Raw genomic sequence first — 72,089 nt, forward strand, 5'->3', positions numbered from 1 at the left:
CCGCCATTTTGGATTTCATCAAAATCACTTAAAACGTATCAGAGGTCACACATTTTGTCCGATCGACACCAAACTTCATAGATATCATCTACAGACCATGCCTCATGAATGCATTGCTTTTTGTCTTCGGAACTAAAACCGTTCGCGCGTAACAGCCAATCGAAATTTGCGGCGAAGCCGCCAAACAGGAAGTGAGCTCATATCTCAGCAACCCATTCATCTATCATAACCAAACTTAGTACATGGACTCAGGACCCAATCAGGGGGACGCTCAAGAAATCTGGTGACCTTTGACCTCTAGGGGGCGCTGTAATTAAGAAACATGCCTTTTGGCCTGTAGCAGCAGTTGTGCTTAGAATTAAAACGCACTAGTGGTGTCTGGTACTACTGTTGATGGTCCTTAGGAAGACCCAGGCCAACTTGTGATGTCATCGTAATTGATTCGGCCGCCATATTGGATTTAATCAAAAACACGAACAAGTTTTCACAGTTCACATATTTCATCTGATTTTCACCAAAATTGGCACAGACCATCCTCAGACCATGCCTTATGACTGCCTAATTTTCTGGAATTATTGATAGAAGCATTGGCCCGTAACGGGCAATCGAAATTTGCGGTGAAGCCGCCAAACAGGAAGTGAGCTCATATCTCAGCAACGCTTTCATATATCAAAACCAAACGTAGTACATGCACCTTTGAGCCCATCGGGAGGACACTCAAGAAATCTGGTGACCTTTGACCTCTAGGGGGCTCTGTAATTGACAAAAATGCATTTTGGCCAGTAGTTGCTAATGTGCATAATTCTGTAATGGAAGTCAATGGCAGCCCATAGAACCGTCTGGTAAAAAGTTCTGAAATTTGGCACACTTATTGGGGACAGTCCAATGATTAATTTCACCAAGTTTCCTGTCGGCACCTCGAACCCTCTAGCGCCACCAACAGGCCAAAGTTGTATGTGCGTTCACGCACGTAACTTTTGACCCGTTTGCCCGATTGTCAAAAATGAGGTATCGTTGGAATCCTTGGACCAGGCCGAGTTCAACGCACCCTATGACGTCAATTTCCGCCATAATGGATTTTCCGCCATTTTGGATTTTGTCAAAATCACTTAAAACGTATCAGAGGTCACAAATTTTGTCCGATCGACACCAATCTTCACAGATATCGTCTACAGAACATGCCTCATTAATGCATTGCTTTTTGTCTTCGGAACTAAAACCGTTCGCGCGTAACAGCCAATTGAAATTTGCGGCGAAGCCGCCAAACAGGAAGTGAGCTCATATCTCAGCAACCCATTGATCTATCATAACCAAACTTAGTACATGGACTCAGGACCCAATCAGGGGGACGCTCAAGAAATCTGGTGACCTTTGACCTCTAGGGGGCGCTGTAATTAAGAAACATGCCTTTTGGCCTGTAGCTGCTGTTGTGCTTAGAATTAAAATGCACTAGTGGTTTCAGGTAATACTGTTGGACGTCCTTAGGCCAACCCAGGCCAACTTGTGATGTCATCATAATTGATTCGGCCGCCATATTGGATTTAATCAAAAACATCAAAAAGTTTTCACAAGTCACAAATTTCATCTGATCTTCACCAAAATTGGCACAGACCATCTTCAGACCATAACCTATCAATATGTTGCTTTCTGGAACAATTGACAAAAGCATTCTTCCGTAACAGCCAATCAAAAATGATGGCGAAGCCGCCAAACAGGAAGTGAGCTCATATCTCAGCAACCCTGCCATGTATCATAACCAAACTTACTACATTCATGACCCCATTAGGAGGACTCTCACAAATGTTGGTGACCTTTGACCTGTAGGGGGTGCTGCAATTAGCAATATTGCATTTTGATCTGTAGTTGCTGATGTGTTTTATCAATCTTTTATTTTTTGATGTGAAACTGATGACAACATGTTCCATCCAGTTAATTCTAATGCGTGCGTGCAAGGGCAGGGCAGGGCAGGACGGGGTGGGACGGGCTGGGGTAATTAGGTGGGGGGGGCTGGTTGGCGGAGGAGGTGGCAATACTCAGCCCTGTTTCAGCCCTGTTGATCCCGGGTGTCTGCTGAGTTCTATCTTGTCACCGTGGCTACTCCGAATTGACAGTAGCATTGGCTGTAACAGCCAATCGAAACTTGCGGCAAAGCCGCCAAACAGGAAGTGAGCTCATATCTCAGAAACCCTTGCATGTATCAAAGCCAAATTGGTGCATGGACTCAGGACCCAATCAGGGGGACGCTCAAGAAATCTAGTGACCTTTGACCTCTAGGGGGCGCTGTAATTAAGAAACATGCCTTTTGGCCTGTAGCTGCAGTTGTGCTTAGAATTAAAACGCACTAGTGGTGTCTGGTAATACTGTTGGAGGTCCTTAGGCCGACCCAAGCCAACTTGTGATGTCATCGTAATTGATTCGGTCGCCATATTGGAATTAATCAAAAACACGTTTTCACAGTTCACAAATTTCATCTGATTTTCAACAAAATTGGCACAGACCATCCTCAGACCATGCCTTACCACTGCCTAATTTTCTGCAATTATTGACAAAAGCATTCGCCCGTAACAGCCAATCGAAATCGGTGGCGAAGCCGCCAAACAGGAAGTGAGCTCATATCTCAGCAACCCTTTCATGTATCATATCCAAACTTAGTAGATAGACTCATGGTCCCATTAGGGAAATGCTCAAAAAATGTGGTGACCTTTGACCACTAGGGGGCATTGCAATTAGCAAAATTGTATTTTGGCCTGTAGCTGCAATGTGTATTATTCCGCCATGGCAGCCCATAGGACCGTCTTGTACAAAGTTGTAAAATTTGGCACACTGTTTGGGCATAGCTCCATAATTAATTTCACCAAGTTTTATGTTGACACCTTGAGCGCTCTAGCGCCACCATCAGGTCAAAGTTGGACACGCTTTCACACACTTAACCTTTGACCCATCCTTTCTGCCATATTCGATTTTAGCAGAAGTGAAACTAAACTGTCCCAGGTCACACATTTGAAGCATTTGACCATTGAAATCAGCGGTAAAGCCGCCAAACAGTAAGTGAGCTCATATCTCTGCAACACTTTAATGCATCAATACCAAACTTACTACGCAAACTCAGGATCCCATTTTGAGGTGGCACACGACCTTTGACCTCAAGGGTGCGCTACAAGTAGCAAAAATACACAAATACATTTTGGCTTGTAATTGTTGATGTGTTTGTATTTAAAACTCACTAACTGTGTAATAATATTGAACAATTTATTTTGGCCAACACGTGCCAATGTTTGACGTCAGTGTCATTTGTATTCATAACAGTTCATGTATAAGGATGTAAAACTTTTAAGTTTAAGTTTTAAGTTCATTCATTTAATAAAAGTCACTGAATAATCAAAGTCTTTTTTTACTAAAGAAAGATAAGGCACAAAGTATGTGTACTTTATTAAAAACACTTTCATTATAGCATAGCTAGTGGTATGTAATTAAATCCTTCACATTTAGCTTAGTTAATCTCTAAGTGTGGTTAGTCGGTTACATTTCAGGCTATTTATGGACTGAAAGTCATTATTGCAGTCATTGATAATCTGCTACAACTCTGGTAGAAAGAACAATCTTTAAACATTCATAATATTTCTCATGTGATTCTCATGACACGTTTTCTACTCAATTGCATAAGATATAAACATATTAACACATTTCCAGAATTATTCTGGTTTATAATAAAAACATTATTAACAATAAGTGTTCCAATTGCAGAGGTATAAATTGCATGATATTATGCAAACAAATAACCTGAAAACTAACCTCCTGGATAGTATGATAGTATGATATTTTTTTAGAATTATTGTATCAAATTTAATGTAAGAAAAATAAAGTTCCATACAAAACAATGACAAAACAAAAGACAAACATGCCCAAAATAGTAAAAATTAAAACTGACGAAATGCAAAAACATATATAAATACTTGACCATACAAGTGCAAAACATGAAGTCGTTAAATCCCCAATTATTTCTAATTCGCTTGTATTACTAAATGGGCCTATACCAATCTACAGGACAAAGTCAATCTTCTTAACCGGTAGTCAGTAGATGGCCACATCTACAGCTCATTGCCCTTTATAATACTGTCTGGTAGTGCTGTTGCAGATGGCCAAGATCAGCTACATGAACCTCAGCAGGTACCAAGGCTGATGAGGGTCCATGAGCCTAAACAGGCTCTTTGACAAGTACAAGTCCTTCTGCACCACCACAACCAACAATGAAAAAGGAGGGGTCTCAGCAGGCTCTCCGTCTGGTACAGGTGGTTGGATAGGTTGTGTGGCTGGCAGATGAGCGGATGAGCCTCAGCAGTCCTCGCCATTGGTGTGTCCCAGGGAACAGACGCATGGACAAGCTCTGTGCATACCTGTGGCAGTGGCCACACCTCGGCTCTGAAGTCTCTCAGCAGGTATTCTTTGAGACTTGGTAAACATTATCTGTAAGGTAGTTTTAGAGCACATGTAAATTTACAGTAAAAGTATACATTATTTTGTTGCACAGGTGTTAGAAAGCAAAATGTCTATTCATTAATAGTGTATAAAATGTACATCCTACTAAATATGCATAAACATTTAGATCTTTTGCATCTTTTGGCAAAAGAAAAACACGGATACTTACATAATCTTAATATAAGATCTTGATAGGCTGCATTGCTAGTAGATGTCTGTGATTCTCAACAGGCCCTGTGATTGGTGCAGGTCCCTTGCAAGGCTGCCTTCCTGGACAATGTCCATGGTCCTCAGCAGGCCCTGTGTCTGGTGCAGTTCACTCGGAAGGCTGCATGGCTGGCAGATGTCCACCATCCGCAGCAGGCTCTGTGACTGGTGCAGTTATTTGGGAAGGCTACGTTGCTGGCGGATGTCCGTGGTCCGCAGCAGGCCCTGTGTCTGGTGCAGGTCACTCAAAAGGCTGTGTTGCTGGCAGTTGTTTGTCATCCGCAGCAGGCTCTGTGACTGATGCAGTTTATTGGGAAGTCTGCGTTGCTGGCGGATGTCTGTGATCCGCAGCAGGACTGGTGCAGGTCACTCGGAAGGATGTGGGGCTGGCTGATGTCCGTGATACTCAGTAGAAATGATGTAGGACACTCGGAAGGCTCTGAGGCTGGTGGATGGTTGTGATCCTCAGCAGGCTCTTTGACTGGTGCAGGTGACGCAAAAGGCTGCGTTGCTGGTGGATGTCCGTGATACGCAGCTGGACTGGTGCAGGTCACTCGGAAGGCTGCGTTACTGGCAGATGTCTGTGATCCTCAGCAGGACTGGTGCAGGTCACTCGGAAGGCTGCGTTACTGGCAGATGGCCGTGATCCGCGTTACTGGCAGATGTCCGTGATCCACAGCAGGACTGGTGCAGGTCACTCGGAAGGCTGCGTTGCTGGCGGATGTCCATGATCAGCAGCAGGACTGGTGCATGACACTCCGAAGGCTGCGTTGTTGGTGGATGTCCGTGATCCTCAGCATGCCCTGTGTCTGATGCAGGTCACTCGAAAGGCTACGTTGCTGGGCCTTGGCCAACATTTTCTGTATGGTTATTTGACAGCAGATGTACATTTACAATAAAAGTCTACATGCTGTTGTTACACAGGTAAAATAAACCAACATGTCTTTTTCTTAAAGTTTACATCCTGTCAAAAGTGCATGAATCAGAATTAGGATGCCTGTCTTGGAAAAAATGTACAGTTATATATATCATATAATGGATACTCATAATTTCCGACTCCAAACCTCTGTAGTGGTTGGTTCAGTTTTGTCTTACAAAGTAGGACTTCTTGCACTCCATATTCAGTCCATTGTTTTGTGGTGGTTAATTGTACAGATCCAGCAGTGAAATTTAGCAATATGTTAGTGAACAGATTCCATATGCCAATATGAAATGAAATTCATAGAGCATAAGTAACTTTTCTGATATAATATCAATAACTCTTCCTACTTTTTCCTTCTTTGTAATTATCCATGCCAAAACATACTTCACAATAATTGATAATAACATAACAAAACAAAACAAAATACAAATAGTTCATTCAATGTATCAACAAGTAAAGTAGGCCTAACATGTTACACAATATCTAAATTAGTCTGTGGTGTGATAACAAAATACTTATAGTACAGTTACAGCTAAAACAAATCAGTCCCACACAAAAGAACAGAACACAAAAGAACAGCCTAATACAAAATCAGGCCCAAATGGAAAACGAACAACGCATCACACAGGTGTGATGCGTTAAACCATTAAATATGTCTTATTTCAAGTAGTTGTACAAGACTAATGGCTGAAATTGTCCTGGGTTGATTAAGTAGCCAACTGAATTGTCCTCACCCAATCTAAAACTTAGAAAACTTTCTTCTCTGAATTCTTTGTGTCAAAACATAGCATTTTTACATAAACAAAATATTGATCTAAAGTCTGTCAATATATTGTAACAGATTTGTAAATAAAATAATCAACTGATACATATTTTAACTACTTTAACAATGCAATTTACTTTGATTCACCATGTGTATTAGACCCTGTTAACAGAACTGCATACCAAGTGGACAGTGCTGAATATGTAAATGACTGCTAACATGTATTTTCATCACTCAGACAAAAATGGTAAGGTGTTTTCCTTCTACTATGTAAAGCAACCTTGGGTTTGAGAAAGGCGCTATATACAGTAAAATAAACATATTATTATTATTATTATTATTATTATTATTCAGTTCAATTGGTATGAAAGATACACAGTGCTAAGACGCCACTTGTCAGTCATAGACATAGACATAGAAATCACTGCTAAAAATGGCTGTATAGTCCGACACAGGAATAATGGCTGTTGCGGCTGTTTTTTTTTTTTTTAATCCAAATGGTATTCTTCTGACTGTGTCCTCTGAATTTCCCCCTTTACACATCACCTGTCTGCAGCAAGCGTGTTTACTCACATGCTTGTCTCAGCAGACTGCATTGCTGTCCATGGCTTTCATGTCCTTCAACTGCCCTTGTGCTGGTGGCAACTCCACCAAACAGAATGTCCTTGGAGATTCTGCCCTTTTCCAAGAAATAGTGGTGTTGCAGCGAGATGAGGCTGGGCCTCTGACCTGTGTCAGCTTAAAGGGAACATAACTGATCCCACAGTAAATGACAAGAGTTTGTCTGTAATCAGCACTATTTCAAGTGATTTTCATGGTATCATGATTTTACTGTACCAAAGCATTTGTCAGTATGACACCAATAAGGGTGAACCAGGTTCACTTTTTGTGCCACACAACTGTTGAAAACTGTAGCTTAGCTGCAAATTGGTGGTGATTTGGACACCTTCGATATGCATGATAAACAGCAATGGCATGACTGTCCACTTGGTATAATTCCGTAATTCATAAAAATGTTGAACAAAAAAGTTCCCTGTATGGGGGCCATTTTCCAAAAGAAGTTGCACTTAAGATTTGTTTTCTTTGTTAGTTTTCACCATTCTTACATAATCTCGACAATTCATTCATACAAAATTATTTTTTCACTTCATTGAAGATTTAAGGTATTGTTGTCCTTTAATTCAGTGTTGCAATAATAATACCAGTCTTCAACTGACTATGATATCTGTGTCAAATAATATGGTTAATTTTATTTTACTGTTATCCTTTTTTTTGTACACTAAAATTGAACTGCTGTGTTTGCTGTTATTGACTGTTATCGTCTTAACTGTAATTCACTGATAATGTTAAGGTTTTACAATAACAGTAAAGATAAAATCATTCAATAGAGTGATATGTCTGTCCATTAATTAAAACTTTAATTTGGACTTTTTTTAGCATTTAAAGCATTACGCATAACTTGGTGTAATGGTGGTGTAATGTAACCAAAATGAAATAATTTGACAAACATTAACAAGACATAGTCTAAAATGCTTTAGACAATTAAGGAATGATCTGCTGACATAAAAAAAAAAAAATAGTTGCCTAGATAATAAATCAACTGTATAGCTTCCTGATATTTACATATTCATCTGTATATCTTTACCGTTATTTGCAACTTCTTTTGGAAAATGGCCCCCATACCCCTCCCATCCCTTGCAAGGACCGTCCAGTGTTATGCTCTCTCCTTGCCACCACCCACCCACCCAAACCCCACTTAGCGGACGGAATATGAAGTGAACTCATAATGACGTCATGTGTAACATACCCAGAACATAAATGCCTACCTATTCAAAGACAAATATTATTAATCACAGAAAACATTACAAAAGTGAAATCAGTATCGCTTCATGAAAACTGTAGTATGTCTGCACAACTTCAACAACAACATCTTCTGTGCCTTTAATGTAGACATGATCTATTAATGTACCTTTTTCAGTTGTAGCTGCTTGCACATGTTGAGTGTACCCATGCCGTTCCAGTAACTTGAGAATTGTAGACGATACAAAGATGTCCTCATTGAAGTCTCCCATGATGAGTTTCCTCCCTGGATGCTTCTCAAGTTCAAAGATGACCTGTAATAACTGTTCTCGAAACATGTCAATCTTATAAGAGCTGGGCCTGTACAACACAGCAGCAATCAAATTTGCATGAGATATTTCAAAATACAGACATTCCAAATTGCATCTTTCTGGAATTGACACCTGCACATCAATGTTTTCTGAACAATACACACCAACTCCACCTCTTTGTTGTTGTTTCAGCGCTGCAAAGGCTGGCTCGGAGTCATCATAACAGTTCCCCCTCGGATTGTGTTTGAAGACGTATCCTGGAAGTTGTGGCTCTTCTTCAGTGTCTACATTGAGCCACGTCTCTGTTAAGCAAATACAGTCAGCGTTCATTAGAGCTTTGTGGGATTGAACATCCTGAATGTGAGCATTCAAACTCTGCACATTGTGAAGTGCTACTGTGCACACAGGGTTCATGTTGGATGAAACAGACATTCCAAAGTTAAACTCAGGCAAGCTTTTCATAGCCGAATCTACTTTGTTATCACAAAATATGGCAGATTCTTTGAAGTCCTCAATTATCAGCCCACCGAGAGTTCTCACACGACTCAATGCAACATATGCTTGCCCTGGAGCAAAGATCTTCTTGAGTGATACAACAGCCCTTTCAACAGTAAGCCCTTGACATTTATGTACAGTTACTGACCAGGCCAGGCTAATCGGCAGTTGCCTTCGTACACCACCATTATTAGCCACTTGTTCCTCTTGCACTTCTACTATCGTTGAACGTTCAGAAACCCTTTTTGCTTTTGACCTCTGGATCTTTCCTACATTAGGGTCTTCAAACTCCACATGGATAGCTGCAGGCATGTCATCGTCTTGTTGACTTTGAATGATTTCCACGACTGTGCCACATGCTCCGTTGACAAGGCCATCAGACACGTCTATGTTTTTCTTCAACATGACCCTTGCTCCAACACCCAACGAAACACATTTAGGCAAGCAAGAGTTGAAAACTTTTGTGTGAAAGCCAACTTTCCGTTCCATTCTTCCAGTTTTGGGATTTCGGACAAAATCTTGAGCACGTATGCTGATTGCGTCTGGGCAGGTCTCTTGCAGTCTCTTCACGTTATATTCATCAACCTCTGCATTTGTAGCATACACATGAATGTCTGTAGATTCCTCACCAGTTTCACGCTGCCTCAATGTGAGAACATCACAGTCGGTGAGAGGTTCGTTCTTTTTACGGACTCTGAGACGATTAAGCATTTCTGCAAATGCTGCATTTTCTTGTCTAACAACTTTAGTCAGTTCTGCAACCTCAAAGTTGTTGTCCCACAGGTTGGCTCCTTTGTTTTCAGCAAAAAGAGGCGTGCCTTTCACAGGTTTGAGTTGAAAAAAATCACCCACACAAATCAGGGAAACTTTTGCAAACAAGGAATAATCACCAGTCTGCTTGATTTGACGCAGTCTACCATGAATGTAAGCCAAAAGACGGTGGTCGACCATGGACACTTCATCAATGATCAGAATTTGCAAGCTGCCCATTTTGGTTCGCAAAGAATTGACTTTCTCATCACCTAGTGGTTGATATGGCAGTTTGACATTTGCACCAATGGAGAATGTATTGTGAATTGTTGCAGCGCCAATGTTATATGCAGCCACTCCTGTAGGTGCTGTTAGAAGCACAGTGAGGTCCTCAGGATTTTCAGCAATCTGTGACAACAGCCTTGTAGATTCGTAATGTATCGCTTTGATTAAATGGCTTTTCCCCGTTCCTGCTCCACCAGTAATGAATAATCGCAACGGTTCAGGATTTTGTCCAAACAGTTTCTGCAAACACCACTTACGAACAGCATAGAATATGGCAGACTGTTCTTCATTTAATGATCGCAATAAATGCAATGCATCCTGTCTGGGCATTGACACATGATTTGTTTCCAAACTGCATGTAGTCTGTGGGTTTGCTGTCAGGTCAGGAATGAGTTTGTCATCATCATCACCTTCATCATCTACAACTTTTTCTTTCATCAGATCCAAACAACGAAGACGCTCCCTTTCTGTTTCAGGACATATTTGAGCCCAGGCATCTTCCAAATCAATTTTGTCTTCCAGCAGCTGTTTAGCTCTGTCAATCTCATCACTTTCTTTTTCAAATAAAGCTTTGTTGGTATCCACAATCGACTGCACTCTTTGAATATCAACACCACATTTCACTGCACCATTTTTATAGAAATGTTCATATGTATCAAACTGGGGCGGTTTGAGGTGACAATCTTCATAGTAAGGCAGAAACAGTTGCAGCAACGAATGGAAGTACTTTTCAGGGTTTTTTGTGGGAGAAAATCTGGGATACCTCACGACAGCAGGTTCAGTTCGGGTCCTTCGTTTCACAAAACCACAATTGTTGTTGAGCTGTATAATGTCATGTGAATCTTTTTCAGTCGGAACCTGTGACTTTGATAGAACCCTGTATTCAGAACAAAAACTGGCCAGGCATAAATCCTCAAATTGTTCATTCTGGGGTCTGCTCTTATACCTCTCAATCACATTGGTCATCCAAATGCTGCTTTCATCATTACACTGAGCTTTAGTTTGGAGGACATGCAATGGAAAACTCATCCTAACAGGATTATCACCTACTGGAATGAACTGTACGTCACGAGAGCATTCTTTCAAGTGCATGTGTGTTAATCGATACACTGCTTCTTGGGCTGAAACTTCTCTGTTGTGTAGGTATACACTTCCAAGCTGTTTGAATGCTGCTTTTGCATCAAGGTTGCCATTCATTGACTCGTCTTGGGCACGTTGTAAGAGCAAACCCATTTCCTGTTCTGCTTTTGTGATGTACGACAGTATGTAGACCACAACTGAAAAGGCATCTGTGACATACTGGATATCCATGTTGCCTTGCCAAGCACGGAGTAAGTCCTTGTTGTACTGGTTCACCCAAATGTCTCCAGGATTTCGTTTCAGGACAATGCTTTTCTTTTTGGAACATATGTTGTATGCCCTTTCAAACAAACCTTGATCTATCCCCAGAGACTCAAAAAATGCATCGGCTGTATCAAAATTCATGTCAGGCATGGTCAACGCAGTTTTAACATTCTTTATTATTGCACCCGCACTTGTATTGTCATCATTGCCATTCAAGTCCTCACAGTTACCGCCTCTTGTGATGAAAGTACAGCTTGATGGTGGCCGTGGGAAGTTGAACCTGCACACTGTGTTTTTCTTGCGGCAAGTCTTAGAGTGTCTTGTGCTGTGCCTTTGTACGCTGCTCACAACCTCGTTAAGCTCTGCATCAGTTTCTGGTGGAATCTCACAGGTGATGTATGTATCTATGAACTGTGCCACTTCATCATCACTCTCTTTATCAATCTTGGGAGCATTTTCAACCCAAAAGAGACAGTGGACATGAGGAGAACCACGCTGTTGAAATTCAACACGATAAAAGTAGTCCTTTATTTTCCCTATGGGTTCTGCTGGTGACATGATTACATCACGGAGAAAGCAATGCCATCGGTGATCAAACATTCTTGCCACTGTCACAGGGTTTCGACGTATGAGTCCACATTTGTCAGACCAATCAAGATCGTCAACAGACGTTTGTTTACCTTCTATTCTTAGAATAGAGTTCAGCATTTCAGGCCATCTCAAATCTGCAGAGCTAAAAGATGCAAAGAATGTGGGTATGGAGAGTTGTCTTATCATGGCAAATAAATCTTTCTGAACTGACATCCAGTATGGAGGTGTGCCACGAATTCCTCGTAAGAACTTGTATCCTTCGTCATTGCGCAATATTTTACCCAATGAATCTGAGTCCAACAACATGTCTGGCGATGCATCTTTCAGAAAGGAGTTGCCGCCACCTTTGCGTAATGCCACTGATACACTAGATACAACTTGATGCACCTCTGATATGTATTGTGCGTAAAAAATGAAGTCTGTGTTCTGTGCAAAACGGCCATCTGCATTCAGAATGCGTGTATTCAGGTAACGTGACAGAGTTATTTTGGACTCTCTTTCATCATGGAATGTAGGTCCACCAGATGGATACAAAACAGGGAAACATTTTGCCTCGTTGGTTTTATCAGACAGCAACCTCACTGGACTGTTACCTTCACCTGGTGCCACATTAAGTATATCCTGAAAATTCTGATCAATGATCTCTGAACCCAGATCGACAGGTTGTAATGATGTATCTGACAAAAGCCCATTCTGGTCTTTGACATAAGTTACGTCTTCCTCTGCTTGCTCTTCAGGAACATTTTCATCATCACTGTTATCAGGTGTTTCCTGTTTGGTACTTTCCTCATGCTGGTCAGTGCCATTCAGAGAGTTTGCCCATTCGTCATTCATAGTCACATCACCATACCACTTATTGTTTGCCATCAAATACCTCAGTGCATTTCTGACACGATCAGTGTGGACATACATGTACTCATAATGACCTTTATATGTCAATTTGCGTTTCAGTTTCACTCTTACCATCTTGTCATCACATTCATTTCTTGGGAGTATATTTGTCACAGTTGTGTTATTAACAGGAACAGAGACGCAAGGACCATGGCAAGCTCTCTGGCGGCCTCGAGGCAAACACAACAACTTCATGAAGGGAATGTGACGTGCAATGAGATGTTGTTCCAAAGAATTCAGACATTTAAGTTCTGCTGGAATATCATCCAAATGCATGTTGTTGGTGACACTCTCTTCGGGAAGTTTTCCTCCAAGTATTTTTCGATGACATGTATGGCAAATCCATAATTTGCTTGATGGACTATCAGACAAATGGCACCTCTGCTCACATCCAACACCACACACATGTAAATATTGCAATGTTATGCATCTATTAGCCAATGCAGCCACTTCTACTCGTTTGCTTTCATAGCAATGTCTTTTACACTCAACCACTTGCTTCCTGAAGAGTAAACGGTGACAGACTGAGCATACATATTCAGGACCACGGCTGACCTCCTGACGAAAATGACCAACAGCAAAGTTAATGTCTTCCTGTTTCTTTTGCCACTTTGCATAACTGTCACAACTACGTTTTATTTTATTTGCACGGATGTTGTTTTCTCTGTATGCCTTCTTGCTTGCCTCTTTTTTTTGTTTTTGAAAGCTAATGCTGTTATTGTATTTGGTACGACAATAACCACGGACAAGGGTCTGAAATGTATTGTTTGTCTTATATTTGGCTTTAGAGTAATCACGGACAATTTTCTGGAAAGGCATGTTTGTCTGATATTTGGCTTTAGAGTAACCACGGACGAGATTCTGGAATGGCCTGTTGGTTTTATATTTGGCTTTAGAGTAACCACGGACGAGATTCTGGAATGTCTTGTTTGTCTTATATTTGGCTCTTGAATACCTACGTACCATTTCTTGAAAGGTGGAATTGTTCTTATATTTCATTTTAGAGCTGTCACACTTCAATTTCAGATATTCAGGATCAGACAAATACTTATTCCGAACATATGCACGCTTTTTCTCTCTGTAATCGCTGTCATTGTGATATCGCCGGCGATCTTTTTTTGCTTTCACATTTTCTGATTCATCGTTCAACTTTCTTTTTCGTGTTAACCTCAACTTGTCATCAATATTTACAGGCTGGCATGTTCCTGCGCAACGTCTTGCATCTTTGTGTTGAACACATGTTACAACCTCATAATGATTGCCAGTGTGATTTAAATAGACGCAATTATCTCTACATGTCTGTGAGTCTGTAGGCCTGTGCATATTCCATCTTCCATCATTGAAAGTGAAGATAGTTGTTTGCAACAAGTCAGCAGCAGCAAAAATATCAATTTCTTTTGCCCATGAACCACAGTAATAGATCCTTGATTTAGTGACATAATCCTGCACAGATGTGTATTCTTCCCTCAGATATGTTTCAAATTTGGTTCCGTTTCTCTGAAGGTGTTGCACGACAGCCCGTCTTATTTTCAAATGCTTGTCTTCATTGTGGCAAATACTAAAGGCTAGGCTACGGTAAAAGCAATTCCCATCAGGTTTTATACTTTTTATCTTACAGGGACATCCCATGTCATCAATATCAGTTGTTGCCATTAGGCCTACATCAACATTTCCATGTTGAAGCTCTAAACATGTGCACAGTGCATCCTGGTCCTGACGAGTTAAAGGTTTAAAAGCATGTTTGGGAACTCTTACATCACTTATAATGACATCAGTTGCCTGCAAATTACACTTTAAAGGTTGAAAAGACTGTTCGTCCGTTCCTGCATCAATAAGAATGACATCGTCTGTTGCAATTTTGTTTCGCTTAACACCCTTACTGGGAACTCGTCTCAAAACGTCACTGTAGAGTGGTCTACTGTTTACATTAGAACCATTTGTGTCTGGTATGGTCTGTGAACATTCTGTGCCACTTGTGAAATTAGCTGCAACTGTAGACGACCCACTTACAACTCGTTCACACACTTTAGGCTTCACCACATCGCTGTATAGTGGACGGCAACTTGCAGAGCTCGTTGAACAGCTGGATGAATCGTCCATCTGGGCATTGGTATCAGTTATTACTGTGACTCCAGTTACCTCAAACCTTGGTGTGCTCACGCCAAAAGATCTTGCGAAGTCGTAAACAAATGTGACCAGGGAGTGTATAGAGCTTAAGTATGCAACACAACTTGTCCTCTCACCTTTCTGGTTGATGTATCTGTTAGCGTGTGAATCAACAAACGCAAACCTTGCTCCTGCATTCACTACAGCACATGTGTTAGCACAAATGGTTAACAAACAAGCATCATTGCTAAACAGCGCCCGCTGCAGTGCTACATCAAAAGGCATGGCAACATCACGCAAAGCATCGTCATAGTCCTCAACCTGAATAAATCCAGTGTAAGAATCAGCAAAGTTTATTGAGAAATCACAATTCCACACTTCATATTGTCTAGGCAATTCAGACACAGCAATGTAACCCCTTCCTTGGTCTCTTATTTTACCCTGTGCACTCATTGACCTGTAAAGAACAGTTCCCTTAATCAAAACATCATCAAGATCTCGAGTTTCCCAACTCCACACGTTCTTCATCTTGGACTTCAAAACAGCAGTCAAACTGATGGCACCACACTGCTTGTTGCGCACATTTCCAAACCGTGAATCGCCTTGATGAAAGGACCCCATCAGCACAGATCTCTCTGGGAAGTCAACAGATTCATTCAAAGAACAATCAGTAGCATTATTTTCTTTCACATTACTTGACAATGAGTTTACAACAGAGTCATGGCACATATTCAGAGAGTTGGTAGAGTTTGTTTGAGAGTTGGTAGAGTTTGCTTGTATTGCGTCCGAAGACTGTAACTGGCATTGTAACTGGCATTGTAACTGGCATTGTAACTGGCAGTCCGAAGACTGTATAGCGTCCGAAGACTGTGTGTGGGCTTTTTTACGAGGACGCCCAACCTCGTCACAGGAGACCAAGTCAACCTGCGCCACCGGGGACCTCTTGCTCGGCACCTGTAACACAGAAAACCCATCATAAGGTTACCAAGTCTAACATATCATACTTCTTTAATAATTTCATCATTAAAGCAACTAATATACACATACTTTCAGAACAGTAATGCATATATATTTAGATCATAAATATTCAGCAACTTCTTAAAAGGAAATATGGCGAGTTTTCATATAGATCTCCGTTTCTCATGGGTCACCGAGTACTGTTGTTATGAAACAAAATCAAAACAATCAGTTTTTCCTAGCTCGAGTTGCTACAACCAGCAGCTACCGGTAAAAACAAACGTTTTCATTTTTTGTACCGTCAATACTTGGTCACCTTGAGAAACGTAGATCTATGTAAGAACTCGCTGGATTTCTCCTTTAAATTAGACATGCAGCACATCCTTCATTAAAATACATTCAAAATGTAAGCGGCATTTCAAGTAAACATACAAACTACTGTAAATAGGAATTGGGAGAAACATAAAATGTGCTCAACATTACATGTTTCCTATTAGACACAATCATAATACATCAGGACAGATAGTTCAGCTCAACAGCCTGACCTCAGTAGACCTCAAGTCAGCCTGTCTCTTCTTGGCCGCCTTGGACCGCTTGTTAGGAGGCGCCATCTGAAAAACACACAGAAAACACATCAGAAATCGCATACGTTACACTGAAATATTTTCATCAGTTCTGTTGAAAGCAGGCTTGTGCACAATTCCAAATTTTAGAATTCAATTCAATTAATGAATTAGAATTGGCCCCACCCCACAGGATGTTGAATTTGAATGACAGGAAGTGGAATTCAAATTCATGGCAACACACAACAGGACAAATGTATTGAATCTCACATACATTCAGTTTTGGGAAGGTTAGTTTGGAAATGTAATTGGTTACTGTTTTCAATTATAAGTTGTGTGTTTGTTGCGATCATATCTGACATATATTGTGAAACTTCATTGTTAAACACTACCCTTAAATTATGCATATGAATTTATTTGAATTTCAATTCTACTTCCTTTAATTCAAATTTGAATTGTAATTCTACATCCTGTTTTTGACCTCAATTCAAATTCAAGAATTGAATTGGAATTTAGGAGTCATTCTCAATTCAATTCTGAATTTTGCACAAGCCTGGTTGAACAGGCAATAACAATGTACATATTTACATCATAAGGACTCTAAATTCTCAACTTAAGACAGCCTTCTTCTACTTAATTTAAACCAAGTACATTCAAAAGTTCAACTATACAACAATTAAAAACATGAGCAAAGCATACTGAAAGCAAAAAATACTAATCTTTTCTCAGATAAAGAATCAAGCTTAGCATCAGATGTTTAACATGTTTCACAATAAAATCCTACACACAATAATTACTACTTACATAGTGCAAAACACTGACCAGATGTTCAAACATTTTAAATAATTGAAAAACAAGGTGTCGAATCACTTGTCAACTATGTCACAAGTGCAAATTACAGTCACCTCACACAGCCTTGAACTGTCGTTGACACATTGGTGGCAATGCCAAAGACAGTGCTGTGTCAAATTAGGCTGCCCTGCAAGTTCTGCTACCGCGCAAGTAGTTTCAGTAGAAGTACTCTAGATTTTGCTATCTCAATGTACAATATTTCATATCTAACATTTATCAAAATGCTAACCTAAAAACAAACAAACAAAATAAAAAAAAACTCAGGTGTCAACCTGTTCCACCTCACTGTTTTGATAAGATAGTGCTGTTCCTGAACATGAACACTGAATAGTGGTGGCTTAGTAACACCATTTCACTTACATCCTTAAACAGAACAGTGCCAAATGTATCAATTTGTGCTACAGCATCTCTCCACAACCTACAATTTTGCTTCTCTGATTTCATGTGCAAGGGTAGCCCACACTGCATTCATCAAAAGGGGTGATATGTTGCTTTATAGCTATTATTAATCTGCAAAACGAATTGACATCTGGAGGATTGTTACATACCATTAAGCCTACACACAAGTAGCATGAAATCGAACCTGTTGCACACATTTACAGCTACACCAGAGTTAGGCATGCACATTCTTGAGCTAAAGTAGAAGGCATATGACACAGGAATAAAACTAATGTATCTGTCAATCCAGCGTAAAAGGTTTCTAAATTCCCCTAGAAGTTGTACTGTTTATGTGATAGTATGCAACATAAAAGCCCTGAAACTTTTAGCACTTACCTTTACTATAGGTCAAAAAGCAATCCAAAATCTGGAAAGCATTTAATATATATATATAGGTTATGAAAGTTACAAACTTAGCATTTACAATGACAGATATGTACTTTAAACGTGTGGTTTGGCTTGTAACCATTCTTAAAATCCACCAATAAACTCTTCCAATGTATACATAAACATGCTTGAAACATTCAGTTAACATGAAAACTAGCAGAATTGTTAAATTGATGTAAAACTAGGAAATTAGCTACCTAAAAGGCATGCAGGACCTGCCACATTCTGTATTGAGCCAGGAGGAAATCTGTATACTATGCCTTCAAAATTTACTGACAGCCTCATAACTCATAGATATGTTTCATTATAAAACATGCATATTTTCATTGAATACACCCAAACTACTAATCATACAGGACTGTATGGCATTGCATTCAAGACTGTTAACACCAAAATATACATCTAGTCCCATATCTAAAGCCATGATCTAAACCCAAACAAGACACCTCATAATAGTCATGGCATTGGTTGTCAGAGATAAAAACGTTATACATTTAATTTACCCCTAAAAAATACTATTGTGCAATAGGGCGTTTGACAAATGCATATAATAATAATTTAGACCAGGTAGCGTGCAACGAAACTGTTTGTCGCCTTGTGTGACCTTTCGCAATACGCCAGTTCAAGAGTCTTTTCGCCATAACTTACCCTCATAGCAATATATTTACCGCCAGAAACATTCCCCCCTCGCGTTTGAATGCTTGCTGCCAAACCACACCAATTTAACCTAGGCTATATCAAGATTAATTAAAGATTTACGATTAATTAAATAACTGTTTCTTAAGAATTACACATGCTTGCCTGCCTTCACAAATGGTCTTGCTGAGCCAATATCAACTCATCTTCGCTAACGTTATGTTCTCCCTTTAGCTGCAAACACTGCTAGTCTGCCTCTGATTTTAATAGCAGACAACGTGAACTTGCATTCCTAACTGAGATGACTCAAAAACCAACTCAACCGACTAATAATGTAGCAGCTAACACGTTTTCTAACACGGTTATTGAAGAAGCAGATGTGAGTTCAAACAATACAAGGTTGACGTTAATTGCTATCCAACAACGCTAGCCTACAGCATGGCTGAAGCATCGTCCCAGTAATAACGTTAGCTGCTAATAACCTTTGACTGTATTTGATACAACGTTGTTCATGAGATAACGGCCAGTTCTCAATCGGATTAACATTTTTGATTTATTAACGTTACGAATTCACATTTACACAACCGCTACCGTTCCTGCCTGAGTTTATCGTTCATAGTGTGACACGAACACGTTAACAAATGTAACAAAGGTGGCTATCTAGAGGCATATAAACATATTTTAATATTTTCGTGAGTTTATTCTGTTATAAATAACGTTACCTCAAAACCAAATATACCGACATATCAATTAATTTTCACGAGACATTACAGACACGTCTTACCTTCAGCCAGCAATCACCGAAAAGGAAGATGGCTCGTGATTACAGGCGAACTATTATTACTCGTCATAATAAAAGTCCCTAAACCTTTTTCAACTTAATTTGCCATCTCCTGATATCAAAATATTCAAAAGATAACCAAATGTACCATCCACACAGTGGATTAAATAAAATTACTAAAAATGAACATTTCAGTTAGGCTACCAGCTAAATAAAAGCACCAGATTTTGCATGAGACTTCTATTCTCCATGGTTTATGGCAAATATACTAAATGTGTTTCTCTTTAGGCTATTCATTTTATAAAAAATCAATTCATGTTGTTTAACTAGAGTGGCTACTTATGTAAGTATAACCAACCATTGCAAATCCCTGCACTGTCATGTTCGCACTTTGCCCACAGCTAACAGCCTACGGAAGAGCTTTGCTGCCACCAACTGGACAATAAAAATACCAGATTATTTAATCTGGAGAGTCAAACTCAAAAACACTATTGCATAAACTATAGAAACACAAAGTATAGCTTTGCTTAACCTAAGTCTGCTTAGCTTAATATATCACGCAGTGTTGCATCTAAAATGCATCTACAATTTTGAGTTATTACGGCTTTTCAGTTTTCTTGTAGGCTAGATAAATCATGGAATAGTCAAATGTAAAATCAATTAAAAAATCTTCCACATCAAGTCACACCGATATCTGCCTGAGGTCTTGTAGGCCTACTTTATAAATGAACCATCCTTCGCTCTAAATAGGCTACAGCTTCGTAGCCCAGCTACCTTTAGTCAATAAACTAAAAGGCAAAACCCCAAAAGCATTAATTATATAATGGCCTATACAGTAGTCATGTAGACTAAATATGAAGCTTTTATTGTTTTAAAATCAATTAGTTCATATTGACTACTAAGGCTACGCTAAATGAATCCTGCTTGTGGCCCTCGATTGACATGGCAACAAGCCTGTGCATTGTTTTTCTATGTAGGAGTTCAGTGGGATTCATGTGATGTTGGCACTACAGATGACCTAATACTAAATGAGGTCTACATATGATAATACAAGCCAAATAAACTCAATTTAGACTGAGACTTTGCATTACCTATACACATTTGCGTCCTTTTTTCATTGTTCTTTCATTCAATTCAAGGTTTACCGCTAGGCAATATGAGAAAATGCAATTAATTCTGTGCATTCAATAGGCTATTAAAATTTTCACAACTCAACGACCAAAAGCTAAGCTTCATCAAAATGTGTTAGTCTAACTGTGACCATTTTCACCTTTGAGTGACCATTTTCACCTTTGAGTCAAAACGCAAAACAATTGCTTAACAAACACAAAACTTTATTAATGCAATGAACAGGCAAGAACACCAGTTTAAGTCCCAAAAAACATGAAATGCCAAAAGCGCTCGCAACATAAGTCAAACATTTTCAAACAACCGCATGGATTTTCCCCCTAAAACACATTGGCATGACAAAAAAAAACACCCATCAGTCAAAGTCCTTGGACTGGGCCATCAATTGCTCCAGCGCATTTGGGTCCGCGTCCTGGGCCAACAATTGCTCCGGCACATTTGAGTCCGTTCTCGCGTCCGGGGCATTCCCCTGATCGCTTGGCTCGGTTTCTTTCGCGGCGCCGCGGACTTCTTCTGCTTGTTTCCCGAACCGCACAACCAGACCCCCTTCGTTCACGGTCACGTCCAACTTGGACAGTGACATCACCTGGTCCTCCAAAGCTCGTCCGTCGTGAGCGCTGCAGGTGAGGTAGTTGTCCCTGACGTAATTGAACACTGAGGAATTTGTCAGGGTCATGGTGCGCTCCTCCCCGTGTCCCCCGATCACGACCAGCACTCCAGAATAGGAAATGGTGTAGGAGTTTGCACGCTGGAGGAGACCGCAGCGGTCGCAGCGGTGAGTGGGCGACCTGGGGGCCACGTTTTCCTTGCTTGCGTGACACCTATGCCATCTCAGCTTGGCGACGATTTGCACCCCCGTCACAGGTCCGCTCACGGTCTGACTGGCCCTGGCGGACACCGACCTCAGCGACGCGGGCTGCCCCACCTCCGCGATGGCCGTGATTACCGTGGATGGAGTGGTCGTCAGGACGGTCCGGTCCTCCTCCTTCCTGGTGGACAAAGTGGCGAAGCGGTACGATCTGCCCTCATGCACGGACAAGATGTGGTGTTCCCACACGGTCAGCGCTGTCTGCCCGGTGGAGTCGCAGATCTCGAACGATTTCAGTTCGCAGGGCAGGCCGTTGACTGGAACGATCCTGCTGGCCGTGGCCTGGAGCATCTTGGCCTCGATCACGCCCACCTGTTGAAAACAACACAGGCACAAACAAAAGTCGCATTAGCCTACTACAGACCGAGCCTCTCGCCAAACGCCTTCTCATTTTCACTCAGCTCAAAGGCTTTCCAGAAGCGCCACACTTACTCGCTGCCTCGGACCAAGACCCAAAACCTCCTCGACGGTCATCTTGCCAGCGGACCGAGGCTCCCTCCGCAGGAATGGCAGGTCATCCGACGGCTCCACTCTGCTGCCGTGGGACAGGATCACGTCGTACCCCCCGGGATTGCCGTAGCCTGTGGACACAGAATTAAAAGAAATTCGCAAGAAAAAGCATTCGCCCGTAACAGCCAATCGAAATTGGTGGCAAAGCCACCAAACAGGAAATTACCTTGTAACTCAGCCAATCTTGGGTTGTTTGTTATGGAAATTGCTGTGACTGCTTAATGCTATATACCTGATGCAACTGCATTGAGTTACATGGCAAATTTGGACTGCTGAACTAACTGCTTGGCCCCCTCATTGCTGCTTGCAGCTATATTTATTGGGGGCCAAGCAGCGAAGCTGCGAAGGCACCCATTGTGTTTCTAGCTTTTCTTATTATTATTATACCTTCTTCCGCCATGGAAGTCAATGGCAGCCCATAGAACCGTCTGGTGAAAAGTTGTGAAATTTGGCACACTGATTAGGGACAGTCCCATGATTAATGTCACCAAGTTTCATGATGGCACCTCAAGCGCTCTAGCGCCACCAACAGGCCAAAGTTGGACGTGCGTTCACGCATGTAACTTTTGACCTGTTGATCCGATTTTGAAAAACGAGGTATCGTTGGAATCCTTGGACCAAGCCGAGTTCAACGCACCCTATGACGTCATTTTCCGCCATGATGGATTTTCCGCCATTTTGGATTTCATCAAAATCACTTAAAACGTATCAGAGGTCACACATTTTGTCCGATCGACACCAAACTTCATAGATATCATCTACAGACCATGCCTCATTAATGCATTGCTTTTTGTCTTCGGAACTAAAACCGTTCGCGCGTAACCGCCAATCGAAATTTGCGGCGAAGCCGCCAAACAGGAAGTGAGCTCATATCTCAGCAACCCATTGATCTATCATACCCAATCTTATCCCATGGACTCAGGACCCAATCCGGGGGACGCTCAAGAAATTTGGTGACCTTTGACCTCTAGGGGGCGCTGTAATTAAGAAACATGCCTTTTGGCCTGTAGCTGCAGTTGTGCTTAGAATTGAAACCCACTAGTGGTGTCTGGTACTATTGTTGAAGGTCCTTAGGCCGACCCAAGCCAACTTGTGATGTCATCGTAATTGATTCGGCCGCCATATTGGATTAAATCAAAAACACAAAAAAGTTTTGGCAGGTCACAAATTTCATCTGTTCCTCACCAAAATTGGCAGAGACCATCTTCAGACCATGCCTGATGAGTGCATTGCTTTCTGGAACAATTGACAGAAGCTTTGGCCTGTACCAGCCAATCAAAATTTGCGGCGAAGCCGCCAAACAGGAAGTGATTTCATATCTCAGCAACGCTTTCATGTATCAAAACCAAACTTAGTACATGTAACTCAGACCACATCGGGAGGACGCTCAAGAAATTTGGTGACATTTGACCTCTAGGGGGCTCCGTAATTGACAAAAATGCATTTTGGCCAGTAGTTGATGATGCGCATTATTTTGCAATTGAAGTCAATGGCAGCCCATAGAACCGTCTGGTAAAAAGTTATACAATTTTGCACACTAATTGGGGACAGTCCAATAATTCATTTCACCAAGTTTCATGCCGGCACCTCAAGCGCTCTAGCGCCACCAACAGGCCAAAGTTGGACTTGTGTTCACAGACGTAACTTTTGACCTGTTGACCCGAATGGCAAAATGAGGTATCATTGGAATCCTTGGGCCAAGCCGAGTTCACACCCCCACACACCCTATGACGTCAATTTTTGACCTCTGTGTTTAAATCACAGCAAGTGTGATCATATCTCAGTCAATCTTTTATTTTTGATGTGAAACTGATGACAGCAAGTTCCATCTAGTTCATTCTAATGTGTGCGTGCAAGGGTGGGACGGGGTGGGATGGGCAGGGGCGGTTGCGGCGGTGGGCTGGCTGGGGGAGGGGGCGGCGACACTCAGCCCTGGTTCAGCCCCACAAAATCAGTTATGTTTTGATGTGAAACTTGACCTTGTAACTCAGCCAATCTTGGGTTGTATGGCATGGAACTTGCTGTGACTGCTTAAGGCTATATGTCTGATGCAACGGCATTGATTTACATGGTTAATCTGGCCTGCTGATCTCACTGCTTGGCCCCCTCATTGCTGCTTGCAGCTATATTTGGGGGCCAAGCAGCGAAGCTGCGAAGCCCCATTGTGTTTCTATGTTTTCTTATTATTATTATTATTATTATTACGCTTCCGTCATTGAAGTCAATGGCAGCCCATAGAACCGTCTGGTGAAAAATTCTGAAATTTGGCACACTGATTGGGGACATTCTCATGATTAATTTCACCAAGTTTCATACCGGCACCTTGAGCGCTCTAGCGCCACCAACAGGCCAAAGTTGGATGTGCGTTCACGCACGTAACTTTTGACCTGTTGATCCGATTGTCAATAATTAGGTATTGTTAGAATCCTTGGACCAAGCCGAGTTCAACGCACCCTATGACGTCAATTTCCGCCATGATGGATTTTCCGCCATTTTGGATTTCATCAAAATGTCTTAAAACGTATCAGAGGTCACAAATTTTGTCCGATCGACACCAAACTTCACAGATATCATCTACAGACCATGCCTCATTAATGCACTGCTTTTTGTCTCCGGAACTAAAACCGTTCGTGCGTAACAGCCAATCGAAATTTGCGGCGAAGCCGCCAAACAGGAAGTGAGCTCATATCTCAGCAACCCATTGATCTATCATAACCAAACTTAGTCCATGGACTCAGGACCCAATCAGGGGGACGCTCAACAAATTTGGTGACTTTTGACCTCTAGGGGGCGCTGTAATTAAGAAACATGCCTTTTGGCCTGTAGCAGCAGTTGTGCTTAGAATTGAAACCCACTAGTGGTGTCTGCTACTACTGTTGAAGGTCCTTAGGCCGACCCAAGCCAACTTGTGATGTCATCGTAATTGATTCGGCCGCCATATTGGATTAAATCAAAAACACAAAAAAGTTTTGGCAGGTCACACATTTCATCTGTCGCTCACCAAAATTGGCAGAGACCATCTTCAGACCATGCCTGATGAGTGCATTGCTTTCTGGAACAATTGACAGAAGCTTTGGCCTGTACCAGCCAATCAAAATTTGCGGCGAAGCCGCCAAACAGGAAGTGATTTCATATCTCAGCAACGCTTTCATGTATCAAAACCAAACTTAGTACATGTACCTCAGACCACATCGGGAGGACGCTCAAGAAATTTGGTGACATTTGACCTCTAGGGGGCTCCGTAATTGACAAAAATGCATTTTGGCCAGTAGTTGCTGATGCGCATTATTTTGCAATGGAAGTCAATGGCAGCCCATAGAACCGTCTGGTGAAAAGTTGTGAAATTTGGCACACTGATAAGGGACAGTCCCATGATTAATGTCACCAAGTTTCATGATGGCACCTAGAGCACTCTAGCGCCACCAACAGCCCAAAGTTGGACGTGCGTTCACGCACGTAACTTTTGACCCGTATGGCCGATTGTCAAAAATGAGGTATCGTTGGAATCCTTGGACCAAGCCGAGTTCAACGCACCCTATGACGTCAATTTCCGCCATGATGGATTTTCCGCCATATTGGATTTAATCAAAAACACATAAAAATTTTCGCAGGTCACAAATTTCAGCGGATCCTCACCAAAATTGGCAGAGATCATCTTCAGACCATGCCTTATCAGTGCTTTGCTTTCTGGAACAATTGCCAGAAGCATTCGGCTGTAACAGCCAATCGAAACTTGCGGCGAAGCCGCCAAACAGGAAGTGAGCTCATATCTCAGCAACCCTTGCATGTATCAAAGCCAAACTTGGTGCATGGACTCAGGACCCAATCAGGGGGACGCTCAAGAAATCTGGTGATCTTTGACCTCAAGGGGGCGCTGTAATTAAGAAACATGCCTTTTGGCCTGTAGCTGGTGTTGTGCTTAGAAACTGAGCTCATATCTCAGCAACCCATTCCCCTATCATCACCAAACTTAGTACATGGACTCGGGACCCAATCAGGGAGATGCTCAAGAAATCTGGTGACCTTTGACCTCTAGGGGGCGCTGTAATTAAGAAACATGCCTTTTGGCCTGTAGCTGCAGTTGTGCTTAGAATTAAAACGCACTAGTGGTGTCTGGTAATACTGTTGGAGGTCCTTTGGTTTACCCAAGTCAACTTGTGATGTCATCGTAATTGATTCGGCCGTCATATTGGATTTAATCAAAAACACGTAGAAGTTTTTGCAGGTCACAAATTTCAGCGGATCCTCACCAAAATTGGCAGAGACAATCTTCAGACCATGCCTTATCAGTGCATTGCTTTCTGGAACAATTGACAGAAGCATTCGGCTGTAACAGCCAATCCAAATTAGTGGCGAAGCCGCCAAACAGGAAGTGAGCTCATATCTCACCAACCCTGCCATGTATCATCACCAAACTTACTACATATATTCATGACCCCATTAGGAGGACGCTCAAAAAATTTGGTGACCTTTGACCTGTAGGGGGTGCTGCAATTAGCAATATTGCATTTTGATCTGTAGTTGCTGATGAGTTTTATCAATCTTTTTATTTTTTGATGTGAAACTGATGACAACATGTTCCATCCAGTTAATTCTAATGCGTGCGTGCAAGGGCGGGGCAGGACGGGGTGGGACGGGCTGGGGTGATTAGGTGGGGGGGCTGGCTGGCGGAGGCGGTGGCAATACTCAGCTCTGTTTCAGCCCTACAAAATCAGTTATGTTTGATGTTACACTTGTTGAAAGTGTTGATCTCGAGTGTCTGCTGAGTTCTATCTTGTCGCCGTGGCTACTCCGGCCTATACTGCTTGGCCCCCTCATTGCTGCTTGCAGCTATATTTATTATTATTATTACGCTTCCGTCATTGAAGTCAATGGCAGCCCATAGAACCGTCTGGTGAAAAATTCTGAAATTTGGCACACTGATTGGGGACATTCTCATGATTAATTTCACCAAGTTTCATACCGGCACCTTGAGCGCTCTAGCGCCACCAACAGGCCAAAGTTGGATGTGCGTTCACGCACGTAACTTTTGACCTGTTGATCCGATTGTCAAAAATTAGGTATTGTTAGAATCCTTGGACCAAGCCGAGTTCAACGCACCCTATGACGTCAATTTCCGCCATGATGGATTTTCCGCCATTTTGGATTTCATCAAAATGTCTTAAAACGTATCAGAGGTCACAAATTTTGTCCGATCGACACCAAACTTCACAGATATCATCTACAGACCATGCCTCATTAATGCTTTGCTTTTTGTCTCCGGAACTAAAACCGTTCGTGCGTAACAGCCAATCGAAATTTGCGGCGAAGCCGCCAAACAGGAAGTGAGCTCATATCTCAGCAACCCATTGATCTATCATAACCAAACTTAGTCCATGGACTCAGGACCCAATCAGGGGGACGCTCAACAAATTTGGTGACCTTTGACCTCTAGGGGGCGCTGTAATTAAGAAACATGCCTATTGGCCTGTAGCAGCAGTTGTGCTTAGAATTGAAACCCACTAGTGGTGTCTGCTACTACTGTTGAAGGTCCTTAGGCCGACCCAAGCCAACTTGTGATGTCATCGTAATTGATTCGGCCGCCATATTGGATTAAATCAAAAACACAAAAAAGTTTTGGCAGGTCACACATTTCATCTGTCGCTCACCAAAATTGGCAGAGACCATCTTCAGACCATGCCTGATGAGTGCATTGCTTTCTGGAACAATTGACAGAAGCTTTGGCCTGTACCAGCCAATCAAAATTTGTGGCGAAGCCGCCAAACAGGAAGTGATTTCATATCTCAGCAACGCTTTCATGTATCAAAACCAAACTTAGTACATGTACCTCAGACCACATCGGGAGGACGCTCAAGAAATTTGGTGACATTTGACCTCTAGGGGGCTCCGTAATTGACAAAAATGCATTTTGGCCAGTAGTTGCTGATGCGCATTATTTTGCAATGGAAGTCAATGGCAGCCCATAGAACCGTCTGGTAAAAAGTTATACAATTTTGCACACTAATTGGGGACAGTCCAATAATTCATTTCACCAAGTTTCATGCCAGCACCTCAAGCGCTCTAGCGCCACCAACAGGCCAAAGTTGGACTTGTGTTCACGGACGTAACTTTTGACCTGTTGACACGAATGGCAAAATGAGGTATCATTGGAATCCTTGGGCCAAGCCGAGTTCACACCCCCACACACCCTATGACGTCAATTTTTGACCTCTGTGTTTAAATCACAGCAAGTGTGATCATATCTCAGTCAATCTTTTATTTTTGATGTGAAACTGATGACCGCAAGTTCCATCTAGTTCATTCTAATGTGTGCGTGCAAGGGTGGGACGGGGTGGGATGGGCAGGGGCGGTTGCGGCGGTGGGCTGGCTGGGGGAGGGGGCGGCGACACTCAGCCCTGGTTCAGCCCCACAAAATCAGTTATGTTTTGATGTGAAACTTGACCTTGTAACTCAGCCAATCTTGGGTTGTTTAACATGGAACTTGTTGTGACTGCTTAATGCTATATGCCTGATGCCACGGCATTGAGTTGCATGGCAAATCTGGCCTGCTGATCTCACTGCTTGGCCCCCTCATTGCTGCTTGCAGCTATATTTATTATTATTATTCCGCCATTGAAGTCAATGGCAGCCCATAGAACCGTCTGGTGAAAAGTTGTGAAATTTGGCACACTGATTAGGGATAGTCCCATAATTAATTTCACCAAGTTTCATACCGGCACCTTGAGCGCTCTAGCGCCACCAACAGGCCAAAGTTGGACTTGCGTTCACGCACGTAACTTCTGACCTGTTGACCCGATTGTCAAAAATGAGGTATCGTTGGAATCCTTGGACCAAGCCGAGTTCAACGCACCCTATGACGTCATTTTCCGCCATGATGGATTTTCCGCCATATTGGATTTTAGTGAAAGTGAAACTAAAACTTCACAGGTCACAAATTTTGTCCGATCATCACCAAACTAGACACACATGCTCATCAGACCAAGCCGCACAAAAGTTATTCTTTTTCGTCTTCGGAACTAAAACCGTTCGCGCGTAACAGCCAATCGAAATTTGCGGCGAAGCCGCCAAACAGGAAGTGAGCTCATATCTCAGCAACACATTCATCTATCATAACCAAACTTAGTCCATGGACTCAGGACCCAATCAGGGGGACGCTCAAGAAATCTGGTGACCTTTGACCTCTAGGGGGCGCTGTAATTAAGAAACATGCCTTTTGGCCTGTAGCTGCTGTTGTGCTTAGAATTAAAACACACTAGTGGTGTCTGGTAATACTGTTGGAGGTCCTTAGGCCGACCCAAGACGACTTGTGATGTCATCGTAATTGATTCGGCCGCCATATTGGATTTAATCAAAAACACGTACACATTTTTGCAGGTCACAAATTTCAGCGGATCCTCACCAAAATTGGCAGAGACCATCTACAGACCATGCCTGATGAGTGCATTGCTTTCTGGAACAATTGACAGAAGCATTGACCTGTACCAGCCAATCGAAATTTGCGGCGAAGCCGCCAAACAGGAAGTGATTTCATATCTCAGCAACGCTTTCATGTATCAAAACCAAACTTAGTACATGTACCTCAGACCCCATCGGGAGGACGCTCAAGAAATTTGGTGACATTTGACCTCTAGGGGGCTCCGTAATTGACAAAAATGCATTTTGGCCAGTAGTTGCTGATGCGCATTATTTTGCAATGGAAGTCAATGGCAGCCCATAGAACCGTCTGGTAAAAAGTTATACAATTTTGCACACTAATTGGGGACAGTCCAATAATTCATTTCACCAAGTTTCATGCCGGCACCTCAAGCGCTCTAGCGCCACCAATAGGCCAAAGTTGGACTTGTGTTTACGGACGTAACTTTTGACCTGTTGACCCGAATGGCAAAATGAGGTATCATTGGAATCCTTGGGCCAAGCTGAGTTCACACCCCCACACACCCTATGACGTCAATTTTTGACCTCTGTGTTTAAATCACAGCAAGTGTGATCATATCTCAGTCAATCTTTTATTTTTGATGTGAAACTGATGACAGCAAGTTCCATCTAGTTCATTCTAATGTGTGCGTGCAAGGGTGGGACGGGATGGGATGGGCAGGGGCGGTTGCGGCGGTGGGCTGGCTGGGGGAGGGGGTGGCGACACTCAGCCCTGGTTCAGCCCCACAAAATCAGTTATGTTTTGATGTGAAACTTGACCTTGTAACTCAGCCAATCTTGGGTTGTATGGCATGGAACTTGCTGTGACTGCTTAAGGCTATATGTCTGATGCAACGGCATTGACTTACATGGCAAATCTAGTCTGCTAATCTCACTGCTTGGCCCCCTCATTGCTGCTTGCAGCTATATTTGGGGGCCAAGCAGCGAAGCTGCGAAGGCACCCATTGTGTTTCTAGCTTTTCTTATTATTATTATACCTTCTTCCGCCATGGAAGTCAATGGCAGCCCATAGAACCGTCTGGTGAAAAGTTGTGAAATTTGGCACACTGATTAGGGACAGTCCCATGATTAATGTCACCAAGTTTCATGATGGCACCTCAAGCGCTCTAGCGCCACCAACAGGCCAAAGTTGGACGTGCGTTCACGCATGTAACTTTTGACCTGTTGATCCGATTTTGAAAAACGAGGTATCGTTGGAATCCTTGGACCAAGCCGAGTTCAACGCACCCTATGACGTCATTTTCCGCCATGATGGATTTTCCGCCATTTTGGATTTCATCAAAATCACTTAAAACGTATCAGAGGTCACACATTTTGTCCGATCGACACCAAACTTCATAGATATCATCTACAGACCATGCCTCATTAATGCATTGCTTTTTGTCTTCGGAACTAAAACCGTTCGCGCGTAACCGCCAATCGAAATTTGCGGCGAAGCCGCCAAACAGGAAGTGAGCTCATATCTCAGCAACCCATTGATCTATCATACCCAATCTTATCCCATGGACTCAGGACCCAATCCGGGGGACGCTCAAGAAATTTGGTGACCTTTGACCTCTAGGGGGCGCTGTAATTAAGAAACATGCCTTTTGGCCTGTAGCTGCAGTTGTGCTTAGAATTGAAACCCACTAGTGGTGTCTGGTACTATTGTTGAAGGTCCTTAGGCCGACCCAAGCCAACTTGTGATGTCATCGTAATTGATTCGGCCGCCATATTGGATTAAATCAAAAACACAAAAAAGTTTTGGCAGGTCACAAATTTCATCTGTTCCTCACCAAAATTGGCAGAGACCATCTTCAGACCATGCCTGATGAGTGCATTGCTTTCTGGAACAATTGACAGAAGCTTTGGCCTGTACCAGCCAATCAAAATTTGCGGCGAAGCCGCCAAACAGGAAGTGATTTCATATCTCAGCAACGCTTTCATGTATCAAAACCAAACTTAGTACATGTACCTCAGACCACATCGGGAGGACGCTCAAGAAATTTGGTGACATTTGACCTCTAGGGGGCTCCGTAATTGACAAAAATGCATTTTGGCCAGTAGTTGATGATGCGCATTATTTTGCAATTGAAGTCAATGGCAGCCCATAGAACCGTCTGGTAAAAAGTTATACAATTTTGCACACTAATTGGGGACAGTCCAATAATTCATTTCACCAAGTTTCATGCCGGCACCTCAAGCGCTCTAGCGCCACCAACAGGCCAAAGTTGGACTTGTGTTCACAGACGTAACTTTTGACCTGTTGACCCGAATGGCAAAATGAGGTATCATTGGAATCCTTGGGCCAAGCCGAGTTCACACCCCCACACACCCTATGACGTCAATTTTTGTCCTCTGTGTTTAAATCACAGCAAGTGTGATCATATCTCAGTCAATCTTTTATTTTTGATGTGAAACTGATGACAGCAAGTTCCATCTAGTTCATTCTAATGTGTGCGTGCAAGGGTGGGACGGGGTGGGATGGGCAGGGGCGGTTGCGGCGGTGGGCTGGCTGGGGGAGGGGGCGGCGACACTCAGCCCTGGTTCAGCCCCACAAAATCAGTTATGTTTTGATGTGAAACTTGACCTTGTAACTCAGCCAATCTTGGGTTGTATGGCATGGAACTTGCTGTGACTGCTTAAGGCTATATGTCTGATGCAACGGCATTGATTTACATGGTTAATCTGGCCTGCTGATCTCACTGCTTGGCCCCCTCATTGCTGCTTGCAGCTATATTTGGGGGCCAAGCAGCGAAGCTGCGAAGCCCCATTGTGTTTCTATGTTTTCTTATTATTGGGGGCCAAGCAGCGAAGCTGCGAAGGCACCCATTGTGTTTCTAGCTTTTCCTATTATTATTACACATCTTTCCTCTGCCATTGAAGTCTATGGCAGCCCATAGAACCGTCTGGTGAAAAGTTGTGAAATTTGGCACACTAATTAGGCAATGCCCCATGATTAATTTCACCAAGTTTCAAGTCCGCACCCCGAGCGCTCTAGCGCCACCAACAGGCCAAAGTTGGACGTGCGTTCACGCACGTAACTTTTGACCTGTTGATCCGATTTTGAAAAATGAGGTACCGTTGGAATCCTTGGACCAAGCCGAGTTCAACGCACCCTATGACGTCATTTTCCGCCATGATGGATTTTCCGCCATTTTGAATTTCATCAAAATCACTTAAAATGTATCAGAGGTCACACATTTTGTCCGATCGACACCAAACTTCATAGATATCATCTACAGACCATGCCTCATTAATGCATTGCTTTTTGTCTTCGGAACTAAAACCGTTCGCGCGTAACAGCCAATCGAAATTTGCGGCGAAGCCGCCAAACAGGAATTGAGCTCATATCTCAGCAACCCATTCATCTATCATAACCAAACTTATTCCATGGACTCAGGACCCAATCAGGGGGACGCTCAAGAAATTTGGTGACCTTTGACCTCTAGGGGGCGCTGTAATTAAGAAACATGCCTTTTGGCCTGTAGCAGCAGTTGTGCTTAGAATTGAAACCCACTAGTGGTGTCTGGTACTACTGTTGAAGGTCCTTAGGCCGACCCAAGCCAACTTGTGATGTCATCGTAATTGATTCGGCCGCCATATTGGATTAAATGAAAAACACAAAAAAGTTTTAGCAGGTCACAAATTTCATCTGTTCCTCACCAAAATTGGCAGAGACCATCTTCAGACCATGCCTGATGAGTGCATTGCTTTCTGGAACAATTGACAGAAGCTTTGGCCTGTACCAGCCAATTAAAATTTGCAGCGAAGCCGCCAAACAGGAAGTGATTTCATATCTCAGCAAAGCTTTCATGTATCAAAACCAAACTTAGTACATGCACCTCAGACCACATCGGGAGGACGCTCAAGAAATTTGGTGACATTTGACCTCTAGGGGGCTCCGTAATTGACAATAATGCATTTTGGCCAGTAGTTGCTGATACGCATTATTTTGCAATGGAAGTCAATGGCAGCCCATAGAACCGTCTGGTAAAAAGTTATACAATTTTGCACACTAATTGGGGACAGTCCAATAATTCATTTCACCAAGTTTCATGCCGGCACCTCAAGCGCTCTAGCGCCACCAACAGGCCAAAGTTGGACTTGTGTTCACGGACGTAACTTTTGACCCGTTGACCCGAATGGCAAAATGAGGTATCATTGGAATCCTTGGGCCAAGCCGAGTTCACACCCCAACACACCCTATGACGTCAATTTTTGACCTCTGTGTTTAAATCACAGCAAGTGTGATCATATCTCAGTCAATCTTTTATTTTTGATGTGAAACTGATGACAGCAAGTTCCATCTAGTTCATTCTAATGTGTGCGTGCAAGGGTGGGACGGGGTGGGATGGGCAGGGGCGGTTGCGGCGGTGGGCTGGCTGGGGGAGGGGGCGGCGACACTCAGCCCTGGTTCAGCCCCACAAAATCAGTTATGTTTTGATGCGAAACTTGACCTTGTAACTCAGCCAATCTTGGGTTGTATGGCATGGAACTTGCTATGACTGCTTAAGGCTATATGTCTGATGCAACGGCATTGACTTACATGGTTAATCTGGCCTGCTGAACTACCTGCTTGGCCCCCTCATTGCTGCTTGCAGCTATATTTATTATTATTATTATTACGCTTCCGTCATTGAAGTCAATGGCAGCCCATAGAACCGTCTGGTGAAAAATTCTGAAATTTGGCACACTGATTGGGGACATTCTCATGATTAATTTCACCAAGTTTCATACCGGCACCTTGAGCGCTCTAGCGCCACCAACAGGCCAAAGTTGGATGTGTGTTCACGCACGTAACTTTTGACCTGTTGATCCGATTGTCAAAAATTAGGTATTGTTAGAATCCTTGGACCAAGCCGAGTTCAACGCACCCTATGACGTCAATTTCCGCCATGATGGATTTTCCGCCATTTTGGATTTCATCAAAATGTCTTAAAACGTATCAGAGGTCACAAATTTTGTCCGATCGACACCAAACTTCACAGATATCATCTACAGACCATGCCTCATTAATGCACTGCTTTTTGTCTCCGGAACTAAAACCGTTCGTGCGTAACAGCCAATCGAAATTTGCGGCGAAGCCGCCAAACAGGAAGTGAGCTCATATCTCAGCAACCCATTGATCTATCATAACCAAACTTAGTCCATGGACTCAGGACCCAATCAGGGGGACGCTCAACAAATTTGGTGACCTTTGACCTCTAGGGGGCGCTGTAATTAAGAAACATGCCTTTTGGCCTGTAGCAGCAGTTGTGCTTAGAATTGAAACCCACTAGTGGTGTCTGCTACTACTGTTGAAGGTCCTTAGGCCGACCCAAGCCAACTTGTGATATCATCGTAATTGATTCGGCCGCCATATTGGATTAAATCAAAAACACAAAAAAGTTTTGGCAGGTCACACATTTCATCTGTCGCTCACCAAAATTGGCAGAGACCATCTTCAGACCATGCCTGATGAGTGCATTGCTTTCTGGAACAATTGACAGAAGCTTTGGCCTGTACCAGCCAATCAAAATTTGCGGCGAAGCCGCCAAACAGGAAGTGATTTAATATCTCAGCAACGCTTTCATGTATCAAAACCAAACTTAGTACATGTACCTCAGACCACATCGGGAGGACGCTCAAGAAATTTGGTGACATTTGACCTCTAGGAGGCTCCGTAATTGACAAAAATGCATTTTGGCCAGTAGTTGCTGATGCGCATTATTTTGCAATGGAAGTCAATGGCAGCCCATAGAACCGTCTGGTAAAAAGTTATACAATTTTGCACACTAATTGGGGACAGTCCAATAATTCATTTCACCAAGTTTCATGCCAGCACCTCAAGCGCTCTAGCGCCACCAACAGGCCAAAGTTGGACTTGTGTTCACGGACGTAACTTTTGACCTGTTGACCCGAATGGCAAAATGAGGTATCATTGGAATCCTTGGGCCAAGCCGAGTTCACACCCCCACACACCCTATGACGTCAATTTTTGACCTCTGTGTTTAAATCACAGCAAGTGTGATCATATCTCAGTCAATCTTTTATTTTTGATGTGAAACTGATGACCGCAAGTTCCATCTAGTTCATTCTAATGTGTGCGTGCAAGGGTGGGACGGGGTGGGATGGGCAGGGGCGGTTGCGGCGGTGGGCTGGCTGGGGGAGGGGGCGGCGACACTCAGCCCTGGTTCAGCCCCACAAAATCAGTTATGTTTTGATGTGAAACTTGACCTTGTAACTCAGCCAATCTTGGGTTGTATGGCATGGAACACTGATTCCACTGATTGGGGACAGTCTCATGATTAATTTCACCAAGTTTCATACTGGCACCTTGAGCGCTCTAGCGCCACCAACAGGCCAAAGTTGGATGTGCGTTCACGCACGTAACTTTTGACCCGTTGATCCGATTGTCAAAAATCAGGTATTGCTAGAATCCTTGGACCAAGCCGAGTTCAACGCACCCTATGACATCATTTTCCGCCATGATGGATTTTCTGCCATTTTGGATTTCATCAAAAACACTTAAAAGTCTTCACAGGTCACAAATTTTGTCCGATCGAAACCAAACCTGACACACATGATCTTCAGACCAAGCCTCACGAAAGTTATTCCTTTTTGTCTTCGGAACTAAACCCGTTCTCCCATAACAGCCAATCAAAGTTTGCTGCGAAGCTGCCAAACAGGAAGTGAGCTCATATCTCAACAACCCTTGCATATATCAAAGCCAAACTTGGTACATGGACTCAGGACCCAATCCTGGGGACGCTCAAGAAATCTGGTGACCTTTGACCTCTAGGGGGCGCTGTAATTAAGAAACATGCCTTTTGGCTTGTAGCTGCAGTTGTGCTTAGAATTAAAACGCACTAGTGGTGTCTGGTAATACTGTTGGAGGTTCTTAGGCTGACCCAAGACAACTTGTGATGTCATCGTAATTGATTCGGCCACCCTATTGGATTTAATCAAAAACACGTACAAGTTTTCGCAGGTCACAAATTTCAGCGGATCCGCACCAAAATTGGCAGAGACCATCTTCAGACCATGACTTATCAGTGCATTGCTTTCTGGAACAATTGACAGAAGCATTCGGCTGTAACAGCCAATCGAAATTAGTGGCGAAGCCGCCAAACAGGAAGTGAGCTCATATCTCGGCAACTCTTGCATGTATCAAAGCCAAACTTGGTACAACTATTCAGGACCCCATCAGGAGGACTCTAAAAAGAATTGGTGACCTTTGACCTCTAGGGGGCGCTGCAATTAGCAAAAATGCATGTTGGCCTGTGGCTGTTGGTTGAAATTATGTTTGAAATTAAAACGTACTAGTGGTGTTTCTTAATACTGTTGGAGGTCCTTAGGCTGTCCCAGGGCAACTTGTGATGTCAACGTAATTGATTCGGCCGCCATATTGGATTTAATCAAAAACATCAAAAAAGTTTTCACAGGTCACAAGTTTCATCTGATCTTCACCAACATTGGCACAGACCATCTTCAGACCATAACTTATCAATATATTGCTTTCTGGAACAATTGACAAAAGCGTTCGCCTGTACAGCCAATCAAAATTTGTGGCGAAGCTGCCAAACAAGAAGTGAGCTCATATCTCAGCAACGCTTTCATGTATCAAAACCAAACTAAGTACATGTTCATCAGAACCCAATCCGGAGGACGCTCAAGAACTTTGGTGGCCTTTGACCTCTAGGGGGCTCTGTGATTAGTGAGCTTTATCTTATCAACTTTCTCAGTGAGCTGTATCTTATCAAACCTTTCATGTATCAAAACCAAAGGTCAAAGGCTCAAGAAATGTGATGACCTTTGACCTATAGAGGGCACTGCAATTTGCAAAAATGCATTTTTTAAGTCTTCATGTGTTTTCATTTAAACCTTACATGTGCCAACATTTGATGTCAATGCAGTTTAGTTTGATAATAGTTTATGTATAAGAATGTAAAACTTTATGTATTTATTCATACAGTATATGCATTTAAAAAATCACTGAGTACTCAGTCTTTTTTGAGTAAAGAAATATAAGGCAAAAAAAACATTTGTACTTTATTAATCACAATTTCATCATAGCATAACTAGTGATGTGTAATTCAATTTTACAATCTTACAATCTCAAAATGTAGGCTAGTTAATCCCTGAGTGTGGTCAGTCTGTTAACTTTCAGGGTATTTATGGACTAAAAGTCATTACTTCAGTCATTGATAATCTGATACAACTATGTGGTAGACAAAACCATCTTTAAACATGTCTTGTGATCAAAGTTGTCAAGCTTTTTGTCATGTGATGCACATCATCACATCTTTTCTATGCTTAATATATTAATATCTTAACATATTTTCTGAATTATTCTGGTTTGTTATTAAAACATTATTAACAATAAGTGTTCCAATTGAAGAGGTATAAACTGCATGATGTTATGCAAACAAATACCCTGAAAACTAACCTCCTAGATATAGTATGATAGTATGACATTTATTTAGAATTATTGTATTCAATTTAATGGAAGAAATAGAAAGCGCAAAATAATGATGGAACAAAAAGCAAATATGTCCAAAATAGTAAAAAATAAAACTGAGAAAAAACATGAAGTCATTAAATCCCCAATTACTTCTATTTCCCTTGTATTACTGAATGGTCCTACAATTAGATTAGATTTAACGTTATTGTCATTGTGCAGAGTAGAAGTATAAAGCCAACGAAATGCAGTTAGCGTCTAACCAGAAGTGCAAAAATGCAGAAAAGTGCAATGTTATATACAAAGTATAGAAAGGTGGGGCATAGGCAGGACAAGAAATATAGTGCAGTGTAGACAGTAGTATGCAGTTTGTTTACAGAAGGTGGTTTATAATAATATAAATTAGATATAAATATGTGCAGTTTATTAGCAGTTACTTTATCAGAGCAGAATAAATAAGGCTATGTGATATGAATAAATATGACTATGTGATATGGACATATGCTAATAATTAACAGCACAAAGTCAATATTCTTAACCCGGCTTGTCAGCCCTTAGTCAGTAGATGACCACACGTACAACTCATTGCCCTTGTAATGCTGTCCTGTAGTGCTGTTGTAGATTGCCAAGATCAGCTATGAGCCTCAGCAGGTGACGAGGCTGGTGAGGGTCCATGAACCTCAACAGGCACTCTGACAAGTACAAGTCCGTCTGCACCACCACAACCACCAAGAGAAAAGGAAGATGAGTCTCAGCAGGCTCTCCGTCTGGTACAGGTGTTTTGATAGGCTGTGTGGCTTGTAAATGTCCATGAGCCTCAGCAGTCCTCACCATTGGTGTGTCCCATGGAACAGATGTATGGACCAGTTCTGTGCATACTTGTGGCAGTGGCCACACCACAGCTCTAAAGCATCTCAGCAGGTATATTCTTTGAAACTGGGCAAACATTATCTGTAAGGTAATTTTAGAGCAGATATACATTTACAATAAAAGTATACATTATTTTGTTCCAGAGGTGTAAGCAAAAATGTCTATTCATTAACAGTGTATACAATGTACTTCCTACTAAAATATGCATAAACATTTAGATTGCATCTTTTGGAAAAAGAAAAGTACGGATACTCACATAACTTGATAAGATCTTGATAGGCTATGTTGCTGGCGGATGTCCGTGATCCACAACAGGCCCTGTGTCTGGTGCAGGTCACTCAGAAGGCTGTGAGGCTGGTGGATGTCCGTGATCCACAACAGGCCCTGTGTCTGGTGCAGGTCACTCAGAAGGCTGCATGGCTGGTAGATGTCCGTCATCCACAGCAAGCTCTGTGACTGATACAGTTAATTGGAAAGGCTATGTTGCTGGCGGATGTCCGTGATCCACAACAGGCCCTGTGTCTGGTGCAGGTCACTCAGAAGGCTGTGAGGCTGGTGGATGTCCGTGATCCACAACAGGCCTTGTGTCTGGTGCAGGTCACTCAGAAGGCTGCATGGCTGGTAGATGTCCGTCATCCACAGCAAGCTCTGTGACTGATACAGTTAATTGGAAAGGCTATGTTGCTGGCGGATGTCCGTGATCCACAACAGGCCCTGTGTCTGGTGCAGGTCACTCAGAAGGCTGTGAGGCTGGTGGATGTCCGTGATCCACAACAGGCCCTGTGTCTGGTGCAGGTCACTCAGAAGGCTGCATGGCTGGTGGATGTCCGTGATCCACAACAGGCACTGTGTCTGGTGCAGGTCACTCAGAAGGCTGAGTTGCTAGCGGATGTCCGTGATCCGCAGCAGGACTGGTGCAGGTCACTTGGAAGGCTGTGAGGCTAGGCTACATGCTATTGTTACACAGGTGAAATAAAGCAACATGTCTTTACATTCTGTCAAATCAGGATCAGAATCAGGATGCCTATCTTTGAAAAAAATGCACAGGTAAATATAATGGATACGCACATAATGTCAATATGTCAGAAGATCTGATGAAAGTATTTCCAACTCCACACCTCTGAAGTGGTTGGTTCAGTTTTGTCTTACAAAGTAAGACTTCTTGCACTCCATATTCAGTCCATTGTTTTGTGGTGGTTAATTGTACAGATCCAGCAGGGAAATTTAGCAATATGTTCGTGAACAGATATTCCATATATCCAATTATGAAATGAAAATCATAGAGCATCAGTAACTCTTCTGATATAATATCAATAATGTTTCCTTATTTTTCCTTCTTTGTAATTATCCATGCCAAAACATACTTCACAATAATTGACAATAATAAAACAAAACAAAACAAAATAAAAAATGGCTCATGCAATGTATCAACAAGTAAAGTAACATGTCACACACCATTTAAATTACAGTTCTTGGTGTGGTAACAAAATACTAATACTACAGTTGCAGCTAAAACAAATCAGTCCCACAAAAAAGAACAGCCTATACAAAATCAGGCCCGAATGAACAACACATCACACAGGCAGAAAAAATAAAACTTAAACCATTAAATATGTCTTATTTCAAGTAGTTGTACAGGCATAATGGCTGAAAATTGTTCTGGGTTGATTAAGGAGGCAACTGAATTCCTCACCTAATCTAACGCTTAGAAACAAAAAAAACTTTTTTCTCTGAATTCTTCATGTCAAAACACAGCATTTTTACATAAACAAAATAAATATCTAAAGTCTGTCAATATATTGTAACCCATTTGTCAATGAAATTATCAACTGATGCATATTTGAACTACTTTAACAATGCAATTTAGTTCGATTCACCATGTGTTGTAGATCCCTGTTTATAGAACTGCATACCAAGTGGACAGTGCTAAATATGTAAATGACTTCTAACATGTATTTTCATCACTCAAAGAAAAATGGTAAGGTGTTCAGTTCAATTGGTATAAAACAGTTCTGAAACATTATACAGTATACAGTTCTAACATGCCACCTGTCAATCCTAGGTAGACATAGAAATGGCTGCATAGAATGGCTGTGTAGTCCCACACAGGAATAATGGCTGTTGTTGTTGTCTTTTTTTACTTTTTTTATTAATCCAAATGGTATTCTTCTGAATGTGTCCTCTGAATTTGACTCCTTTACACATCACCTGTCTTCAGCAAGCATGTTTACTCACATGCTTCTCTCAGCAGATAGCATTGCTGTCCATGGCTTTCATGTCCTTCAAATGCACTGGTGCCGGTGGCAACTCCACCAACCAGAATGTCCTTGGAGAACCTGCCCTTTTCCAAGAAATATTGGTGTTGCAGCGAGATGTAGGCTGGGCCTCTGACCTGTGTTATCTTAAAGGCAACAGAACTGATCCCACAGTAAATGACAGAGATTGTCTGTAATCAGCACTATCTAAGTGATCTTGTACAGTATCATGACTTGACTGTGCCAAAGCATATGTCAGTAAGACAACAATAAGGGTGAAGCAGGAACACTTTTTGTGTCACACTACTCTATATGTTGAAAAGTGAGTTAGCTGCAAATTGGTGGTGATTTGGACACTTTCGATATGCATGATAAACAGCAATGGCATGACTGTCCACTTGGTATAATTCCATAATTCATGAAAATGTTGACCAAAACAGTTCCCTGTATAGGGGCCATTTTCCAAAAGAAGTTGCACTTTTTGTTTTCTTTCTCTGTTTTTTCACCATTCTTACACAATCTCGAGACAATTCATTAATACACAATTTATTCTTTCACTTCATTGAAGATTTAAGGTATTGTTGTCCTTTAACTCAGTGTTGCAATAATAATACCAGTCTTCAACTGACTGTAATATCTGTAAAATAATATGGTTAATTTTATTTTACTGCACTGAAATTGAACAGCTGTGTTTGCTGTTATTGACTGTTATCGTCTTAACTGTAATTCTCTGATAATGTTAAGGTTTACAATAATGGTAAAGATAAAACCATTCATTACAATATATGTGCTGTATCTGTCCATTCATTCTAACTTTAATTTGGACTCTTGTTAGCATTTAAAGCATTACACATAACTTGGTGTAATAGTGGTGTAATACAACCAAAATGAAATAATTTGACAAACATTAACAAGACATAGCTTAAAATGCTTGGAACAATTAAGGAACGATCCACTGACAAAATCGCTATAAACAATAAATCAACTGTATTGTTTTCTGATATTTACACATTCATCTGTATATCTTTACCGTTGTTTGCAACTTCTTTTGGAAAATGGCCCCTATACCCCTCCCATGCCCTGCAAGGAGCCGTCCAGTGTCTGCTCTCTCCTTGCCACCACCCACCCACCCAAACCCCACTTAGCGGACGGAATATGGAGTAAACTCATAATGACAGCATAACATACCCAGAATATAAATACTTACCTATTCAAAGACAAATATCATTAATCACAGAAAACATTACAACAGTGAGATCAGTATTGCTTCATGAAAACTGTAGTATGTCTGCACAACTTCAACAACAACATGTTCTGTGCCTTTAATGTAAACATGATCTATTAATGTACCTTTTTCAGTTGTAGCTGCTTGCACGTGCTGATTGTATCCATGCCGTTCCAGTAACTTGAGAATTGTAGAAGATACAAAGATGTCCTCATTGAAGTCTCCCATGATGAGCTTTCTCCCTGGATGCTTCTCAAGTTCAAAAATGACCTGTAATAACTGTTCTCGAAACATGTCAATCTTATAAGAGCTGGGCCTGTACAACACAGCAGCAGTCAAATTTGCATGAGGTATTTCAAAATACAGACATTCCAAATTGCATCTTTCTGGAATTGACACCTGCACATCAATGTTTTCTGAACAATACACACCAACTCCACCTCTTTGTTGTTGTTTCAGCGCTGCAAAGGCTGGCTCAGAGTCATCGTAACAGTTTCCCCTCGGATTGTGTTTGAACACGTATCCTGGAAGTTGCGGCTCTTCATCAGTGTCTACATTGAGCCATGTCTCTGTTAAGCAAATACAGTCAGCATTCATGAGGGCTTTATGGGATTGAACATCCTGAATGTGAGCATTCAAACTCTGTACATTGTGAAGTGCTACTGTGCACACAGGGTTAATGTTGGATGAAACAGACATTCCAAAGTTAAACTCAGGCAAGCTTTTCATAGCCAAATCTACTTTGTTATCACAAAATATGGCAGATTCTTTGAAGTCCTCAATTATCAGCCCACCAAGAGTTCTCACGCGACTCAACGCAACATATGCTTGCCCTGGAGCAAAGATCTTCTTGAGTGATACAACAGCCCTTTCAACAGTAAGCCCTTGACATTTATGTACAGTTACTGACCAGGCCAGGCTAATCGGCAGTTGCCTTCGTACACCACCATTATTAGCCACTTGTTCCTCTTGCACTTCCACTATCGTTGAACGTTCGGAACCCCTTTTTGCTTTTGACCTCTGGATCTTTCCTACATTAGGGTCTTCAAACTCCACATGGATAGCTGCAGGCATGTCATCGTCTTGTTGACTTTGAATGATTTCCACGACTGTTCCACATGCTCCGTTGACAAGGCCATCAGACACATCTATGTTTTTCTTCAACATGACCCTTGCTCCAACACCCAACGAAACACATTTAGGCAAGCAAGAGTTGAAAACTTTTGTGTGAAAGCCAACTTTCCGTTCCATTCTTCCAGTTTTGGGATTTCGGACAAAGTCTTGAGCACGTATGCTGATTGCGTCTGGGCAAATCTCTTGCAGTCTCTTCACGTTATATTCATCAACCTCCGCATTTGTAGCATACACATGAATGTCTGTAGATTCCTCACCAGTTTCACGCTGCCTCAGTGTGAGAACATCACAATCGGCAAGAGGTTCGTTCTTTTTACGGACTCTGAGACGATTAAGCATTTCCGCAAATGCTGCATTTTCTTGTCTAACAACTTTAGTCAGTTCTGCAACCTCAAAGTTGTTGTCCCACAGGTTGGCTCCTTTGTTTTCAGCAAAAAGAGGCGTGCCTTTCACGGGCTTGAGTTGGAAAAAATCACCCACACAAATCAGGGAAACTTTTGCAAACAAGGAATAATCACCAGTCTGCTTGATTTGACGCAATCTACCATGAATGTAGGCCAAAAGACGGTGGTCAACCATGGACACTTCATCAATGATCAGAATTTGCAAGCTGCCCATTTTGGTTCGCAAAGAATTGACTTTCTCATCACCTAGTGGTTGATATGGCAGTTTGACATTTGCACCAATGGAGAATGTATTGTGAATTGTTGCAGCACCAATGTTATATGCAGCCACTCCTGTAGGTGCTGTTAGAAGCACAGTGACATCCTCAGGATTTTCAGCAATCTGTGACAACAGCCTTGTAGATTCGTAATGTATCGCTTTGATTAAATGGCTTTTCCCCGTTCCTGCTCCACCAGTAATGAATAATTGCAACGGTTCAGGATTTTGTCCAAACAGTTTCTGCAAACACCACTTACGAACAGCATAGAATATGGCAGACTGTTCTTCATTTAATGATCGTAATAAATGCAATGCATCTTGTCTGGGCATTGACACATGATTTGTTTCCAAAGTGCATGTAGTCTGTGGGTTTGCTGTCAGGTCAGGAATGAGTTTGTCATCATCATCACCTTCATCATCTACAACTTTTTCTTTCATCAGATCCAGACAACGAAGACGTTCCCTTTCTGTTTCAGGACATATCTGAGCCCAGGCATCTTCTAAATCAATTTTGTCTTCCAGCAACTGTTTAGCTCTGTCAATCTCATCACTTTCTTTTTCAAATAAAGCTTTGTTGGTATCCACAATCAACTGCACTCTTTGAACATCAACACCACATTTCACTGCACCATTTTTATAGAAATGTTCATATGTATCAAACTGGGGCGGTTTGAGGTGACAGTCTTCATAGTAAGGCAGAAACAGTTGCAGCAAAGAATGGAAGTACTTTTCGGGGTTTTTTGTGGGAGAAAATCTGGGATACCTCACAACAGCAGGTTCAGTTCGGGTCCTTCGTTTCACAAATCCGCAGTTATTGTTCAGCTGTATTATGTCATGTGAATCTCTTTCAGTTGGAACCTGTGACTTTGATAGAACTCTGTATTCAGAACAAAAACTGGCCAGACATAAATCCTCAAATTGTGCATTCTGGGGTCTGCTCTTATACCTCTCGATCACATTGGTCATCCAAATGCTGCTTTCGTCATTACACTGTTGGAATTGGGCTTTACTTTGGAGTAAATGCAAAGGTAAACTCATCCTAACAGGATTATCACCAACTGGAATGAACTGTACGTCACGAGAGCATTCTTTCAAGTGCATGTGTGTTAATCGATACACTGCCTCTTGGGCTGAAACTTCTCTGTTGTGTAGGTATACACTTCCAAGCTGTTTGAATGCTGCTTTTGCATCAAGGTTGCCATTCATTGACTCGTCTTGGGCACGTTGTAAGAGCAAACCCATTTCTTGTTCTGCTTTTGTGATGTACGACAGTATGTAGACCACAACTGAAAAGGCATCTGTGACATACTGGATATCCATATTGCCTTGCCAAGCACGGAGTAAGTCTTTGTTGTACTGGTTCACCCAAATGTCTCCAGGATTTCGTTTTAGAACAATGCTTTTCTTTTTGGAACATATGTTGTAGGCCTTTTCAAATAAACCTTGATCTATCCCAAGAGACTCAAAAAATGCATCGGCTGTATCAAAATTCATGTCAGGCATGGTCAACGCAGTTTTAACATTCTTTATTATGGCACTAGCACTTGTATTGTCATCATTGCCATTCAAGTCCTCACAGTTACCGCCTCTTGTGATGAAAGTACAGCTTGATGGTGGCCGTGGGAAATTGAACCTGCACACTGTGTTTTTCTTGCGGCAAGTCTTAGAGTGTCTTGTGCTGTGCCTCTGTACGCTGCTCACAATGTCGTAGAGCTCTGCATCTGTTTCTGGTGGCATTTCACAGGTGATGTATGTATCTATGAACTGTGCCACTTCATCATCACTCTCTTTATCAATCTTGGGAGCATTTTCAACCCAAAAAAGACAGTGGACATGAGGAGAACCACGTTGTTGAAATTCAACACGATAAAAGTAGTCCTTTATTTTCCCTATGGGTTCTGCTGGCGACATGATTACATCACGGAGAAAGCAATGCCATCTGTGATCAAACATTCTTGCCGCTGTCACAGGGTTTCGACGTATGAGTCCACATTTGTCAGACCAGTCAAGATCGTCAACAGACGTCTGTTTACCTTCTATTCTTAGAATAGAGTTCAGCATTTCAGGCCATCTCAAATCTGCAGAGCTAAAAGATGCAAAGAACGTGGGTATGGAGAGTTGTCTTATCATGGCAAATAAATCTTTCTGAACTGACATCCAGTATGGAGGTGTGCCACGAATTCCTCGTAAGAACTTGTATCCTTCGTCATTGCGCAATATTTTACTCAACGACTCTGAGTTCAACAACATGTCTGGTGATGCGTCTTTCAGAGAGGAGTTGCCGCCACCTTTGCGTAATGCCACTGATACACCAGATACAACTTGCTGCACCTCTGATATGTATTGTGCGTAAAAAATGAAGTCTGTGTTCTGTGCAAAACGCCCATCTGCATTCAGAATGCGTGTATTTAGATACCGTGACAGAGTTATTTTGGACTCTCTTTCATCATGGAATGTAGGTCCACCAGATGGATACAAAACAGGGAAACATTTTGCCTCGTTGGTTTTATCGGACAGCAACCTCACTGGACTGTTACCTTCACCTGGTGCCACATTAAGTATATCTTGAAAATTCTGATCAATGATCTCTGAACCCAGATCGACAGGTTGTAATGATGTATCTGACAAAAGCCCATTCTGGTCTTTGATATAAGTCACATCTTCCTCTGCTTGCTCTTCAGGAACATTGTCATCATCACTGTTAGCAGGTGTTTCTTGTTTGGTACTTTCCTCATGCTGGTCAGTGCCATTCAGAGAATTTACCCATTCGTCATTCATAGTCACATCACCGTACCATTTATTGTTTGCCATCAAATACCTCAGTGCATTTCTGACACGATCAGTGTGGACATACCTGTACTCATAATGACCTTTATATGTCAACTTGCGTTTCAGTTTCACTCTTATCATCTTGTCATCACATTCATTTCTTGGGAGTATATTTGTCACATTTGCGTTATTAACAGGTACAGAGACACAAGGACCATGACAAGCTCTCTGGCGGCCTCGAGGCAAACACAACAGCTTCATGAAGGGAATGTGACGTGCAATGAGATGTTGTTCCAAAGAGTTCAGACATTTAAGTTCTGGTGGAATATCATCCAAATGCATGTTGTTGGTGACACTCTCTTCGGGAAGTTTTCCTCCAAGTATTTTACGATGACATGTATGGCAAATCCATAATTTGCTTGATGGACTATCAGACAGATGACATTTCTGTTCACATTCAACATCACACACATGTAAATATTGCAATGTTATGCATCTATTAGCCATTGCAGCCACTTCTGCTCCTTTGCTTTCATAGCAATGTCGTTTACACTCAACCACCTGCTTCCTGAAGAGTAAACGATGACAGACTGAGCATACATATTCAGGACCACGGCTGACTTCCTGACGAAAATGACCAACAGCAGAGTCTATGTCTTCCTGTTTCTTTTGCCACTTTGCATAAGTCTCACAGCCTTGTTTTATTTTATTTGCACGGATGTTTTTGTTTTCTCTATATTTCCTCTTGTTGGCCTCTTTGATTTTCTTCTGAAAGCCAATGATGTTCTTGTATTTAGCATGACTATAACCACGGACAAGCATCTGAAATTTTCTGTTTGTCTGATATTTGCCTTTGGAGTAATCACGGACAAGATTCTGGAATGTCATGTTGGTCTTATATTTGGCTTTGGAGTAATCACGGACGAGATTCTGGAATGTCCTGTTGGTCTTATATTTGACCTTGGAGTAATCACGGACGAGATTCTGGAATGTCCTGTGTGTCTTATATTTGGCTTTGGAGTAATCACGGACGAGATTCTGGAATGGGCTGTTGTTCTTATATTTGGCTTTAGAGTAACCACGGACGATATTCTGAAATGTCTTGTTTGTCTTATATTTTGCTCTAGAATACCTGCGTACCATTTCTTGAAAGCTCAAAGTGTTCTTATATTTCATTTTAGAGTGGTCACGCTTCAATTTCTGATATTCAGGATCAGAAATGTACTTTTTCCGAACACACTCACGCTTTTTCTCTCTGTAATCGCTGTCATTGTGGTATCGCTGGCGATCTTTCTTTGCTCTCACATTTTCTGATTCTTCGTTTAACTTTCTTTTTCGTGTTGACCTCAACTTGTAATCAATCTTTACTGGCTGGCATATTCCTGCGCAACGTCCTGCATCTTTGTGTTTAACACATGTTACAACTTCATAATGATTGCCAGTGTGATTTAAATAAACGCAATTCTCTCTACATGTGTGTGAGTCTGCAGGTCTGTGCATATTCCATCTTCCATCATTGAAAGTAAAGATAGTTGTTTGCAACAAGTCAGCAGCAGCAAAAATCTCAATTTCTTTTGCCCATGAACCACAGTAATATATCCTTGATTTAGTGACATAATCCTGCACAGATGTGTATTCATCCCTCAGATATGTTTCAAATTTGGTGCAGTTTCTCTGAAGGTGTTGCACGACAGCCCGTCTTATTTTCAAATGCTTGTCTTCATTGTGGCAAATGCTAAAGGCTAGGCTGCGGTAAAAGCAATTCCCATCAGGTTTTATACTTTTTATCTTACAGGGACATCCCATGTCATCAGTATCAGTTGTTGCCATTAGGCCTACATCAACATTTCCATTTTGAAGCTCTAAACATGTGCACAGTGCATCCTGGTCCTGACGAGTTAAAGGTTTAAAAGCATGTTTGGGAACTCTTACATTACTTATAATGACATCATCAGTTGCCTGCACATCACAGTTTAAAGGTTGAAAAGACTGTTCGTGAGCACCTGCATCAATAAGAATGACATCGTCTGTTGCCATTTTGTTTTGCTTAACACCCTTACTGGGAACTTGTCTCAAAACGTCACTGTCGTTTAGATTAGAACAAGCATTTGTGCCTGGTATGGTCTGTGAACATTCTGTGCCACTTGTGAAATTAGCTGCAACTGTAGACGACCCACTTACAACTCGTTCACACACTTTAGGCTTACGCTTCACATCGCTGTAGAGTGGACGGCAACTTGCAGAGCTCGTTGAACAGCTGGATGAATCGTCCATCTGGGCGTTGGCATTAGTTATTACTGTGACTCCAGTTACCTCAAACCTTGGTGTGCTTATGCCAAAAGATCGCGCAAAGTCGTAAACAAATGTGACCAGGGAGTGTATAGAGCTGAAGTATGCAACACAACTTGTCCTCTCACCTTTCTGGTTGACGTTCCTGTTTGCATGTGAATCAACAAAGGCAAACCTTGCTCCTGCATTCACTATAGCACATGTATTAGCACAAATGGTTAACAAGCAAGCATCATTGCCAAACAGTGCCCGCTGCAGTGCTACATCAAAAGGCATGGCAACATCACGCAAAGCATGGTCATAGTCATCAACGTGAATAAATCCAGTGTAAGATTCAGCAAAGTTTATTGCAAAATCACAATTCCACACTTCATATTGCCTAGGTAATTCAGACACAGCAATGTAACCCCTTCCATGGTCTCTTATTTTACCCTGTGCGCTCATTGACCTGTATAGAACAGTTCCCTTAATCAAAACATCATCAAGATCTCCAGTTTCCCAGCTCCACACGTTCTTCATCTTGGACTTCAAAACAGCAGTCAAGCTGATGGCACCACACTGCTTGTTGCGCACATTTCCAAACCGTAGATGGCCTTGATGAAAAGACCCCATCAGCACAGATCTCTCTGGGAAGTCAACAGATTCATTCAAAGAACAACAATCAGTAGCATTATTGTCATGGCACATATTCAGAGAGTTGGTAGAGTTTGTTTGAGAGTTGGTAGAGTTTGCTTGTATTGCGTCCGAAGACTGTAACTGGCATTGTAACTGGCATTGTAACTGGCATTGTAACTGGCAGTCCGAAGACTGTATAGCGTCCGAAGACTGTGTGTGGGCTTTTTTACGAGGACGCCCAACCTCGTCACAGGAGACCAAGTCAACCTGCGCCACCGGGGACCTCTTGCTCGGCACCTGTAACACAGAAAACCCATCATAAGGTTACCAAGTCTAACATATCATACTTCTTTAATAATTTCATCATTAAAGCAACTAATATACTCATACTTTCAGAACAGTAATGTATATATATATATTTAGATCATAAATATTCAGCAACTTCTTAAAAGGAAATATGGCGAGTTTTCACATAGGTCTCCGTTTCTCATGGGTCACTGAGTACTGTTGGTATGAAACAAAGTCAAAACAATCAGTTTTTCCTAGCTCGAGTTGCTACAACCAGCAGCTACCGGTAAAAACAAACGTTTTCATTTTTTGTACCGACAATACTTGGTCACCTTGAGAAACGTAGATCTATGTAAGAACTCGCTGGATTTCTCCTTTAAATTAGACATGCAGCACATCCTTCATTAAAATCAAATACATTCAAAATGTAAGCGGCATATTTCAAGCAAACATAAAAACTACTGTAAATAAGAATTGGGAGAAACATATCAAATGTGTCCAACATTACATGTTTCCTATTAAACACACAATCATAATAAATCAGGACAGATAGTTAAGCTCAACAGCCTGACCTCAGTGGACCTCAAGTCAGCCTGTCTCTTCTTGGCCGCCCTGGACCGCTTGCTAGGAGGCGCCATCTGAAAAACACACAGAAAACACATCAGAAATCTCATACAGTTACACTGAAATATTTTTATCAGTTCTGTTGAACGCAGGCTTGTGCACAATTCCGAATTTTAGAATTGGCCTACATTCAATTAATGAATTGGAATTTGAATTGAATTGGCCCCACCCCACAGGATGTTGAATTTGAATTGGAATGACAGGAAGTGGAATTCAATTCATGGCAACACACAACAGGACAAATGTGTTGAATCTCACATACATTCAGTTTTGGGAAGGTTAGTTTGGAAATGTAATTGGTTACTGTTGTCAATTATAAGTTGTGTGTTTGTTGCGATCATATCTGACATATATTGTGAAACTTCATTGTTAAACACTACCCTTAAATTATGCATATGAATTTCTTTGAATTTCAATTCTACTTCCTTTAATTCAAATTGTAATTCTACATCCTGTTTTTGACCTCAATTCAAGTTCAATTCAAATTCAAGAATTTAATTGGAATTTAGGAGTCATTCTCAATTCAATTCTGAATTTTGCACAAGCCTGGTCGAACAGGCAATAACAATGTACATATTTACATCATAAGGACTCTAAATTCTCAACTTAAGACATAGTCTTCTATTCTACTTAATTTAAACCAAGTACATTCAAAAGTTCAACTATACAACAATTAAAAACATGAGCAAAGTATACTGAAAGCAAAAAATACAATTCTTTTCTCAGATAAAGAATCAAGCTTAGCATCAGATGTTTAACATGTCTCACAATAAAATCCTACACACAATAATTACTACTTACATAGTCTGCAAAACACTGACCAGATGTTCAAACATTTTAAATAGTTGACAAGTGATTCGACACCTTGTTTTTCAATTATGTCACAAGTGCAAATTACAGTCACCTCACACAGCCTTGAACTGTCGTTGACACCTTGGTGGCAATGCCAAAGAGCCAGTGCTGTGTCAAATTAGCCTGCCCTGCAAGTTCTACTACGGCGCAAGTAGTTTCAGTAGAAGTACTCTAGATTTTGCTTTCTCAATGTACAATATTTCATATCTAATATTTATCAATAAAACTCTAACCTAAAAACAAACAAACAAAATAAAAATAAACATTCAGGTGTCAACCTATCCCACCTCAGTGCTGTTCCTGAACATGAACATTGAATAGTGGTGGCTCAGTAACACCATTTAGCTTACATCCTTAAACAGAACAGCGCCAAATTTATCAGAAATACTATCAATTTGTGCTACAGCATCTCTCCACAACCTACAATTTTGCTTCTTTGACTTCATGTGCAAGAGTAGCCCACACTGCATTCATCAAAAGGGGTGATATGTCACTTTATAGCTATTATTAATCTGCAAAACGAATTGACATCTGGAGGATTGTTACATACCACTAGGCACATACACACAAGTACCATGAAATGGAACCTGTTGCACACATTTACAGCTACAGAGTTAGGCATGCACATTCTTGACCTAAAGTACAAGGCATATGAGACATAAATAAAACTAATGTATCAGTCAATGCAGCATAAAAGTTTCTAAATTTCCCTAGAAGTTGTACTGTTTATGTGATAGTATGCAACATAAAAGCCCTGAAACTTTTAACACTTACCTTTAGTATGTCAAAAAGCTATCCAAAATCTGGAAAACATTTAATATATATATAGGTTATGAAAGATACAAACTTAGCATTTACAATGACAGATAATGTACTTTAAACTTACAAACGTGTGGTTTGGCTTGTAACCATTCTTAAAATCTACCAATGAATTCTTCCAATGTATACATAAACAGGCTTGAAACATTCAGTTAACATGAAAACTGGCAGAATTGTTAAATTGGTATAAAACTAGCAAATTAGCTACCTAAAAGGCATGCAGGACCTGCCACATTCTGTATTTAGCCAGGATGAAATCTGTATACTATGCCTTCAACATTTACTGACAGCCTCATAACTCATAGATATGTTTTATTATAAAACATGCATATTTTCATTGTAAACACACAAACTTCTTATCATACAGGACTGTATGACATTGCATTCAAGAGTATTAACACCAAAGTATACATCTAGTCCCATATCTAAACCCAAACGAGACACCTCATAATAGTCATGGCATTGGTGGTCAGAGAAAAAAACGTCATACATTTAATTAAACCATCAAAAATACAATAGGCCGTTCGACAACTGAATATAGCCTCCAGAAAACAATAATTTAGACCAGGTCGCGTGCAACGAAATTGCTTGTCGCCTTGTGTGACCTTTTGCAATAGCAGCTACGCCAGTTCACGAGTCTTTTAGCCATAACTTACCCTCGTAGCAATATATTTAGCCGCCAGAAACATTCCCCCCTCGCGTTTGAATGCTTGCTGCCAAACCACACCAATTTAACCTAGGTTACATCACCTGTTTAAGATTAATTAAATAACTGTATTTCTTAAGAATTACACATGCTTGCCTGCCTTCGCAAGCGGTCTTGCTGAGCCAACATCCAACATCAACATCAACTCATCTTAGCTCGCTAACGTTATGTTCTCCTGTTAGCTGCAAACACTGCTAGGAGTCTGCCTCTGATTTTCAATAGCAAGTAAACAACGTGAACTTGCATTCCTAACGGAGATGACTCAAAAACAACCAACTTCACAGTAATGTACCACGTTTTCTAACACACTGCTATTCAAGAAGCAGATTACAGTTCAGTTATGAGTTCAATTACAATACAAGGTTAATTGCTATCCAACAGCGCTAGCCTACAGCATGGCTGAAGCATCGTCCCAGTAATAATAACCTTTGACTGTATTCGACTATACAACGTTGTTCATGAGATAACGGCCAGTTCTCAAGACACTGCCTGCTTCAATCTGATTAACATTTTTGATTTATTAACGTTACAAATTCACATTTACACAACCGCTACCTTTCCTGCCTGCCCTGTAGAGTTTATCATTCATAGTGTGACACGAACACGTTAACAAATGTAACAAAGGTGGCTATCTAGAGGCACATCAGCTAAACATATTTTAATATTTTCGTGAGTTTATTCTGTTATAAATACCTCAAAACCAAATATACCGACATATCAATTAATTTTCACGAGACATTACACACACGTCTTACCTTCAGCCAGCAATCACCGAAAAGGAAGAAGGTTCGTGATGACGGGCGAACTATTCCATGTTAATCGTCATAATAAAAGTCCCTAAACTTTTTCAACTTAATTTGCCATCCCCTGATATCAAAATATTCAAAAGATAACCAAATGTACCATCCACACAGTGGATGAAATGAAATTGTAACATTCAATGTTTTTTTTACTCCTTTTTTTGGTTCTTTTTTTTTTGATAATGAAATCAGTTTGTAGCCGTTTCATTAAAACCCCAAAGAGCAATTGAATATCGGAGCGTCTGACAATAGCCGATTTGATTTAGTAATGAAATGACTAAAAATGAACATTTCAGTTACCAGCTAAATGAAAGCACCAGATTTTACATTAGACTTCTATTCTTTAGCCTACACCCTACTGCGAATAAGGACATAGGTCTAGTACAAAACGCTGACCATTTGAAATAACAATGCTACAGACATCACGCAAACAAAAAAAAAGAAACACATTTTCCAAGTGCTTTTTCACCCTGTATTTTTCTCTGTTTCTCTGTTTTCTCTGTTAAAACAAGTCAGTTTACAACCCCGAAGGCTATCACTTCTGTGTCACTGGTCACGTTCAAACACGCAGTCAGGGTTGATATTAGCCTATGCTTCATGAAACTTACTTCAATAAGGCAAGGGTGACCTAAGTTTATCAGTTCTATTGAGGCTATAGTTATCGAGATCGCAATCACCACAAAAGCGGGCCAGGTCTAGCCTACTTCAAGACAATATTAGACTAAAAGCACAACCAGACTACAACCACAGCAATAAAGCCTAAGGATATAAAAAGCTATTCAATTTCTGCCTAGAAGCCATCACCCAAACTATCCCCTCCCCAATTCCATCAACCCCAAAACAAGACATGATTGAGAAAAGATCGAAAGAAATCGTAAACTTTATTTTAAACAACCAAATGCAAGCAAGAATTTTTTAACAAAGTCAAGGCAAACGGAAAAATAATCAAAACACCACAACATAACACATCAACACCCGTAACAGCCAATCGAAATTGGTGGCGAAGCCGCCAAACAGGAAGTGAGCTCATCTCAGCAACCCTGCCATGTATCATAACCAAACTTACTACATGGATTCATGACCCCATTAGGAGGACGCTGAAAAACTTTGGTGACCTTTGACCTGTAGGGGGTGCTGCAATTAGCAATATTGCATTTTGATCTGTAGTTGCTGATGTGTTTTATCAATCTTTTATTTTTTGATGTGAAACTCATGACAACATGTTACATCCAGTTAATTCTAATGCGTGCGTGCAAGGGCAGGGCAGGGCAGGACGGGGTGGGACGGGCTGGGGTGATTAAGTGGGGGGGGCTGGCTGGCGGAGGCGGTGGCAATAACTCAGCCCTGTTTCAGCCCTACAAAATCAGCTATGTTTTGATGTGACACTTGTTGCAAGTGTTGCTCGCGGGTGTCTGCCGAGTTCTATCTTGTCGCCGTGGCTACTCCGGCCCATACTGCTTGGCCCCCTCATTGCTGCTTGCAGCTATATTTGGGGGCCAAGCAGCGAAGCTGCGAAGCCCCATTGTGTTTCTATGTTTTCTTATTATTGGGGGCCAAGCAGCGAAGCTGCGAAGGCACCCATTGTGTTTCTAGCTTTTCTTATTATTATTATACCTTCTTCCGCCATGGAAGTCAATGGCAGCCCATAGAACCGTCTGGTGAAAAGTTGTGAAATTTGGCACACTGATTAGGGACAGTCCCATGATTAATGTCACCAAGTTTCATGATGGCACCTCAAGCGCTCTAGCGCCACCAACAGGCCAAAGTTGGACGTGCGTTCACGCATGTAACTTTTGACCTGTTGATCCGATTTTGAAAAACGAGGTATCGTTGGAATCCTTGGACCAAGCCGAGTTCAACGCACCCTATGACGTCATTTTCCGCCATGATGGATTTTCCGCCATTTTGGATTTCATCAAAATCACTTAAAACGTATCAGAGGTCACACATTTTGTCCGATCGACACCAAACTTCATAGATATCATCTACAGACCATGCCTCATTAATGCATTGCTTTTTGTCTTCGGAACTAAAACCGTTCGCGCGTAACCGCCAATCGAAATTTGCGGCGAAGCCGCCAAACAGGAAGTGAGCTCATATCTCAGCAACCCATTGATCTATCATACCCAATCTTATCCCATGGACTCAGGACCCAATCCGGGGGACGCTCAAGAAATTTGGTGACCTTTGACCTCTAGGGGGCGCTGTAATTAAGAAACATGCCTTTTGGCCTGTAGCTGCAGTTGTGCTTAGAATTGAAACCCACTAGTGGTGTCTGGTACTACTGTTGAAGGTCCTTAGGCCGACCCAAGCCAACTTGTGATGTCATCGTAATTGATTCGGCCGCCATATTGGATTAAATCAAAAACACAAAAAAGTTTTGGCAGGTCACAAATTTCATCTGTTCCTCACCAAAATTGGCAGAGACCATCTTCAGACTATGCCTGATGAGTGCATTGCTTTCTGGAACAATTGACAGAAGCTTTGGCCTGTACCAGCCAATCAAAATTTGCGGCGAAGCCGCCAAACAGGAAGTGATTTCATATCTCAGCAACGCTTTCATGTATCAAAACCAAACTTAGTACATGTACCTCAGACCACATCGGGAGGACGCTCAAGAAATTTGGTGACATTTGACGTCTAGGGGGCTCCGTAATTGACAAAAATGCATTTTGGCCAGTAGTTGCTGATGCGCATTATTTTGCAATGGAAGTCAATGGCAGCCCATAGAACCGTCTGGTAAAAAGTTATAAAATTTTGCACACTAATTGGGGACAGTCCAATAATTCATTTCACCAAGTTTCATGCCGGCACCTCAAGCGCTCTAGCGCCACCAACAGGCCAAAGTTGGACTTGTGTTCACGGACGTAACTTTTGACCTGTTGACCCGAATGGCAAAATGAGGTATCATTGGAATCCTTGGGCCAAGCCGAGTTCAACACACCCTATGACGTCAATTTTTGACCTCTGTGTTTAAATCACAGCAAGTGTGATCATATCTCAGTCAATCTTTTATTTTTGATGTGAAACTGATGACAGCAAGTTCCATCTAGTTCATTCTAATGTGTGCGTGCAAGGGTGGGACGGGGTGGGATGGGCAGGGGCGGTTGCGGCTGTGGGCTGGCTGGGGGAGGGGGCGGCGACACTCAGCCCTGGTTCAGCCCCACAAAATCAGTTATGTTTTGATGTGAAACTTGACCTTGTAACTCAGCCAATCTTGGGTTGTATGGCATGGAACTTGCTGTGACTGCTTAAGGCTATATGTCTGATGCAACGGCATTGACTTACATGGCAAATCTGGCCTGCTGATCTCACTGCTTGGCCCCCTCATTGCTGCTTGCAGCTATATTTATTATTATTATTATTACGCTTCCGTCATTGAAGTCAATGGCAGCCCATAGAACCGTCTGGTGAAAAATTCTGAAATTTGGCACACTGATTGGGGACATTCTCATGATTAATTTCACCAAGTTTCATACCGGCACCTTGAGCGCTCTAGCGCCACCAACAGGCCAAAGTTGGATGTGCGTTCACGCACGTAACTTTTGACCTGTTGATCCGATTGTCAAAAATTAGGTATTGTTAGAATCCTTGGACCAAGCCGAGTTCAACGCACCCTATGACGTCAATTTCCGCCATGATGGATTTTCCGCCATTTTGGATTTCATCAAAATGTCTTAAAACGTATCAGAGGTCACAAATTTTGTCCGATCGACACCAAACTTCACAGATATCATCTACAGACCATGCCTCATTAATGCACTGCTTTTTGTCTCCGGAACTAAAACCGTTCGTGCGTAACAGCCAATCGAAATTTGCGGCGAAGCCGCCAAACAGGAAGTGAGCTCATATCTCAGCAACCCATTGATCTATCATAACCAAACTTAGTCCATGGTCTCAGGACCCAATCAGGGGGACGCTCAACAAATTTGGTGACCTTTGACCTCTAGGGGGCGCTGTAATTAAGAAACATGCCTTTTGGCCTGTAGCAGCAGTTGTGCTTAGAATTGAAACCCACTAGTGGTGTCTGCTACTACTGTTAAAGGTCCTTAGGCCGACCCAAGCCAACTTGTGATGTCATCGTAATTGATTCGGCCGCCATATTGGATTAAATCAAAAACACAAAAAAGTTTTGGCAGGTCACACATTTCATCTGTCGCTCACCAAAATTGGCAGAGACCATCTTCAGACCATGCCTGATGAGTGCATTGCTTTCTGGAACAATTGACAGAAGCTTTGGCCTGTACCAGCCAATCAAAATTTGAGGCGAAGCCGCCAAACAGGAAGTGATTTCATATCTCAGCAACGCTTTCATGTATCAAAACCAAACTTAGTACATGTACCTCAGACCACATCGGGAGGACGCTCAAGAAATTTGGTGACATTTGACCTCTAGGGGGCTCCGTAATTGACAAAAATGCATTTTGGCCAGTAGTTGCTGATGCGCATTATTTTGCAATGGAAGTCAATGGCAGCCCATAGAACCGTCTGGTAAAAAGTTATAAAATTTTGCACACTAATTGGGGACAGTCCAATAATTCGTTTCACCAAGTTTCATGCCGGCACCTCAAGCGCTCTAGCGCCACCAACAGGCCAAAGTTGGACTTGTGTTCACGGACGTAACTTTTGACCTGTTGACCCGAATGGCAAAATGAGGTATCATTGGAATCCTTGGGCCAAGCCGAGTTCACACCCCCACACACCCTATGACGTCAATTTTTGACCTCTGTGTTCAAATCACAGCAAGTGTGATCATATCTCAGTCAATCTTTTATTTTTGATGTGAAACTGATGACCGCAAGTTCCATCTAGTTCATTCTAATGTGTGCGTGCAAGGGTGGGACGGGGTGGGATGGGCAGGGGCGGTTGCGGCGGTGGGCTGGCTGGGGGAGGGGGCGGCGACACTCAGCCCTGGTTCAGCCCCACAAAATCAGTTATGTTTTGATGTGAAACTTGACCTTGTAACTCAGCCAATCTTGGTTTGTATGGCATGGAACTTGCTGTGACTGCTTAAGGCTATATGTCTGATGCAACGGCATTGAGTTACATGGTTAATCTGGCCTGCTGATCTCACTGCTTGGCCCCCTCATTGCTGCTTGCAGCTATATTTATTATTATTATTATTACGCTTCCGTCATTGAAGTTAATGGCAGCCCATAGAACCGTCTGGTGAAAAATTCTGAAATTTGGCACACTGATTGGGGACATTCTCATGATTAATTTCACCAAGTTTCATACCGGCACCTTGAGCGCTCTAGCGCCACCAACAGGCCAAAGTTGGATGTGCGTTCACGCACGTAACTTTTGACCTGTTGATCCGATTGTCAAAAATTAGGTATTGTTAGAATCCTTGGACCAAGCCGAGTTCAACGCACCCTATGACGTCAATTTCCGCCATGATGGATTTTCCGCCATTTTGGATTTCATCAAAATGTCTTAAAACGTATCAGAGGTCACAAATTTTGTCCGATCGACACCAAACTTCACAGATATCATCTACAGACCATGCCTCATTAATGCACTGCTTTTTGTCTCCGGAACTAAAACCGTTCGTGCGTAACAGCCAATCGAAATTTGCGGCGAAGCCGCCAAACAGGAAGTGAGCTCATATCTCAGCAACCCATTGATCTATCATAACCAAACTTAGTCCATGGACTCAGGACCCAATCAGGGGGACGCTCAACAAATTTGGTGACCTTTGACCTCTAGGGGGCGCTGTAATTAAGAAACATGCCTTTTGGCCTGTAGCAGCAGTTGTGCTTAGAATTGAAACCCACTAGTGGTGTCTGCTACTACTGTTGAAGGTCCTTAGGCCGACCCAAGCCAACTTGTGATGTCATCGTAATTGATTCGGCCGCCATATTGGATTAAATCAAAAACACAAAAAAGTTTTGGCAGGTCACACATTTCATCTGTCGCTCACCAAAATTGGCAGAGACCATCTTCAGACCATGCCTGATGAGTGCATTGCTTTCTGGAACAATTGACAGAAGCTTTGGCCTGTACCTGCCAATCAAAATTTGCGGCGAAGCCGCCAAACAGGAAGTGATTTCATATCTCAGCAACGCTTTCATGTATCAAAACCAAACTTAGTACATGTACCTCAGACCACATCGGGAGGACGCTCAAGAAATTTGGTGACATTTGACCTCTAGGGGGCACCGTAATTGACAAAAATGCATTTTGGCCAGTAGTTGCTGATGCGCATTATTTTGCAATGGAAGTCAATGGCAGCCCATAGAACCGTCTGGTAAAAAGTTATACAATTTTGCACACTAATTGGGGACAGTCCAATAATTCATTTCACCAAGTTTCATGCCGGCACCTCAAGCGCTCTAGCGCCACCAACAGGCCAAAGTTGGACTTGTGTTCACGGACGTAACTTTTGACCTGTTGACCCGAATGGCAAAATGAGGTATCATTGGAATCCTTGGGCCAAGCCGAGTTCACACCCCCACACACCCTATGACGTCAATTTTTGACCTCTGTGTTTAAATCACAGCAAGTGTGATCATATCTCAGTTAATCTTTTATTTTTGATGTGAAACTGATGACCGCAAGTTCCATCTAGTTCATTCTAATGTGTGCGTGCAAGGGTGGGGCGGGGTGGGATGGGCGGTTGCGGCGGTGGGCTGGCTGGGGGAGGGGGCGGCGACACTCAGCCCTGGTTCAGCCCCACAAAATCAGTTATGTTTTGATGTGAAACTTGACCTTGTAACTCAGCCAATCTTGGGTTGTATGGCATGGAACTTGCTGTGACTGCTTAAGGCTATATGTCTGATGCAACGGCATTGACTTACATGGCAAATCTGGCCTGCTGATTTCACTGCTTGGCCCCCTCATTGCTGCTTGCAGCTATATTTATTTAACATCTTTCTTCCGCCATGGGAGTCTATGGCAGCCCATAGAACCGTCTGGTAAAAAGTTGTGAAATTTGGCACACCGATTGGGGACAGGCCAATAATTAACTGCACCAAGTTTCATGCCGGCACCTCCAGCGCTCTAGCGCCACCAACAGGCCAAAGTTGGACGTGCGTTCACGCACGTAACTTTTGACCTGTTGATCCGATTTTGAAAAATGAGGTACCGTTGGAATCCTTGGACCAAGCCGAGTTCAACGCACTCTATGACGTCATTTTCCGCCATGATGGATTTTCCGCCATATTGGATTTTAGTGAAAGTGAAACTAATTTTTCACAGGTCACAAATTTTGTCCGATCGTCACCAAACTTGACACACATGATCTTCAGACCATGCCTCATTAATGCATTGTTTTTTGTCTTCGGAACTAAAACCGTTCGCGCGTAACAGCCAATCGAAGTTTGCGGCGAAGCCGCCAAACAGGAAGTGAGCTCATATCTCAGCAACCCATTCATCTGTCATAACCAAACTTAGTACATGTACTCAGGACCCAATCAGGGGGACGCTCAAGAAATCTGGTGACCTTTGACCTCTAGGGGGCGCTGTAATTAAGAAACATGCCTTTTGGCCTGTAGCTGCAGTTGTGTTTAGAATTAAAATGCACTAGTGGTGTCTGTTAATACTGTTGGAGGTCCTTAGGCCGACCCAAGCCAACTTGTGATGTCATCGTAATTGATTCGGCCGCCATATTGGATTTAATCAAAAACACGTACAAGTTTTCGCAGGTCACAAATTTCATCTGTTCTTCACCAAAATTGGTAGAGACCATCTTCAGACCATGCCTGATGAGTGCATTGCTTTCTGGAACAATTGACAGAAGCATTGACCTGTACCAGCCAATCGAAATTTGCGGCGAAGCCGCCAAACAGGAAGTGATTTCATATCTCAGCAACGCTTTCATGTATCAAAACCAAATTTAGTACATGTACCTCAGACCCCATCGGGAGGACGCTCAAGAAATTTGGTGACATTTGACCTCTAGGGGGCACCGTAATTGACAAAAATGCATTTTGGCCAGTAGTTGCTGATGCGCATTATTTTGCAATGGAAGTCAATGGCAGCCCATAGAACCGTCTGGTAAAAAGTTATACAATTTTGCACACTAATTGGGGACAGTCCAATAATTCATTTCACCAAGTTTCATGATGGCACCTCAAGCACTCTAGCGCCACCAACAGGCCAAAGTTGGACTTGCGTTCACGCACGTAACTTTTGACCCGTATGGCCGATTGTCAAAAATGAGGTATCGTTGGAATCCTTGGACCAAGCCGAGTTCAACGCACCCTATGACGTCAATTTCCGCCATGATGGATTTTCCGCCATATTGGATTTCATCAAAAACCCTTAAAAGTCTTCACAGGTCACAAATTTTGTCCGATCGACACCAAACCTGACACACTTGATCTTCAGACCAAGCCTCACAAAAGTTATTCATTTTCGTCTTCAAAACTCAAACCGTTCGCCCGTAACAGCCAATCGAAATATGCGGCGAAGCCGCCAAACAGGAAGTGAGCTCATATCTCAGCAACCCATTGATCTATCATAACCAAACTTATTCCATGGACTCAGGACCCAATCAGGGGGACGCTCAAGAAATCTGGTGACCTTTGACCTCTAGGGGGCGCTGTAATTAAGAAACATGCCTTTTGGCCTGTAGCAGCAGTTGTGCTTAGAATTGAAACCCACTAGTGGTGTCTGGTACTACTGTTGAAGGTCCTTAGGCCGACCCAAGCAAACTTGTGATGTCATCGTAATTGATTCGGCCGCCATATTGGATTAAATAAAAAACACAAAAAAGTTTTGGCAGGTCACAAATTTCATCTGTTCCTCACCAAAATTGGCAGAGACCATCTTCAGACCATGCCTGATGAGTGCATTGCGTTCTGGAACAATTGACAAAAGCTTTGGCCTGTACCAGCCAATCAAAATTTGCGGCGAAGCCGCCAAACAGGAAGTGATTTCATATCTCAGCAACGCTTTCATGTATCAAAACCAAACTTAGTACATGTACCTCAGACCACATCGGGAGGACGCTCAAGAAATTTGGTGACATTTGACCTCTAGGGGGCTCCGTAATTGACAAAAATGCATTTTGGCCAGTAGTTGCTGATGCGCATTATTTTGCAATGGAAGTCAATGGCAGCCCATAGAACCGTCTGGTGAAAAGTTGTGAAGTTTGGCACACTGATTAGGGACAGTCCCATGATTAATGTCACCAAGTTTCATGATGGCACCTAGAGCACTCTAGCGCCACCAACAGGCCAAAGTTGGACGTGAGTTCACGCACGTAACTTTTGACCCGTATGGCCGATTGTCAAAAATGAGGTATCGTTGGAATCCTTGGACCAAGCCGAGTTCAAAGCACCCTATGACGTTATTTTCCGCCATGATGGATTTTCCGCCATTTTGGATTTAATCAAAAACACTAAAAAGTTTTCACAGGTCACAAATTTTGTCTAATCGACATCAAACCTGACACACATGATCTTCAGAACAAGCCTCACAAAAGATACTCCTTTTCATCTTCGGAACTAAAACCGTTTGCCTGTAACAGCCAATCAAATTTGTGGCGAAGCCGCCAAACAGGAAGTGAGCTCATATCTCAGCAACCAATTAATCTATCATAACCAAACTTTGTACGTGGACTCAGGACCCAATCAGGGGGAGGCTCAAGAAATCTGGTGACCTTTGACCTCTAGGGGGCGCTGTAATTTAGAAACATGCCTTTTGGCCTGTAGCTGCTGTTGTGCTAAGAATTAAAACACACTAGTGGTGTCTGGTAATACTGTTGGAGGTCCTTAGGCCGACCCAAGCCAACTTGTGATGTCATCGTAATTGATTCGGCCGCCATATTGGATTTAATCAAAAACACGTACAAGTTTTTGCAAGTCACAAATTTTAGCGGATCCTCACCAAAATTGACAGAGACCATCTTCAACCCATGCCTTATCAGTGCATTGCTTTCTGGAACAATTGACAGAAGCATTCGGCTGTAACAGCTAATCGAAATTTGCGGCGAAGCTGCCAAACAGGAAGTGAGCTCATATCTCAGCAACCCTGCCATCTATCATAACCAACCTTACTACATGAATTCATGACCCCATTAGAAGGATGCTCAAAAACTTCGGTGACCTTTGACCTGTAGGGGTTGCTGCAATTAGCAATATTGCATTTTGATCTGTAGTTGCTGACGTGTTTTATCAATGTTTTATTTTTTAATGTGAAACTGATGACAACATGTTCCATCCAGTTCATTCTAATGCGTGTGTGCAAGGGCGGGGCGGGGCGGGGCAGGACGGGGTGGGACGGGCAGGGGTGATTAGGTGGGGGGCTGGCTGGCGGAGGCGGTGGCAATACTCAGCCCTGTTTCAGCCCTACAAAATCAGTTATGTTTTGATATGACACTAGTTGAAAGTGTTGATCGCGGATGTCTGCTGAGTTCTATCTTGTCGCCATGGCTACTCCAGCCTATACTGCTTGGCCCCCTCATTGCTGCTTGCAGCTATATTTATTGGGGGCCAAGCAGCGAAGCTGCGAAGGCACCCATTGTGTTTCTATGTTTTCTTATTATTATTATTATTACGCTTCCGTCATTGAAGTCAATGGCAGCCCATAGAACCGTCTGGTGAAAAGTTGTGAAATTTGGCACACTGATTAGGGACAGTCCCATGATTCATGTCACCAAGTTTCATGCCGGCACCTCGAGCGCTCTAGCGCCACCAACAGGCCAAAGTTGGACATGCGTTCACGCACGAAACTTTTGACCCGTAGGCCCAATTGTCAAAAATGAGGTATCGTTGGAATCCTTGGGCCAATCCGAGTCCAACGCACCCTATGACGTCAATTTCCGCCATGATGGATTTTCCGCCATTTTGGATTTAATCAAAAACACTAAAAAGTTTTCACAGGTCACAAATTTTGTCCGATCGACACCAAATCTGACACACATGATCTTCAGACCAAGCCTCACAAAAGATACTCCTTTTCGTCTTCGGAACTAAAACCGTTCACCCGTAACAGCCAATCAAAATTTACGGCGAAGACGCCAAACAGGAAGTGAGCTCATATCTCAGCAACCCATTGATCTATTATAACCAAACTTTGTACATGGACTCAGGACCCAATCAGGGGGACGCTCAAGAAATCTGGTGACCTTTGACCTCTAGGGGGCGCTGTAATTTAAAAACATGCCTTTTGGCCTGTAGCTGCTGTTGTGCTTAGAATTAAAATGCACTAGTGGTGTCGGGTAATACTGTTGGAGGTCCTTAGGCCGACCCAAGCCAACGTGTGATATCATCGTTATTGATTCGGCCGCCATATTGGATTAAATCAAAAACACGTACAAGTTTTCGCAGATCACAAATTTCAGCGGATCCTCACCAAAATTGGCAGAGACCATCTTTAGACCATGCCTTATCAGTGTATTTTTTTCTGGAACAATTGATAGAAGCGTTCGCCTGTAACAGCCAATCGAAATTTGCGGCAAAGCCGCCAAACAGGAAGTGAGCTCATATCTCAGCAACGCTTTCATGTATCAAAACCAAACTTAGTACATGGTCCTCAGGACCCATCAGGAGGACGCTCAATAAATTTGGTGACCTTTGACCTCTAGGGGGCTCTGGAATTGGCAAAAATGTATTTTGGCCTGTAGTTGCTGCATTATTCTGCAATGGAGGTCAATGGCAGCCCATAAAACCGTCTGGTTCATCCTGATGATGCACAAATAATTTGTTGACCTTTGACCTCTATGGGGGCATTGAAATCACAGCAAGCATGATCATATCTCAATCGATCTTTTATTTTTAATGTGAAACTGATGACAGCAAGTTCCATCTAGTTCATTCTAATGTGTGCGTGCAAGGGTGGGACGGGGTGGGATGGGCAGGGGTGGTTGCGGCGGTGGGCTGGCTGGGGGAGGGGGCGGCGACACTCAGCCCTGGTTCAGCCCCACAAAATCAGTTATGTTTTGATGTGAAACTTGACCTTGTAACTCAGCCAATCTTGGGTTGTTTGGCATGGAACTTGCTGTGACTGCTTAATGCTATATGCCTGATGCCACAGCATTGAGTTGCATGGCAAATCTGGCCTGCTGATCTCTCTGCTTGGCCCCCACATTGCTGCTTGCAGCTATATTTATTGGGGGCCAAGCAGCGAAGCTGCGAAGGCACCCATTGTTATTGTTAGTTTTCTTATTATTATTATTCCTCTGCCATTGAAGTCTATGGCAGCCCATAGAACCGTCTGGTGAAAAGTTGTGAAATTTGGCACACTGATAGGGGACAGTCTCATAATTAATTTCACCAAGTTTCATACCGGCACCTTGAGCGCTCTAGCGCCACCAACAGGCCAAATTTGGACTTGCGTTCGCGCACGTAACTTCTGACCTGTTGACCCGATTGTCATAAATCAGGTATCGTTGGAATCCTTGGACCAAGCCGAGTTCAACGCACCCTATGACGTCATTTTCCGCCATGATGGATTTTCCGCCATATTGGATTTTAGTGAAAGTGAAACTAAAACTTCACAGGTCACAAATTTTGTCCGATCGTCACCAAACTTGACACACATGCTCTTCAGACCAAGCCGCACAAAAGTTATCCCTTTTCGTCTTCGGAACTCAAACCGTTTGACCGTAACAGCCAATCGAAGTTTGCGGCGAAGCCGCCAAACAGGAAGTGAGCTCATATCTCAGCAACCCATTCATCTGTCATAACCAAACTTAGTACATGTACTCAGGACCCAATCAGTGGGACGCTCAAGAAATCTGGTGACCTTTGACCTCTAGGGGGCGCTGTAATTAAGAAACATGCCTTTTTGCCTGTAGCTGCAGTTGTGTTTAGAATTAAAATGCACTAGTGGTGTCTGTTAATACTGTTGGAGGTCCTTAGGCCGACCCAAGCCAACTTGTGATGTCATCGTAATTGATTCGGCCGCCATATTGGATTTAATCAAAAACACGTACAAGTTTTCGCAGGTCACAAATTCCATCTGTTCTTCACCAAAATTGGTAGAGACCATCTTCAGACCATGCCTGATGAGTGCATTGCTTTCTGGAACAATTGACAGAAGCATTGACCTGTACCAGCCAATCGAAATTTGCGGCGAAGCCGCCAAACAGGAAGTGATTTCATATCTCAGAAACGCTTTCATGTATCAAAACCAAACTTAGTACATGTACCTCAGACCCCATCGGGAGGACGCTCAAGAAATTTGGTGACATTTGACCTCTAGGGGGCACCGTAATTGACAAAAATGCATTTTGGCCAGTAGTTGCTGATGCGCATTATTTTGCAATGGATGTCAATGGCAGCCCATAGAACCGTCTGGTAAAAAGTTATACAATTTTGCACACTAATTGGGGACAGTCCAATAATTCATTTCACCAAGTTTCATGCCGGCACCTCAAGCGCTCTAGCGCCACCAACAGGCCAAAGTTGGACTTGTGTTTACGAACGTAACTTTTGACCTGTTGACCCGAATGGCAAAATGAGGTATCATTGGAATCCTTGGGCCAAGCCGAGTTCAACACACCCTATGACGTCAATTTTTGACCTCTGTGTTTAAATCACAGCAAGTGTGATCATATCTCAGTCAATCTTTTATTTTTGATGTGAAACTGATGACAACATGTTCCATCCAGTTCATTCTAATGCGTGCGTGCGTGCAAGGGCGTGGCTGGGCAGGACGGGGTGGGACGGGCAGGGGTGATTAGGTGGGAGGGGGGCTGGCTGGCGGAGGCGGTGGCAATACTCAGCCCTGTTTCAGCCCTACAAAATCAGCTATGTTTTGATGTGACACTTGTTGAAAGTGTTGATCGCGGGTGTCTGCTGAGTTCGTTCTTGTCGCCGTGGCTACTCCGGCCTATTCTGCTTGGCCCCCTCATTGCTGCTTGCAGCTATATTTATTATTATTATTTAACATCTTTCCTCTGCCATTGGAGTCTATGGCAGCCCATAGAACCGTCTGGTGAAAAGTTGTGAAATTTGGCACACTGATTGGGGACAGGCCAATGATTAATTTCACCAAGATTCATGCCGGGATCTTGAGCGCTCTAGCGCCACCAACAGGCCAAAGTTGGACGTGCGTTCACACACGTAACTTTTGACCCATAGGCCCAATTGTCAAAAATGAGGTATCGTTGGAATCCTTGGACCAAGACAAGTTCAACGCACCATATGACATCATTTTCCGCCATGATGGATTTTCCGCCATTTTGGATTTTAGTGAAAGTGAAACTAATTCTTCACAGGTCACAAATTTTGTCCGATCGTCACCAAACTTGACACACATGATCTTCAGCCCAAGCCTCACAAAAGATACTCCTTTTCGTCTTCGGAACTCAAACCGTTCGCCCGTAACAGCCAATCGAAATATGCGGCGAAGCCGCCAAACAGGAAGTGAGCTCATATCTCAGCAACCCATTCACCTATCATAACCAAACTTAGTCCATGGACTCAGGACCCAATCAGGGGGACGCTCAATAAATCTGGTGACCTTTGACCTCTAGGGGGCGCTGTAATTAAGAAACATGCCTTTTGGCCTGTAGCAGCAGTTGTGCTTAGAATTAAAACGTACTAGTGGTGTCTGGTAATACTGTTGGAGGTCCTTAGGCCGACCCAAGCCAACTTGTGATGTCATCGTAATTGATTCGGCCGCCATATTGGATTTAATCAAAAACACGTACGAATTTTCGCAGGTCACAAATTTCAGCGGATCCTCACCAAAATTGGCAGAGAACATCTTCAGACCATGCCTTATCAGTGCATCGCGTTTTGGAACGATTGACAGTAGCATTCGGCTGTAACAGCCAATCGAAACTTGCGGCGAAGCCGCCAAACAGGAAGTGAGCTCATATCTCAGCAACCCTGCCATGTATCATAACCAAATTTACTACATAGGTTCAGGACCCCATTAGGAGGACGCTCAAACAATGTGTTGACCTTTGACCTGTAGGGGGTGCTGCAATTAGCAATATTGCATTTTGATCTGTAGTTGCGATGTGTTTTATCGATCTTTTATTTTTGGATGTGAAACTGATGACAACATGTTCCATCCAGTTCATTCTAATGCGTGCGTGGTAGGGCGGGGTGGGACGGGCAGAGGTGATTAGGTGGGGGGGCTGGCTGGCGGAGGCGGTGGCAATACTCAGCCCTGTTTCAGCCCTACAAAATCAGTTATGTTTGATGTAACACTTGTTGAAAGTGTTGATCGCGAGTGTCTGCTGAGTTCTATCTTGTCGCCGTGGCTACTCCAGCCTATTCTGCTTGGCCCCCTCATTGCTGCTTGCAGCTATATTTATTTAACATCTTTCCTCTGCCATTGGAGTCTATGGCAGCCCATAGAACCGTCTGGTGAAAAGTTGTGAAATTTGGCACACTGATTGGGGACAGTCCAATGATTAATTTCACCAAGATTCATGCCGGGATCTTGAGCGCTCTAGCGCCACCAACAGGCCAAAGTTGGACGTGCGTTCACACACGTAACTTTTGACCCATAGGCCCAATTGTCAAAAATGAGGTATCATTGGAATCCTTGGACCAAGCCGAGTTCAACGCACCATATTACATCATTTTCCGCCATGATGGATTTTCCGCCATTTTGGATTTTAGTGAAAGTGAAACTAATTCTTCACAGGTCACAAATTTTGTCCGATCGTCACCAAACTTGACACACATGATCTTCAGCCCAAGCCTCACAAAAGATACTCCTTTTCGTCTTCGGAACTCAAACCGTTCGCCCGTAACAGCCAATCGAAATATGCGGCGAAGCCGCCAAACAGGAAGTGAGCTCATATCTCAGCAACCCATTCACCTATCATAACCAAACTTAGTCCATGGACTCAGGACCCAATCAGGGGGACGCTCAAGAAATCTGGTGACCTTTGACCTCTAGGGGGCGCTGTAATTAAGAAACATGCCTTTTGGCCTGTAGCAGCAGTTGTGCTTAGAATTAAAACGCACTAGTGGTGTCTGGTAATACTGTTGGAGGTCCTTAGGCCGACCCAAGCCAACTTGTGATGTCATCGTAATTGATTCGGCCGCCATATTGGATTTAATCAAAAACACGTACGAATTTTTGCAGGTCACAAATTTCAGCGGATCCTCACCAAAATTGGCAGAGAACATCTTCAGACCATGCCTTAACAGTGCATCGCTTTTTGGAACGATTGACAGTAGCATTCGGCTGTAACAGCCAATCGAAACTTGCGGCGAAGCCGCCAAACAGGAAGTGAGCTCATATCTCAGCAACCCTGCCATGTATCATAACCAAACTTACTACATAGGTTCAGGACCCCATTAGGAGGACGCTCAAAAATGTGTTGACCTTTGACCTGTAGGGGGTGCTGCAATTAGCAATATTGCATTTTGATCTGTAGTTGCAATGTGTTTTATCGATCTTTTATTTTTGGATGTGAAACTGATGACATGTTCCATCCAGTTCATTCTAATGCGTGCGTGGTAGGGCGGGGCGGGGCAGGACGGGGTGGGACGGGCAGAGGTGATTAGGTGGGGGGGCTGGCTGGCAGAGGCTGTGGCAATACTCAGCCCTGTTTCAGCCCTACAAAATCAGTTATGTTTGATGTGACACTTGTTGAAAGTGTTGATCGCGAGTGTCTGCTGAGTTCTATCTTGTCGCCGTGGCTACTCCAGCCTATTCTGCTTGGCCCCCTCATTGCTGCTTGCAGCTATATTTTCTCAATGATCTTCTGCCTGCTCCGCTATGGCTAGTGCTGTACCTAAGGCTGGGCCCTCTCACAGTTTTTAAATGGTCAGTAGTGGGAACTACTGTTGCCTGCATGATTTCCTTTTAAAACTTTCTTATAAGAAGGAGATATCAATTATCAACAATCACAAGCCAGCTGGAACCTGCGGCTCTCTCTCCCTCTCGTGAGTGCAGACGCATTCCCAATTAACCCTTAGAACCAGATGGACGCAAAGTGCGTCAAAAAACACACCCTTTCTTCTCTGTTAAATTGCTCCGGATCTGTTTATCGCAGCGAGATGAAACCTTTATTGCATGACAGAGCAGAAGTGGGGCTTTCCAAAGAGACTACACACTTGTCTGTACGATCAAATATAAAAAATAAAAAAAAATCATGAAATTAAATCAAATTGCAACATATTTACAGTCTATACTTCTCTGCGTTCACCTGTGCACCCATTACTCTCGTTTGAATTACTCGCGAACCCATGATCGCGTCGATATGGCAAGCATATCAGATGAAAGAGGAGACACAGGGCTATCCATTGGTACCATGTATATCGATCCTTCTGGCTTATAAAAACAGACGAAGTGACTGCAAAATAATAACGCAATAATAACACAAACCAACGCTGCACACCCATTACTCTCGTTTGAATTACTCGCGGACCCGTGATCGGATAGATATGGCACGCATGTCAGATGAAAGAGGAGACTCAGAGCTATCATTTGATACCAAGTACATCCTTCTGTACATCCACAAACGAAGTGACAGCAAAATAATAACTTCATATTGCTGGACTTACCCCACGTTTTTGTCTGTTTTTGTGGCAAAGCATAATCCAACGCTATCGTGTGTTTCTCTATAGCAAAGCATGTTCATAATCTGGTTTTGAGATCCTAGCAAATTCCTGCATGGCATCCAATTCAAGGCTCACATTGCATCCCAATTTGTTTAACAAAGAAACAGCTTTTTTGCCTTTACTTTGTTCATGGCAATCCATTAAAAAGTTGAGAATCATTATGAGTGCATACATCATAGACACGCTGGCTAACACGCAACCTCGGGTCAAATCAGGTCAGATCAGTTTGTGTCACAGATATGGAGCGCAGAAAGGTCATTTAAATAACTAAATAAATAAATGGCATTTATTTCTGTAAATCACACACCACATATTTCTGTAAATTGCTCAGCCCCAGAGTATCCCTCCAACATGGCAATTATATTGCCCGTTTCAGGACAGTCTGCCCTAACCTGGCAATAGCCAGATGAATTTCGCTCCGCCTAGCTCCACTCATCCATCTGGAACCGATCCATTGAAGTGTTGCTTCAGAAAGCTGGGCCTAATCAAAAAATGCTTGCATATGATTGAATAAGCCACTTGTCCGTCATCTATTGACGTGCTACTTCAACCACTCACATCAAAGCCAACCCGTGACGCTAATAACAGACTCACAGTCGCTTCTACGCTATGTCACATCTATGAAACTCCCGCCCTGCGTCCTGATTGGCTAAACCATAAAGTTGGTTGGAGAAATCACTCTCAATGGAAGAGGTCCCAGATGGATGTGAGTGAAGCTAGGCGGAGCTAAGCGGAACGACATTCATCTGGCTAGGGTCAGGTTAAGTCTGCCCTACA

The 72,089-nt window shown here is 42.5% G+C and overlaps 2 protein-coding genes and 2 long non-coding RNA genes across 4 annotated transcripts; 1 reads left to right on the forward strand and 3 right to left on the reverse strand.

Moving 5' to 3' along the window:
* Positions 1 to 5,115: 5,115 nt before the first annotated feature.
* On the forward strand, positions 5,116 to 5,613 carry LOC121711533. The gene is made up of 2 exons (XR_006032361.1): positions 5,116 to 5,232; positions 5,502 to 5,613. It is a non-coding gene; the product is annotated as an uncharacterized LOC121711533 (long non-coding RNA).
* Positions 5,614 to 8,763: 3,150 nt separating this feature from the next.
* LOC121711957 lies at positions 8,764 to 13,834 on the reverse strand. The gene is made up of 3 exons (XM_042095854.1): positions 13,799 to 13,834; positions 8,816 to 13,393; positions 8,764 to 8,781 (listed from the first exon to the last, which is right to left on the reverse strand). The coding sequence occupies exons 1-3, from the start codon at positions 13,832 to 13,834 to the stop codon at positions 8,764 to 8,766; spliced, it is 4,632 nt and encodes a 1,543-aa protein (XP_041951788.1).
* Positions 13,835 to 15,278: 1,444 nt separating this feature from the next.
* LOC121711531 lies at positions 15,279 to 19,582 on the reverse strand. The gene is made up of 4 exons (XR_006032359.1): positions 19,559 to 19,582; positions 18,088 to 18,118; positions 16,444 to 16,509; positions 15,279 to 15,895 (listed from the first exon to the last, which is right to left on the reverse strand). It is a non-coding gene; the product is annotated as an uncharacterized LOC121711531 (long non-coding RNA).
* A 23,236-nt stretch (positions 19,583 to 42,818) lies between these two features.
* LOC121711958 lies at positions 42,819 to 52,294 on the reverse strand. The gene is made up of 5 exons (XM_042095856.1): positions 52,276 to 52,294; positions 50,598 to 50,663; positions 49,015 to 50,034; positions 42,931 to 47,457; positions 42,819 to 42,836 (listed from the first exon to the last, which is right to left on the reverse strand). Exons 2-5 carry the CDS (start codon positions 50,661 to 50,663, stop codon positions 42,819 to 42,821), a joined length of 5,631 nt encoding a protein of 1,876 aa, XP_041951790.1. The 5' UTR covers positions 52,276 to 52,294.
* Positions 52,295 to 72,089: the final 19,795 nt, after the last annotated feature.

This window comes from Alosa sapidissima, chromosome 6 (assembly GCF_018492685.1).
Source record: "Alosa sapidissima isolate fAloSap1 chromosome 6, fAloSap1.pri, whole genome shotgun sequence".
In the NCBI taxonomy this organism is placed as follows: domain Eukaryota; kingdom Metazoa; phylum Chordata; class Actinopteri; order Clupeiformes; family Clupeidae; genus Alosa; species Alosa sapidissima.

Coding starts and splice junctions, on each gene's coding strand:
- LOC121711957 (XM_042095854.1), bottom strand. CDS start 13,834: ATGAAATATAAGAACAATTCCACCTTTCAAGAAATG. Junction 13,394..13,798: donor ATTCCACCTTTCAAGAAATG/GTACGTAGGTAT, acceptor CATTTTCGTCAG/GAGGTCAGCCGTGGTCCTGA.
- LOC121711958 (XM_042095856.1), bottom strand. CDS start 50,663: ATGGCGCCTCCTAGCAAGCGGTCCAGGGCGGCCAAGAAGAGACAGGCT. Junction 50,035..50,597: donor CTGACTTGAGGTCCACTGAG/GTCAGGCTGTTG, acceptor TCTGTGTTACAG/GTGCCGAGCAAGAGGTCCCC. Junction 47,458..49,014: donor CTAAAGTGTGTGAACGAGTT/GTAAGTGGGTCG, acceptor CATTTTCGTCAG/GAAGTCAGCCGTGGTCCTGA.